The 72,089-nt window shown below is 44.1% G+C and overlaps 1 protein-coding gene across 1 annotated transcript; it reads right to left on the bottom strand.

Moving 5' to 3' along the window:
• Positions 1-16,580: 16,580 nt before the first annotated feature.
• On the bottom strand, positions 16,581-68,382 carry LOC141251670 (DNA dC->dU-editing enzyme APOBEC-3C-like). The gene is made up of 4 exons (XM_073670392.1): positions 68,316-68,382; positions 40,665-41,219; positions 37,784-37,826; positions 16,581-19,946 (listed from the first exon to the last, which is right to left on the bottom strand). Exons 2-4 carry the CDS (start codon positions 41,211-41,213, stop codon positions 19,744-19,746), a joined length of 795 nt encoding a protein of 264 aa, XP_073526493.1. The 5' UTR covers positions 41,214-41,219; positions 68,316-68,382; the 3' UTR covers positions 16,581-19,743.
• Between the last annotated feature and the right edge of the window lie 3,707 nt (positions 68,383-72,089).

Raw genomic sequence — 72,089 nt, 5'->3', positions numbered from 1 at the left:
AGCTCCTTTGTGAGAAAGTAATGTTTGGGCAGCCAGTCTACCAAATAAAATTCCTGAGATGGAAATTGTGGATGGCTTTGCATCTGGTACTGGGTGCTAATACCAAATAAGGGTGTGCCATAATTCACTGATATTCCTGGCTGGTTGGAGAACAGCTCATTCCCAGAAAAGTACCAGTGTCACGGAACGAAAAGGGGATGTCCGGCGGACAGCACAACACACGGATGCAACAGGAGATAGAGGGGGAAAGAGGGCCCTAGCGATAGAGAACAAGGGAAGGAACACCTCCTGACACCAACCTGTGTTTGTCCCTAAGCTCCCCTGTCATCCCTAGATGGGTCCTTCCCCCTGTCCGCGATCACATGCCTAATTCCTCACTGGCCCTAGACTTAACCTGGCCAGTGCTCAGGCCAGTGAGTAGCTAGGCTCACCACTACAATAGGACAACACAAGGAAGGTAAGACAAACAATTGGAAGATAATAACATAAAATACAATCATCTCTCCAGCAGAAAACTTCACCTCTGCAACAGCAAAGAACACCACAGCTTCTCCAGAGACTGCCTCCTTCAAAGAGGTCAGCGTAGAATGACTATAACTGGCTGGCGGTCAGCTGATGGATCATGTGGCTATTTAAAGGGAGATGGGAGTGGCACCAACCAACATCAGCTGACCATTAACAAAAGGCTGCCAGCAAGAGACTAACATTAACCCTTGCTGGACCAAAAGGAAAAAAACTACTTTTAAATTACAGCATAATCAGAGCAGCAATGAATCTCCAAATTATTTGTGACAACCAGTAAGCTAAGGAGATGGTTGCCTCTATCATCATGAAGGAGTTTGCTCGTTGTCTAAGAGACCGACCACCGCTGCCGTCTACCTTGTGAACATTGTGTTGAAGCTTAATTGACCCAGGGCCCGCAATCCTCTGCGTCAGGAGGACGTGTTCCATCCCATGGTCCGACTGGGTCTTGGCTTCCACAATAATAACCCAGTGTGCCGTCAGTGAGATATACCATCCCTAGCCACAAGCACTTTTCCATGTGTCTGTGGTGATGTGGTCCTTCCCAGTAACTACATTGGTGAGGGTACGGGTAATGTTCTGGGGCCCATGCTTGTACAAGGCGGAAGTTGCGGAAAGCTTCCGCCTCCACAAGCCTAAAAGGCAAAATTTCTGGTGCGAGTAGTCGAGAAGTGTGGCAGTTTAGTATTGTGGCCTGTGGGTGACTGTGTATTTGTGCTTGTGTTCCAAGGACTGGGGTAGGGACAACTGAACGCTGAGGGACAACTGAAAAATATGCCAACTCCATGTAAGAAAATCTCCTGAATCCGCACATTCCTCAAACAAGAATCTGCAAAAACAATTGTGCATGCACTCATCATCTCCTACCCCGACTACTGCAACCTCCTGCTCTGTGACCTCCCTTCTCGCACCCCTCCAATCTATCCTAAACTCTGCTGCCCGACTAATCCACATGTCCTCCCACTATTTCCCAGCCTCTCCTCTCTGTCAATCCCTTCACTGACTCCCCATTGCCCAGAGACTCCAGTTAAAAACCCTAACCTTGGCATGCAAAGCCATCCACAACCTGTCTCCTCCACACATCTGTGACCTAGTCTCCCGGTACTTACCTGCATGCAACATCCAATCCTCACAAGATCTCCTTCTCTACTCCCCTCTTATCTCCTCTTCTCACAATCACATACAAGATTTCTCCCTTGCATCCCCCCTACTCTAGAACTCTATACTCCAACATATCAGGCTCTCGCCTACCGTGGAAACCTTCAAGAGGAACCTGAAGACCTACCTCTTCTGACAAGACTACATCCTGCAGTAACCACCGCTCCACCATACCACTACACGACCAGGTGTACCCTCACCTACTGTATCCTTACCTATCCTTTGTAGACTGTGAGCCCTCGTGGGTAGGGTCCTCTCTCCTCCTGTACCAGTTTCCGTCACGTTTTTGTTCAAGATTATTGTAATTGTGTTTGCTAAGTATACCCCTTTTTCACATGTAAGGCGCTATAATAATAAATAATAATAATGTGGTCCAGACTCACGGCTGCTGAGACTGGACCGTGTGGAAGACAGGGTGGTGATGGTTGCAAACTGACTGGAAGCATTATCTTTTTATCTTCTATCCAACAAACAACCTTTTCACATGGATCTGGCTTCAAGCATCATATTCCGGGGCCCCCTTGAAAGTGGGACAGGAAGCTAGGTCGACATGATGTGGGTGCTTGATGTACTCCCTCAGCAAGCACAGTTTCATCTTGCCCATGGCCTCGGCCTCTGCGTGCACTGTCACCATCACCATTACGTCCACTTCCACGTCCCTTGCCACACGCCTTTCCCATTTTAAATGGAGTTTCATATTTGTCACGATGCCAAAAATGTCTGTATATATTACCACAATAATATAGGATCACGTCTGATGACCATGGTTTTAGGCAGTGACCTGGGATGCAGAGATGCTTCCAGGGGTCTTCCCCATGCTGTTCCCATGTCATTTAAGCACTGTATGGATTTGTCTGATCATGTCTCACACACCACATGGCCAGATAAGGTAGTAAAATGACATTTATCGGTGAATCTATTTTTCATCATTAAAAGCAATGCAAAAGTGCAAAAACACATCAAAAACGCTACGTGTGAACAATTATGTTTTTGGTTATTTATTTTGCCTTATATACAAGTCATTAGCCTGGAAAGAATGTTCCTTAAAAATGTTTCCAGGAAAATCCATTTTGGCTTTGTTGTGCATGTTTTATTGTTAGTCCGTAAAAGTGGCGTAATACTCTGACAACATTGTTCACAGCAGTGACCAGGAAGTCAGAGATGCTTTCAGGGGTCTTCCCCATGCCGTTCCCATGTCACTTCAGCACTGTTCCCATCGATTTGGGCAATTTTTAGACCCCCTCCAGACCTCCGGGGGAGGGGGTGCTGGAAAAATGCTTGCGTTTCCCATTGACTTACATTGAGCTCGTTACTCTGATCGAACACCCGAGCATTTCGATTTGCTCAACCCAAGCATTTTAGTGCTTGCTAATCACTAGTGGGGACTCCTGGTTGCGTCTCTATCTGCTGGGTTGGCTGTAGTGGAAGGGGTGTCTGTCCCCATTATACTACTTCTACTCTGGTGAAATTGATGCCACTTTGGTGATGTCAGTCCCTAATATTAAGCAAATGTGGAGACTCATGGTTGGATCTCTATCTGCTGGGTTGGCTGTAGTGGAAGAGGTGTCGGCCCCAATTATACTATTTCTACTCTGGTGAAATTGATGCCACTTTGGTGATGTCAGCCCCTAATTTATGGAAATGTGGAGACTCCTGGTTGGTTCTCCATCTGCTGGGTTGGCTGTAGTGGAAGGGGTGTCAATCCCCATTATACTATTTTTACTCTGGTGAAATTGATGCCACTTTGGTGGTTTCTGCCCGTAATTTTTTTTAAATTTGAAGACTCCTGATTGGGTCTCCATCTGTTGGATTGACTGTAGTGGAAGAGGTGTCTGTCCCTATTATACTATTTCTACTCTGGTGAAATTGATGCCACTTTGATGGTGCCAGCCCCTAATGTGTGGAAATGTGGAGACTCCTGGTTGGGTTTCCATCTGCTGGGTTGGCTGTAGTGGAAGGGGTGTAAATCCCCATTATACTATTTCTACTCTGGTGAAATTGATGCCACTTTGGTGGTGTCTGCTCCTAATTTTTTTAGGCTATTAATATCAGCCCCCAGCTGTCTGCATAGCCTTTTCTTTGTTAAAATAGGGGGACCCCGCATCATTTTTTGGCTGGTCTCCAATTTTAATCGCCAGTAAAGGCTAAGTATACAGCTGGGGGCTGATATTAGTAGCCTGGGAAGCTCCATGGGTATTACCCCCTTCCCAGGCTAAAACCATCTGCCCCTGCTTTCCCTCTGGTAGGTAATAAAATTACAGGGGACTCCACACCATTTTTTTCCAGAAATGTACTCGTTTATTAATAAATGACATGAACAGTGTAACATACCTGGCGGCGTCCTTGCATGGTGGTCCATCTCCCACTGTGCAAGAGCGCGCACTTGATCTCCAGTCCAGAATGTCTCTCTGGCTTCCCTCCATGCTGTCTGTTTGTGTCTGTTTCTGCTGCTTAAGGGCGGCGCCCGATCACTTCCTGCTTTTTGTACCTGCTGTGGGTCACACCCCTTGTGCGTCCTCAGCCTATTGCTGTCTGTCACCTGGTATATAGCTCAGCTGCTCCCATCTATCCCTGCCTGAGCATAGTGTTTCTTTCAGTGTGTGCTTGCACTCTGAAGGTGCCAGGTCCCGTTCTTTGTCTCCTGCTTTGCGGGATCAGTTCCCGTGTCTGAACTGAGTCCTGTCTATGTCTCCTGCCTTGCGGTATCAGTTCCCGTGTCTGAACTGAGTCCTGTCTGTATCTCCTGCCTTACGGTATCAGTTCCCGTGTCTGAACTGAGTCCTGTCTGTGTTCTCTTGTCTGCCTATCCTGGAGGTTGTATTTCCAGGCCTGTCTGAACACGCTCCTAGCCTGTTCCTCCCGCCTTCTAGGGGCCGATTACCTAGACCCGTTCCTGTATCTTGTCTGACCTGTCTGAACACGCTCCTAGCCTGTTCCTCCCGCCTTCTAGGGTCCGATTACCTAGACCTGTTCCTGTATCTTGTCTGTCCTGTCTGAACACGCTCCTTGCCTGTTTGTCCCGCCTCTCTGGGGGCCGTATTCCCAGACCTGCTCCTGTCTCCCGCTGCAGTGTCGGTCTCCTCCGTACACTCAGTTCCAGTCTGAACTCTTTCCTATCCTTTACCTGTTTTGCCTCTATGTCCGTTCCCTTCCTTTTTCTGCAGAGTCTGAACTCGTACCTAACTCCTGCTTGTTGTCTCTGTACTCCCGTTTGTGAGTTTGTGGTCCACTCGCTACTTCACTGCAAGTATCCTGTGGGTATCTGGCTCTGCCTTTCTCTTCCTGTCTGTTCCGTGTGAACAGAGCCCTGTCCCCCCTGCTCTGACTCCTTTGCTCACCGCTCCGGCGGTTCTAACCTGCTCTGACTCCTTTGCTCACCGCTCCGGCGGTTCTAACCTGCTCTGACTCCTTTGCTCACCGCTCCGACGGTTCTAGCCTGCTCCTTCTCCTTTGTTCACCGCTGCGGCGGTTCTAGCCTGCTCTGACTCCTTTGCTCACCGCTCCGGCGGTTCTAGCCTGCTATGACTCCTTTGCTCGCTGCTCCGGCAGCCTTGCTCTGCTCGGACCCTTTTGCTCGCTGCTCCGGCAGTCTCGCTCCGCTCTTATCCTTTTGCTCACTGCTCCGGCAGTCTTGCTCCACTCTTGCTCACCGCTCCAGGCGGCCTCGTCCTGCTTTACTCTTGCTCACTGCTCCGGCAGTCTCGCTCAGCTCTGACCCTTTGTTCATCGCTCCTGGCGGCCTTGTCCTGCTCTACTCTTGCTCACCGCTCCAGGCGGCCTTGTCCTGCCCTGTTCTCGCTCACCTCTCTGGGCGGCCTCACTCTGCTGTGTTTGTCCGCCACATCTGTGGTTCTGTTCCTGAGTCCCAGTGTGTACTGGGTCCTATCCCGCCAGTGTCCCTACCTGCTAGTGCCTCCCTGTCTGCACTCTAGCTGTGCTTGCCTGTACCCCTCTGCCTGTGTTGTTCCTGAGTCCCAGTGTGTACTGGGTCCTATCCCGCCAGTGTCCCTACCTGCTAGTGCCTCCCTGTCTGCACTCTAGCTGTGCTTGCCTGTACCCCTCTGCCTGTGTTGTTCCTGAGTCCCAGTGTGTACTGGGTCCTATCCCGCCTGTGTTCCTACCTGCTAGTGCCTCCCTGTCTGCACTCTAGCTGTGCTTTCCTGTACCCCCCTGCCTGCATACCCGCCTGCCTGCATACCAGTCGTGCCTGCCTATACCCACCAGTCTGTGTGCCAGCCTACCAGTCTGTTCCTGTATTCCCCTGTGTGGGTCAACAGCCGTGTCCGGGGTCTGTCCTGGAGTAGCACCTGGTCCCTCTGCTCGGTTCCTCCATGGTGCACTGGCGTCGTATGCCGTCGTGCCACCTTGGTCGGATCGGGCAGATACTTAGTTACGCCCCTCCAGGCACTCTCCGGTTCATGGCACAGTGGAATCACTACATAAACACGCACACGCCAGTCAGTCCGGGCGTGTGCATAACAGCATGCTCAGGCCATGGTTCCCGTTGAGCCCCACGGCCTTCGCTCTCTGAGAAGTTTTCCAGCGAATACATGCATTAAAAATAAATAAATAAACTTTTTTTTTTCTCAGCTGAGTTCCAGGCGAATTACGCACCCGTCCAGATGGATCTATCTGCTCTCGTTCCTGCGGATCCGCCACGTTACTATGGGGATCCAAGACAAAGTCGTGCATTTGTGGAGCAATGCATGCTACACTTCAAGTTCTACCCTCTATGTTTTCCCACCGATCGGGTTAAGGTGGCATTCATTATGTCTTACCTGGCGGGTGATGCCTTGGAATGGATCAACCCCCTATATGAAACACAGGATCCGATCCTCCTGGACCTAATGGCCTTCCTGGTGGCCTTTCTAATGGTCTTCGATGATCCTAACCCGGAGGCTCCTGCTGAAGCTTCACCTCCCAATATCCCGGAGCAGCCCCGATGGGTAATGTGTGTGGGTAGCGCAATAGTCCTCCAGCCGAATGAGACTACTGTCCACCCAGAATCCTCACAGGGTGACTACGCTTCCCGGAAGACTTCTCCCAACCTCAAGGGGCAGTCCAGACGTGCTAGACGTAGAGGCAAGCCGTCACGCCAGGGTCTGTCCTCCCTGAGACCTCCTGACCCCAACCTTGAAGTCCCTACTGAAGATTCATCTCCCTGTATCCCGCAGAAGCCCCAACGGGTAATGTGCGTGGGTAGTGCACCGGTTCTCCTGCCCGAAGAGACTTCAGCCCATCCAGACTCCACACAGGAGAACTTCCTGCACCCGGCATCAGATGCTTCACCCACTTTAACCGGTGTGCATGTCCAAGGATGCTCCAAAGCTGTGGTTACCTCAGAGTCTGTGCACCTCTACTACCTGGTGGAGGACCCCCTGTTGTCTCCTGAACCCTTCGGGGTGCTACTTGGTAGCGTAAGGACAGAGACTCTCCTATACTCTGTACCTGATACCTCGCTCGCTTCGTCCACTGAGTCCAACCTAGTGTACTCCGAAGCAGTGGTTACTCCCGAGTCTCTACACCCCTCCGACCAGGCGGAGGACCTCCAGTTGTCTCCAGAACCCTTCTGGGTGCCACCTGGTGGTGAATGGACAGAGACTTTCCTATATCCTAGATCTGATACCTCGCTTGCTTCGTCCAGTGAGTCCGACCTAGTGTACTCTGAAGCAGAGGTTACCCGTGAGTCTCTACACCCCTCCGACCAGGCGGAGGACCTCTAGTTGTCTCCAGAACCCTTCGGGGTGCCACCTGGTGGTGAATGGACAGAGACTTTCCTATACTCGGTACCCGATACCTCGCCTGCTTCGTCCAGTGAGTCCGACCTAGTGTACTCTGAAGCAGATGTTTTCTCTGAGCCTCTGCACTCTTCTGACCCGGCGGAGGACCTCCAGTTGTTTCCTGAATCCTCCGGGGTACCACCAGATAACAAAGAGACAGTGACTTTTCCTCATTATGTACCTGATAACCCGTCTATTTCTTCCTGTGAGCTTGACAAGATGTACCTCGAAGCAGAGATTACCCCCAAGTCTCTGTCCCCCTCCAACCCGGTGAAGGACTTCCAGTTGTCTCCTGTACCCTCTGGGGTGCCACCTGAAAATATGTGGAGAGAGACTTCCTTGTGTGCTGTTCCTGGTACTCCACCTGTTTCGTCTGTTGCTGAGGATGGCTGGATAGGAGGTAGCATCCTAGCTAACCAGATGAGATCAGTTTTTCCTGTGGACAGTGGAAGTGATCTCCTTGAAGTGAATGACTGGTCCTCGAATTCCCTGCGGAAGATTCTGGCAGGCCTGAAGAAGAGGGGGCGTAAAGGGGGGGGTACTGTAACATACCTGGCGGCGTCCTTGCATGGTGGTCCATCTCCCACTGTGCAAGAGCGCGCACTTGATCTCCAGTCCAGAATGTCTCTCTGGCTTCCCTCCATGCTGTCTGTTTGTGTCTGTTTCTGCTGCTTAAGGGCGGCGCCCGATCACTTCCTGCTTTTTGTACCTGCTGTGGGTCACACCCCTTGTGCGTCCTCAGCCTATTGCTGTCTGTCACCTGGTATATAGCTCAGCTGCTCCCATCTATCCCTGCCTGAGCATAGTGTTTCTTTCAGTGTGTGCTTGCACTCTGAAGGTGCCAGGTCCCGTTCTTTGTCTCCTGCTTTGCGGGATCAGTTCCCGTGTCTGAACTGAGTCCTGTCTATGTCTCCTGCCTTGCGGTATCAGTTCCCGTGTCTGAACTGAGTCCTGTCTGTATCTCCTGCCTTACGGTATCAGTTCCCGTGTCTGAACTGAGTCCTGTCTGTGTTCTCTTGTCTGCCTATCCTGGAGGCTGTATTTCCAGGCCTGTCTGAACACGCTCCTAGCCTGTTCCTCCCGCCTTCTAGGGGCCGATTACCTAGACCCGTTCCTGTATCTTGTCTGTCCTGTCTGAACACGCTCCTAGCCTGTTCCTCCCGCCTTCTAGGGGCCGATTACCTAGACCTGTTCCTGTATCTTGTCTGTCCTGTCTGAACACGCTCCCTGCCTGTTTGTCCCGCCTCTCTGGGGGCCGTATTCCCAGACCCGCTCCTGTCTCCCGCTGCAGTGTCGGTCTCCTCCGTACACTCAGTTCCAGTCTGAACTCTTTCCTATCCTTTACCTGTTTTGCCTCTATGTCCGTTCCCTTCCTTTTTCTGCAGAGTCTGAACTCGTACCTAACTCCTGCTTGTTGTCTCTGTACTCCCGTTTGTGAGTTTGTGGTCCACTCGCTACTTCACTGCAAGTATCCTGTGGGTATCTGGCTCTGCCTTTCTCTTCCTGTCTGTTCCGTGTGAACAGAGCCCTGTCCCCCCTGCTCTGACTCCTTTGCTCACCGCTCCGGCGGTTCTAACCTGCTCTGACTCCTTTGCTCACCGCTCCGGCGGTTCTAACCTGCTCTGACTCCTTTGCTCACCGCTCCGGCGGTTCTAGCCTGCTCCTTCTCCTTTGTTCACCGCTCCGGCGGTTCTAGCCTGCTCTGACTCCTTTGCTCACCGCTCCGGCGGTTCTAGCCTGCTCTGACTCCTTTGCTCGCTGCTCCGGCAGCCTTGCTCCGCTCGGACCCTTTTGCTCGCTGCTCCGGCAGTCTCGCTCCGCTCTTATCCTTTTGCTCACTGCTCCGGCAGTCTTGCTCCACTCTTGCTCACCGCTCCAGGCGGCCTCGTCCTGCTTTACTCTTGCTCACTGCTCCGGCAGTCTCGCTCAGCTCTGACCCTTTGTTCATCGCTCCTGGCGGCCTTGTCCTGCTCTACTCTTGCTCACCGCTCCAGGCGGCCTTGTCCTGCCCTGTTCTCGCTCACCTCTCTGGGCGGCCTCACTCTGCTGTGTTTGTCCGCCACATCTGTGGTTCTGTTCCTGAGTCCCAGTGTGTACTGGGTCCTATCCCGCCAGTGTCCCTACCTGCTAGTGCCTCCCTGTCTGCACTCTAGCTGTGCTTGCCTGTACCCCTCTGCCTGTGTTGTTCCTGAGTCCCAGTGTGTACTGGGTCCTATCCCGCCTGTGTTCCTACCTGCTAGTGCCTCCCTGTCTGCACTCTAGCTGTGCTTTCCTGTACCCCCATGCCTGCATACCCGCCTGCCTGCATACCAGTCGTGCCTGCCTATACCCACCAGTCTGTGTGCCAGCCTACCAGTCTGTTCCAGTATTCACCTGTGTGGGTCAACAGCCGTGTCCAGGGTCTGTCCTGGAGTAGCACCTGGTCCCTCTGCTCGGTTCCTCCTTGGTGCACTGGCGTCGTATGCCGTCGTGCCACCTTGGTCGGATCGGGCAGATACTTAGTTACGCCCCTCCAGGCACTCTCCGGTTCATGGCACAGTGGAATCACTACATAAACACGCACACGCCAGTCAGTCCAGGCGTGTGCATAACAAACAGTAAGGCACACACGCAAAGCACTGATTATATATATCACATATTTATATTTATCTGTATATCTATCTATATATCTAGCTATCCATCTATCTATCTATCTTTCTATCTATCTATCTATCCATATATCTATCTATCCATATATCCATTATCTATCTATCCATATATCTATTATCTATCTATCTATGCATATATCTATTAATCTATTTATCTATCTATACATATATCTATTATTTATCTATCAATATATCCATATATCGATTATCTATCTATAAATCTATTCATCCATATATCTGTCCATATATCTATCTATCTATCGATCTGTTATCTATTTAGCTATCTCTCTATTATCTATCCATATATCTATCTATCCATATATCTATTATCTATCTATGTATCCATATATCTATTAATCTATTTATCTATCTATACATATATCTATTATCTATCAATATATCTATATATCCATATATATAACTATTATCTATCTATAAATCTATTTATCAATATATCTATCCATATATCTATCTATTGATTTATTATCTATTAATATATTTATCAATCTATCTATCAATATATCTATATATCTATCTATTATCTATCTTAGCTAGATAATTAGATAGGTCAACAAATAATAAACAGATACATCGATAGATAGATAAATAGGTAATAGATCGATAGATATATGGATAGCTAGACATATAGATAATAGATAGATAATAGATAGATATACAGATAGATATAAATATGTGATATATACACTGCTCAAAAAAATAAAGGGAACACTCAAATAACACATCCTAGATCTGAATGAATGAAATATTCTCATTGAATACTTTGTTCTGTACAAAGTTGAATGTGCTGACAACAAAATCACACAAAAATCATCAATGGAAATCAAATTTATTAACCAATGGAGGCCTGGATTTGGAGTCACCCCCAAAATTAAAGTGGAAAAACACACTACAGGCTGATCCAACTTTTATGTAATGTCCTTAAAACAAGTCAAAATGAGGCTCAGTATTGTGTGTGGCCTCCACGTGCCTGTATGACCTCCCTACAATGCCTGGGCATGCTCCTGATGAGGTTGCGGATGGTCTCCTGTGGGCTCTCCTCTTAGACCTGGACCAAAGCATCCTCCAAATCCTGGACAGTCTGTGGTGCAACGTGATGTTGGTGGATGGAGCGAGACATGATGTCCCAGATGTGCTCAATCGGATTCAGGTTTGGGGAACAGACGGGCCAGTCCATAGCTTCAATGCCTTCATCTTGCAGGAACTGCTGACACACTCCAGCCACATGAGGTCTGGCATTGTCCTGCATTAGGAGGAACCCAGGGCCAACCGCACCAGCATATGGTCTCACAAGGGGTCTGAGGATCTCATCTCGGTATCTAATGGCAGTCAGGCTACCTCTGGCGAGCATATGGAGGGCTGTGCGGCCCTCCAAAGAAATGCCACCCCACACCATTACTGACCCACTGCCAAACCGGTCATGCTGAAGGATGTTGCAGGCAGCAGATCGCTCTCCATGGCGTCTCCAGACTCTGTCATGCCTGTCACATGTGCTCAGTGTGAACCTGCTTTCATCTGTGAAGAGCACAGGGTGCCAGTGTCGACTTTGACAATCCTGGTGTTTTGTGGCAAATGCCAAGCGTCCTGGACGGTGTTGGGCTGTGAGCACAACCCCCATCTGTGGATGTCGGGCCCTCATATCACCATCATGGAGTCGGTTTCTTACCGTTTGTGCAGACACATGCACATTTGTGGCCTGCTGGAGGTCATTTTGCAGGGCTCTGGCAGTGCTCCTCCTGTTCCTCCTTGCACAAAGGCGGAGGTAGCGGTCCGGCTGCTGGGTTGTTGCCCTCCTACGGCCCCCTCCACATCTTCTGGTGTACTGGCCTGTCTCCTGGTAGCGCCTCCAGCCTCTGGACACTACACTGACAGACACAGCAAACCTTCTTGCCACAGCTCGCATTTATGTGCCATCCTGGATGAGCTGCACTACCTGAGCAAATTCTGTGGGTTGTAGAGTCCGTCTCATGCTACCACGAGTGTGAAAGCATAACCAACATTCAAAAGTGACCAAAACATCAGCCAGAAAGCTTTGGTACTGAGATGTGGTCTGTGGTCCCCACCTGCAGAACCACTCCTTTATTGAGTGTGTCTTGATAATTGCCAATAATTTCCATCTATTGTCTATTCCATTTGCACAACAGCAGGTGAAATTGATTGTCAATCAGTGTTGCTTCCTAAGTGGACAGTTTGATTTCACAGAAGTTTGATTTATTTGGAGTTATATTCTGTTGTTTAAGTGTTCCCTTTATTTTTTTGAGCAGTGTATATAATATGACAAGTTACTTAGTAATTAATATAATGTGGGATCCAAGCTTAGTACTGGTAATAATGGGGGATCAATGACACATAATATATAAAATAATCAAACCACATACATATTACATAAAGGACGTACAGTTATTTACAATTGTGGCCAAAAGTTTTGAGACTGACACAAATTTGGGTTTTAACAAAGTTTGCAGATTCATTTTGTACAGTGTTAATTGGCAGTAATTCTACATTGTTCCGGAAAAAAAATTGAAAAGTCATTCCTTGACATGAAAATTAACCTAATCACAAAAAAACATTCAAAGAGAATGGTACAATTGCTGTGAATAAGGGTTCAGGGTGCCCAAAAAAGTCCAACATGTGCCAGGACCGTCTGTTAAAGAGGATCAGTCACAGGGTCGGTTTTGCACCTGTGCAGAGCTTGCTCAGGAATGTTAACAGGCAGGTGTCAGTGCATCTGCACGCACAATAAGGTGAAGGCTATTGGAGGCTGTTCAGGAGTCAAGAAGGTCAGGAAAGAAGCCAATTATTTAACAAGAAAAACAACATGGTCATACTGACATTCTGCAGGAAGTACAGGGATTGGTCTGGAGAAAACTGGAGTGAAGTTATTTTCTCTCATGATGCCCCACTCAGATTGTTTGGAACATCTGGAAGAATGATTGTTTAAAAAGGTGTGTGCTACCATGAGTCCTATGTCATGCCAACAGTAAAGCATTCTTACACCATTCATGTGTAAGGTTGCTTTTCATCCAAGGGAGTGGGTTCACTCACAATTTTGCTTAAGAACACATTCTATGAATGGTACCTAAACAATTTTCAAGAGCAATGTTGAGCAACTTGGTGATGATCAATACTTTTTCCAGCATGATGGAGCACCATGTCACAAGGCAAAATGGATAACTAGGTGGTTTAATGAACAAATTATTGCAATTTTGGGTCTATGGCCAGGAACTCCCTAGATCTCAATCCCATTCAGAACCAAACTGTGGTCAATGCTCAAAAAGCAGATAGGTAAACAAAAACACAAATTGTGATAAACTTCAAGTACTGATTTGTAAAAAATGTGTTGCTGTCGGCCATTATTTGGCCCAGAAGCTGATATCCAACATGCAACAGAGAAGTGCAGAAGTCTTGAAAAATATTGGTCAACAAAGTAAATATTGTGTCTTTACCTAAACCTGATGTATGTGTAAATAAAAGTTTAATAACATATGAAATGCTTATAATTGTACTTCAGTAACCATAGAAACATCAGACTAAAAGATCTTTAAACAAACTTTGTGAAAACTAAAATTTGTGTCAGTATCAAAACTTTTGGTCATGACTGTATATAAACCCCTGGGTTTATATGGTTATCTACTAACCCCTTTACAACCCAAGGTGGTTTGCACGTTAATGATCAGGCCAATTTTTACAATTCTGACCACTGTCACTTTATGAGGTAATTACTCTGGAACGCTTTCGATCCCCCTGACTCTGAGATTGTTTTTTCGTGACATATTGTACTTCATGACTGTGGTAAAATTTCTTCAATATCACTTGCGTTTATTTGTGAAAAAAATGGAAATTTAGTGAAAATTTTGAAAATGTAGCAATTTTCAAAATTTTAATTTTTATGCCCTTAAATCAGAGAGATATGTCACACAAAAAAGTTAATAAATAACATTTCCCACATGTCTACTTTACATCAGCACAATTTTGGAACGCAAATTTTTTTTTCATTAGGGAGCTATAAGAGTTAAAAGTTGACCAGCGATTTCTAATTTTTCCAACAAAATTTACAAAACCATTTTTTTAGGGACCATATCACATTTGAAGTCACTTTGAGGGGTCTTTATGACAGAAAATACCCAAAAGTGACACCATTCTAAAAACTGCACCCCTCAAGGTGCTCAAAACCACATTCAAGAACTTTATTAACCCTTCAGGTGCTTCACAGGAATTTTTGGAATGTGGAAGAAAAAAATTAACATTTAACTTTTTTCATAAAAATGTTACTTTAGACCCAATTTTTTTTTATTTTAGCAGATATAACAGGAAAAAATGGACCACAAAATTTGTTGTGCAATTTCCCCTGAGCACGCAGATACCCCATATGTGGGGGAAAAACACTGTTTTGTCACACGGCAGGGTTCGAAAGGGAAGGAGCGCGATTTGACTTTTTGAATGTAAAATTTGCTTGAATAATTAGCGGACGCCATGTTGCGTTTGGAGAGTCCCTGATGGGCCTAAACAGTGGAAACCCGCCACAAGTGACACCATTTTGGAAACTAGACCCCTCAGGGAACTTATATAGATGTGTGGTGAGCACCTTGAACCCCAAGGTGCTTCACAGAAGTTTATAACATTGAGCCATAAAAATAAAATGTTGACATTTTTCCCACAAAAATGTTTTTCAGCCCCCAGTTTTGCATTTTCATAAGGGTAACAGGAGAAATTGCACCATGCAGTTTGTTGTGCAATTTCGTCTGAGTAAGCAGATACCCATATGTGGGGGAAAACCATTGTTTGGGCGCACGGCAGGGTTCAGAAGGGAAGGAGCGCCATTTGACTTTTTGATTGCAAAATTTGCTTGAATAATTAGCGGACGCCATGCTGCGTTTGGAGAGCCCCTGATGTGCCTAAACAGTGGAACCCCCCCACAAGTGATACCATTTTGGAAACTAAACCCCTCAGGGAACTTATCTAGATGTGTGGTGAGCACATTGAACCCCCAGGTGCTTCACAGAAGGTTATAACATTGAGTCGTAAAAATAAAATTTTCACATTTTTCCCACAAAAATGTTTTTCAGCCCCCAATTTTGCATTTTCATAAAAGTAACAGGAGAAATTGCACCATGCAGTTTGTTGTGCAATTTCTCCAGAGTAAGCAGATACCCCATATGTGGGGGAAAACCACTGCTTGGGCATATGGTAGGGTTCGGAAGGGAAGGAGCGCCATTTGACTTTTTGAATGTAAAATTTGCTTGAATAATTAGCGGATGTGCCCATGATATGCCTAAACAGAGGAAACCTCCCACAAGTGACACCATTTTGGAAACTAGACCCCTCAGGGAACTTATCTAGATGTGTGGTGAGCACCCTGAACCCCCAAGTGCTTTACAGAAGTTTATAACATTGAGCCGTGAAAATAAAAAAATCAAACTTATTCCACAAAAATTATGTTTTAGCCCCAATTGTTTTATTTTCACATGGGTAACAGGAGAAAATGGACCCCAAAAACTTTTGTGCAATTTCTCCTGAGTACGCCAATACCCCATATGTGGGGAAAATACAGTGTTTGGGCTCACGGTAGAGCTCAGAAGAGAAGGAGCACTGTGTGACTTTTTGAACACAAAATTGGCTGGAATCTAGAGCGGACGCCATGTCGCGTTTGGTGAGCCCCTGATGTGCCTAAATAGTGGGAGCCCCCCACAAGTGACCCCATTTTGGAAACTACACCCCTCAAGGATTTTATCAAGGGGTATAGTGAACATTTTAAACCCAGAGGTACGACACAGAATTTGATAACATTAGGTCATCATATTGAATAAGTTGTCATTAGTCTTGAGCGCAAGTGCTCGCTACTTGAGTTTGCATCGGGTACTCAGGTATGCACCATGTATCGTGGGTGCTCGAGTGACATGCTCGAGTCCCTGCCCGCATGTTTCGCAGTTATTAGACACCCATAGAAAAACATGCGGGGATCGCTCGTGCATGGCAGGCAATCCCCGCAAGGTTTTTTTGGCCGCGAAGCATATGGGGCGGAGACTCAAGCATGTCACTCGAGAACCCATGATACTCAGTGCATATCCGAGCACCCGATGCAAACTCAAGTAGCGAGCACTTGCGCTCAACACTAGTCGCCATATCGTCATCTTTTTTTTTTTTACTTTTGAAAAAAATACCAACCCTAACCCTAGCCCAACCCTATCCCTAGCCCAACCTTAGCCCAACCCTAACCCTAGCTCAACCCTAACCACAACCCTAACCCTAGCCTAACCCTAACCCCAACCCTAACCCGAAGCCCAACACTAACCCTAGCCCAGCCCTAACCCTAGCCCAACTCCAACCCTAACCCTAGACCAACCCTAATCCTAACCCCAACCGTAACCCTAACCCTAGCCCAACCCTAACTCTAACCCTAGCCCAACCCTAACCCCAACCCTAACCCTAACCCTAGAGTTTACTTTTTACGCCGTTCCTCATGCGGTATAAGTGATTAGACGACATTATTCTTTGGGTCGGTGCGATTACAGCAATACCAGAATCATATCGGGTTTTTATGATTGATAGCTGTCACACACTAAAAGACGCATTTTTTTGTAAAATCTAGTTTTTCATCGCCATATTTTGAGAGCTATAATTTCTCCATATTTTGGCCGACAGAGTCATGTGTTTTGCGGGATGAGTTGACATTTTTATTGGTGCCATTTTCAGGCTCGTGACATTTTTTGATCGCTTTCTATTCCAATTTTTGGGAGGCAGAATAAACAAAAACCAACAATTCAGGAATTGTTTTTTTTTACATTTTTTTATGCTGTTCCGCGTGTGGTAAAATTCATAAGGCAGCTATATTCTTCGGGTCAGTACGTTTACAGCAGTACCACATTTATATTGTTCTTCTATGTTTTGGCGCTTTTACACAATAAAAGCTAGTTTATAGAAAAAAATATTTTTTTGCATCGCTTTATTCTGAGAGCTATAACTTTTTTATTTTTCGGTTGATGGAGCTGTATGGTGGCTTGTTTTTTGCAGGACAATATGACGTTTTTAGCGGTACCATTTTTATTTATATTCGTCTTTTTGATCGCGTGTTATTCCATTTTTGTTTGGCGGTATGATGATAAAACATCGTTTTTTGCTTCGTTTTTTTTTTTTTTTTTTTACTGTGTTTACTAAAAGTCTTAACTAGTAGGACATGCACTGCGCATGACCAAAATATCTTCCTGCTGTCTGGTGACCCGGATGTTGTCATGACGACATCGGGTCGTCATGGCAACATCCGGGAAGCTGCGGCAGACAGCGCTGGATGCCGGAAGAGGAGGTGAGTATCCCGATCACCTCCCCTTGCCACCACAATGCTGTGATCGACTTAGATTGCAGCATTGCGGGGGTTAATGTGCCGGGAGCGGTGCGGGACCGCTCCCTGCACATAGCACCGGGTGTCAGCTGACACCCGGCGGCGATCGCGCCCTCACAGCCTGTGTGTGTGCTCGATCGCAAAGACGTATTAATACGCGTCAGGCTCTTAAAGCCCAGGGCGCAGACACGTATTAATACATCTTGGGCTTTAAAGGGGTTAAAGATGTGACTCAGTTTGATGCAAAATAAATGTGTAACGTTTTTAGGAATTTGTTAAACATGGCGAATTTGAACAATTTACGGTTCCTTTCATGCGAATTGCCTAAGATGGCTACCGCAATTTTACATATTGCTGAAGATTGCATCAGCTAGAGAAAGCTTACACGTCCTCAGGAGGGCTTCCCCATAATACCTTGCAGCTATCACATCACATAGTACAGTATAGCCAATCAGAAGGGACTATCATAGCATGTATATAAGCAAGCCATAAATAATAAGAGAAAGCCATAAAGTATTGAATAAACTGCCCAGCAGTGAAGAACAGTTACCATCTGTTCACCCATGGCCATACATGTTGAGGTTACTTTGGCATTACTAGGGCTGTGACTACATTAACCAGAGCTCAGAGTGTTTTACATGTCTTCTCAGTGCAATTAGAGCATACATGTCAAATACTGGCCCGTGGGCCAAACCTGGCCTGCAGGGTGATTATATTAGGCCCACGACACCAGAACCGCCACCCCTATGTGGAGCCATTATTCTGTATGGAGGGCTATGTGGGGCCATTATTCTGTATGGAGGACTATGTGGGGCTATTATTCCGTATGGAGGACTATGTGGGGTCCATTATTCTGTATAGAGGACTATGTAGGGCCCATTATTCTGTATGGAGGACTATGTGGGGTCCATTATTCTGTATAGAGGACTATGTAGGGCCCATTATTCTGTATGAAGGACTATGTGCGGCCATTATTCTGTATGGAGGACTATGTGGGGCTCATTATTCTGCATGTAGGACTATGTGGGGCCCATTATACCGTATACTGGTTGGCCTGCGACTTTGTCCAAGTTGTTCATTTTGACCCTCTGTGGATTTGAGTTTGACATCCCTAAATTAGAGGCATCGCAGTACTTTCAATTTGCGGGGGGAATGGTTCTCTGTAAGTTTGAATCTTTGAGAAAAATTGGCAAAGCTGGCAAACTTAAATTTCAAAAGATTAGCTCATCTCTACTACAGTATCTATCTATTTCAGAATCAGCCTGATATCTGTAATTAGGTTTAGTACAAAAATCCAAGAATTGATTAATAGAAGAATTATGTTACACTAGATGGTGGCCCAATTCTAACGCATCGGGTATTCTGGAATATGTATGTGGCCGACCGGGCGCGACTAATCAGCGAAGCAGTGCTTAAATGGGTTGTGCACTACTTTAAATTAACCCCCCAATGTATCCCCCCGGGGCCCCTAATGAATTTTGTAATTACGTCATGTTGTCAATACTGCTTGTGACAACATCGTTGACCACGCACAGCCAGCACGTAATTCCCCCGGCTGCAGCCGGCTCTTGCTTCCGCTTACATCACGACTATTTGCGGCTGCAGGCAGGGGTCTCCTGTTCCGCGTACCACGGTGAATGAAACGTGACAGAAGTACGTCACACTGTGACTGACAGAACGTGTTCACTGAACGTGACAGAAGTACATCACACACTGACTGTGTTTAGTAAAAGTGACTGAACTATGTCGCACTGTGACTGACAGAACGTATTCATTAAACGTGACAGAAGTACATCACACTCTGTGACTGAAAAAACATGTTCAGTACGTCATGGGCAGTTGGTGAGTCACATGACCACATGGGCGGAGTCAGCCCTGCTATCTCCCAACTTGTCCTGAAATCCCACGTTGCTGATTGGCCGCGGCCGGACCAATCAGCGACGCGGGATTTCCTGGACGGATAGACAGACGGGGTAAGCCGATTATATAGTAGATTATGTCTAATATTAGGCAAAAACAATACTGAATGTGGTCCTTGGCTTGAGTGGGTTAATTTCAGGTTTTCTTCCACAAAACATAAAGATTAATCATTTGGCTTTTTATGAAATTGGTGCTGTCATTGATATAGGCTTCCATAACTGAATGCTAACCTACTATCATAATGTATGAATTGCTGTTTTAGTCAGTTATATTTTTCGTACCTAAAATACTCAATGTTATTCAAATTCCTAAAAAAATAATGCAATGTATTTTATAAGTTGTGCAACAAATATATTGAACATTACTCTGGATAATCAAATGAGAGCTTTCTCTTAAATCTAGCTTTGTGTTCCATATCTTTCATCGGAGGAAGCTTCATTGGAGTCTTTGCTTGTGATTCTTTCTCTTGTTCAACCTTCTTTGGCGTTGTATTGTCTTTCTGCAGTCTCATGTATACGTCGTTGTCATAATCAGGAGACGTATCCTCAGAAGCAAACAATACTGCTTAAAAATAGAAATAAAATAAATTCAAATTAGCCAACTTAGCATTATTGTCATACCAATGTACATGCATAAATAAAAACAAACAGTATTTATATTAAAACCATTAGGGTATGTGAGCACGTGTTTTAAACTCAGGTGAATCTGCCACGTTTTTCAAGCAGAAGAACCTTAAGGAAATTCTATTTTTTCAATGGTTTTGGCCAACAGCAGTTATTTGGAAGGTTTCCCATTTTTTCCATTAGTTTTTTACCCCTTTACTGAATAATGAAGAAAGTGCTAATGTTTTTTTAAAGAAAAAAACAATAGCAAAACACTCCAAAAGATGTCCGGCTGTACTCTGGGCATCTTTTGACTTTTCTATTTGATGTGTATTGTAACGTACAGAGCAGAAAATGGTAGAAAATCCGAGCAGAATGTGGCAGAAGAATGGATATGTCGCTTCCTTTAACCGCTTGATGTTTTTAGGAACCTGGAGCAGTTAAAAGCCTGAACATAGGCACAGCAAGTTGTTTTTGCATACAAATGCATATGATAATAAGAACAGTTTTTATTTAGGTGAGAGAAAGCACTTTGTAGAGTATCATGAATGTGATAGCAGTAATTTTTTGGAATAGAAATGATCAAATGTTCCATAAGCGAGGTGTATTGGATTAGATAGAAAGGGCATATATTGTAAAAATGTATTCATTGATTTTTATTTATTTTTTTGGTTTTTGAATAAATTTAGAGATATATTCATGTAATTAAGCTATGTACATGTGTCCACATATGATTCTTTTTATCTTGTTTTAAATGTTTTAAATTGTATTGCCACAATGCTGTAAATCAACCCCTTAGTGATGGGATCAATTTTGCTTCTAAGGTTCAAGCCCCATTTTTTAAATCTGATATGTCAGTTTATGTAGTAATAATTCTGGAATGCTTTAAAGGCAATGTCAGTAGGTTTTAGCAATGTAATCAGTAAACAAGCTGTGTGCTGTTGTTTATTTACAATGAAGGTTTTATCACCTGGTAATTATCATTGTCTGGACTCCAGCAACTACAGCAGCACATGTATAATAGTCTGACTCCGCCTCCTCATGTCAGAAGCAGCTCACTGTCAAAAGACAATGCAAATACAGAGCTTGGAGTCTTTGGGAGCAGCTTTCTCAGCTCTGCTGCATTGCTAAATATAAGAACTCTGACAGTATCAGAACCACTGCACCCAGTAAACTAACTGATACCGTGGCCAGCATTCATAGCTCTGCTTGCCTTTGATCGGTTGAAGGATTTTTCGAGGCCCTGGCCCTCATCTATGATGATCTTGACCAAATCTCCTTGGCTGAATCCAGGCTGTGTCACATTCAGCAGGGGGATCGGTCAGCGGAGACTTATAGTTCCGAATTTCTTAGATGGGCAACTGATATCAAGTGGAATGACCTGGCTGTTAGGCTAAGTGCCCACGATGCAGAAATGCATATTTTTTCCGCTTCTCCCTGGCAGGAAAAACGCATCCGGATTTTACATGCATTTTTCCTGCCATGTAGAAGGTTTGTCAAGCATTTCCGCATGCGGGTTGTGAAACACTTTCCAAGCGATTTTAGCATCACTTGGAAAAGTGCTTGACAACTTGGTCACACTATATAAATCCATATAAATTCCGTGGCAAAAACGCTTGAAAAACGCATAGTGGGCACTCAGCCTTAGAAGCCAGGGTCTTTCAGAAAGGTTGAAGGATGCCTTGGCAGTTTATGAAACCCTTGGGTCCTTGGAGGCTGCCATGTCGTTGGCTATACGCGTAGATAGACGCCTTCGAGATAGGAGGGTGAGACCACCTTCTACAGAGCCCCTTTTTCGGGGAAACACCCCATTGCTGGGGGGCGGTCTGGGCGTGAACCTGTACTCATGGATTTAGAGGAGCCCATGCAGTTAGGAGGAGCTACTGCGTCGCATACTTCCCCTGAAATCCGCAAGAGAAAGGGGGTGGTTTTTTGTGGTAAAAAGGGACATTTTATAGGGGTCTGTCCCTCGGTTCCTAAGCAAAAAGGAACATCTGGAACTCGATTGACCATTGGTAGTGTGGGGTTGAATAATGAGGGGGTGTGTTTGTCTTCTACATGCTGCTCTCAGTTTGTCCTGACGGCAGAGGTGGTGCTAGAGAGCAGAACTAAGAAAATTTCTGTGTTTTTGGACAATGGAGCTGGAGTCAGCATGGTTGATGCTGGGTTTGTGAGAACTCATGGGCTTACTTGCTGTACATTAACTAAGCCCATCCCCATTTATGCCATTGACTCAGGGCCACTTGCTCAGAGATGTCTGACACAGATTGTACATGATATAAGACTGAGGGTGGGACCCCTTCATTATGAAGTAATTCCTTGTTATGTCCTGGAGGGCCTTCCCACTCCTGTTGTACTGGGACTTGCCTGGTTGGTGAAACATAATCCAGTAATGGATTGACAATCCAGTGAAATTGTGGAATGGGGAGATTATTGTCATGAAAACTGTTTAAGCACTTCTCTTTCTATTGGCTCTACGGACACCTTGCCTGCAATTCTGTCTGGCTTTCAGGACATATTTTCTGAAAAGGGGTGTCAGGATTTGCCTCCTCATCGTGTGTATGACTGTCCCATTAACCTGATTCCCGGAGCTAAACTACCCATGGCCAGACTGTATAATCCTTCTGGTCTTGAGAGACAAGCCATGAAGGATTTCATTGCTGAGAGTCTGGAAAAGGGACATATCAGACCCTCCTCTTCGCCCGTGGTGGCAGGGTTCTTCTTCATTAAGAAGAAGGATGGGGATCTCCGTTCCTGTTTAGATTTCCGGGAATTGAATCAAATTACCTTCCGAGATCCGTATCCTCATCCTCTGATTCTGATTTATTCAACCAGATTGTGGGAGCTAAAGTGTTCTCCAAGTTGGCTTTAAGGGAGTCTACAATGTGGTTAGAATCAGAGAGGGGAATTAATGGAAAATGACTTTCAATACCCCTGAGGGGCATTTTGAGAGTCTGGTTATGCCTTTTGGTCTCACCAATGCACCTGTGATTTTCCAACATTTCATAAACGATATATCCACCATTTAGTGGACAGGTTTGTGGTGGTCTATTTGGATGATATTTTGATTTATTCACCTGATTTAGAGACACATCAGGGTCATGTTAAACAGGTACTACGGATTTTAAGAGATAACAAACTTTATGCCAAACTGGAAAAATGTGTTTTTGCTGTCCATGAGGTGCAAATTTTGGGGTATCTGTTGTCACCGTCGAGTTTTCGGATGGATCCTGAGAAGATCCATGCTATACTTGATTGTGATCGTCCTGAGAAGTTGAAGGCATTGCAGCGCTTTCTGGGGTTTACTAATTTTTACCAGAAATGTATCCAAAATTATTTGGTAATAGTGAAACCCCTCACTGACATGACAAAAAATTTAAATTGGTCGAATGCCGCCCCAGCAGGCTTTTTCCTCTTTAAAGAGATGTTTTGCCACGGCACCTACAGTTAGGTCCATATATATTTGGAAGGAGACAACATTTTTCTAATTTTGGTTCTAGACATTACTACAATGAATTTTAAACAAAACAATACAGATGCAGTTGAAGTTCAGACTTTCAGCTTTCATTTGAGGGTATCCACATTAAAATTGGATGAAGGGTTTAGGAGTTTCAGCTCCTTAACATGTGCCACCCTGTTTTTTAAGGGACCAAAAGTACAGTGCCTACAAGTTGTATTCAACCCCCTGCAGATTTAGCTGGTTTAATAAGATGCAAATAAGTTAGAGCCTTCAAACTGCAAACGAGAGTAGGTTTTATGAACAGAAGCATAAATCTTACAAACCAAAAAGTTATGTTGCTCAGTTGAATTTTATTAAATTTTAAACATAAAAGTGTGGGTCAATTATTATACAACCCCTATGTTTAAAATTTTGTGGAATAACCTTGTTTGCAATTACAGCTAATAATCGTCTTTTATAAGACCTGATCAGGCCGGCACAGGTCTGTGGAGTTATCTTGGCCCACTCCTCCATGCAGATCTTCTCCAAGTTATCTAGGTTCTTTGGGTGTCTCATGTGGACTTTATTCTTGAGCTCCTTCCACAAGTTTTCAATTGGGTTAAGGTCAGAAGACTGACTAGGCCACTCCAACACCTTGACTTTTTCCCTCTTGAGCCAGGCCTTGGTTTTCTTGGCTGTGTGCTTTGGGTCGTTGTCTTGTTGGAATATGAAATTACGACCCATCTTAAGATCCTTGATGGAGGAGCGGAGGTTCTTGGCCAAAATCTCCAGGTAGGCCGTGCTATCCATCTTCCCATGGATGCGGACCAGATGGCCAGGTCCCTTGGCAGAGAAACAGCCCCACAGCATGATGCTGCCACCACCATGCTTGACTGTAGGGATGGTATTCTTGGGGTCGTATGCAGTGCCATCCAGTCTCCAAACGTCACGTGTGTGGTTGGCACCAAAGATCTCGATCTTGGTCTCATCAGACCATAGAACCTTGAACCAGTCTGTCTCAGAGTCCTCCAAGTGATCATGAGCAAATTGTAGACAAGCCTTGACATGACGCTTTGAAAGTAAAGGTACCTTACGGGCTCGTATGGAACGGAGACCATTGCGGTGGAGTACGTTACTTATGGTATTGACTGAAACCAATGTCCCCACTGCCATGAGATCTTCCCGGAGCTCCTTCCTTGTTGTCCTTGGGTTAGCCTTGACTCTTCGGACAAGCCTGGCCTCGGCACGGGAGGACACTTTCAAAGGCTGTCCTGGCCGTGGAAGGCTAACAGTAGTTCCATAAGCCTTCCACTTACGGATGATGCTCCCAACAGTGGAGACAGGTAGGCCCAACTCCTTGGAAAGGGTTTTGTACCCCTTGCCAGCCTTGTGACCCTCCACGATCTTGTCTCTGATGGCCTTGGAATGCTCCTTTGTCTTTCCCATGTTGACCATGTCTGAGTGCTGTTCACAAGTTTGGGGAGGGTCTTAAATAGTCAGAAAAGGCTGGCAAAAGAGATCTTTAATCCACACATGTGAAGCTCATTATTCTTGGTGCCTGAACTACTTCTTAATACTTTAGGGGGACCAAACAGAATTCTTGTGGTTTGAGGGGTTGAATAATAAATGACATTCTGAATTAACTTTTAACGTTTAAAAAAAACAAAAAAAAAAACAAAATTTGCAGCAGTGCATTTCCCACTTCCAGGCTGATCTACAGTACAAATGTCACAATGCCAAGTTAATTCCGTATGTGTCAACCAGCTAAATCTGCAGGGGGTTGAATACTACTTGTAGGCACTGTAATTGGACAGATTAAATAATTGTAAATAAAATGTTCATTTCTAGTACTTGTTTGAAAACCCTTTGTTGGCAATGACTGCCTGAAGTCTTGAACTCATGGACATCACCAGACGCTGTGTTTCCTCCTTTTTGATGCTCTGCCAGGCTTTCACTGCGGTGGTTTTCAGTTGCTGTTTGTTTGTGGGCCTTTCTGTCTGAAGTTTAGTCTTTAACAAGTGAAATACATGCTCAATTGGGTTGAGATCAGGTGACTGACTTGGCCATTCAAGAATATTCCACTTCTTTGCTTTAATAAACTCCTGGGTTGCTTTGGCTTTATGTTTTGGGTCATTGTCCATCTGTAGCATGAAACAACATCAGTTTGGCTGCATTTGGCTGGATCTGAGCACACAGTATAGCTCTGAATACATCAGAATTCATTCGGCTGCTTCTGTCCTGTGTCACATCATCAATAAACACTAGTGACCCAGTGTCACTGGCAGCCATCCATGCCCAAGCCATCACACTGCCTCCGCCGTGTTTTACAGATGATGTGGTATGCTTTGGATCATGAGCTGTACCACGCCTTCACCATACTTTTCTCTTTCCATCGTTCTGGTAGAGGTTGATCTTGGTTTCATCTGTCCAAAGAATGTTCTTCCAGAATTGTGCTGGCTTTTTTAGATGATTTTTAGCAAAGTCCAGTCTAGCCTTTTTATTCTTGATGCTTATGAGTGGCTTGCACCGTGCAGTGAACCCTCTGTATTTACTTTCATGCAGTCTTCTCTTTATAGTAGATTTGGATATTGATACGCCTACCTCCTGGAGAGTGTTGTTTACTTGGTTGGCTGTTGTGAAGCGGTTTCTCTTCACCATGGAGATGATTCTGCGATCATCCACCACTGTTGTCTTCCGTGGGCGCCCAGGTCTTTTTGCATTGATGAGTTCACCAGTGCTTTCTTTCTTTCTCAGGATGTACCAAACTGTAGATTTTGCCACTCTTAATATTGTAGCAATTTTTCGGATGGGTTTTTTCTGTTTTTGCAGCTTAAGGATGGCTTGTTTCATCTGCATGGAGAGCGGCTTTGACCGCATGTTTACTTCACAGCAAAACCTTCCAAATGCAAGCGCAACACCTCAAATCAACTCCAGGCCTTTTATCTGCTTAATTGAGAATGACATAACGAAGGGATTGCCCACACCTGTCCATGAAATAACCTTGGAGTCAATTGTCCAATTACTTTTGGTCCCTTTAAAAACAGGGTGGCACATGTTAAGGAGCTGAAACTCCTAAACCCTTCATCCAATTTTAATGTGGATACCCTCAAATGAAAGCTGAAAGTCTGAACTTCGACTGCATCTGAATTGTTTTGTTTAAAATTCATTGTGGTAATGTCTAGAATCAAAATTAGAAAAATGTTGTCTCTGTCCATATACATACAGTGGTGGCCAAAAGTATTGGCACCCCTGCAAATCTGTCAGATAATACTGTTTCTTCCTGAAAATGATTGCAATCACAAATTCTTTGGTATTATTATCTTCATTTAATTTGTCTTCAATGAAAAAACACAAAAAGAATTGTCCTAAAGCCAAATTGGATACAATTCCACACCAAACCTAAAAAAGGGGGTGGACAAAAGTATTGGCACTGTTTGAAAAATCATGTGATGCTTCTCTAATTCGTGTAATTAACAGCACCTGTAACTTACCTGTGGCACCTAACAGGTGTTGGCAATAACTAAATCACACTTGTAGCCAGTTAACATGGATTAAAGTTGACTCAACCTCTGTCCTGTGTCCTTGTGTGTACCACATTGAGCATGGAGAAAAGAAAGAAGACCAAAGAACTGTCTGAGGACTTGAGAAACCAAATTGTGAGGAAGCATGAGCAATCTCAAGGCTACAAGTCCATCTCCAAAGACCTGAATGTTCCTGTGTCTTCCGTGCGCAGTGTCATCAAGAAGTTTAAAGCCCATGGCACTGTGGCTAACCTCCCTAGATGTTGACGGAAAAGAAAAATTGATGAGAGATTTCAACGCAAGATTGTGCGGATGGTGGATAAAGAACCTCGACTAACATCCAAACAAGTTCAAGCTGCCCTGCAGTCCGAGGGTACAATAGTGTCAACCCGTACTATCCGTCGGCGTCTGAATGAAAAGGGACTGTATGGTAGGATACCCAGGAAGACCCCACTTCTTACCCCGAGACATAAAAAAGCCAGGCTGGAGTTTGCCAAAACTTACCTGAGAAAGCCTAACACGTTTTGGAAGAATGTTCTCTGGTCAGATGAGATAAAAGTAGAGCTTTTTGGGAAAAAGCATCAACATAGAGTGTACAGGAAAAAAAAAGAGGCATTCAAAGAAAAGAACACGGTCCCTACAGTCAAACATGGCGGAGGTTCCCTGATGTTTTGGGGTTGCTTTGCTGCCTCTGGCACTGGACTGATTGACCGTGTGCATGGCATTATGAAGTCTGAAGACTACCAACTAATTTTGCAGCATAATGTAGGGCCCAGTGTGAGAAAGCTGGGTCTCCCTCAGAGGTCATGGGTCTTCCAGTAGGACAATGACCCAAAACACACTTCCAAAAGCACTATAAAATGGTTTGAGAGAAAGCACTGGAGACTTCTAGGGTGGCCAGCAATGAGTCCAGACCTGAATCCCATAGAACACCTGTGGAGAGATCTCAAAATGGCAGTTTGGAGAAGGTACCCTTCAAATATCAGGGACCTGGAGCAGCTTGCCAAAGAAGAATGGTCTACAATTCCAGCAGAGCATTGTAAGAAGCTCATTGATGGTTACCGGAAGCGGTTGTTCGCAGTTATTTTGGCTAAAGGTGGTGCAGCCAAGTATTAGGCTGAGGGTGCCAATACTTTTGTCTGGCCCATTTTTGGAGTTTTGTGTGAAATGATCAATGATTTGATTTTTGCTTCATTCTCTTTTGTGTTTTTTCCTTGCAAGCAAATTAAATGAAGATAATAATACCAAAGAATTTGTGATTGCAATCATTTTCAGGAAGAAACTGAGTATTATCTGACAGAATTGCAGGGGTGCCAATACTTTTGGCCACCACTGTATGGACCTAACTGTATACTCAGTCAACCAGATGTTTCTCAACCTTTCAAGGTTGAAGTTGATGCGTCAGAGGTGGGAGTTGGGGTAGTGTTATCTCAGGGTCTGACCCCTGCTAAATGGTGTCCATGCGCTTTCTTTTCCAAGAAGCTGTCTTCGGCCAAGAGAAATTATGATGTGGATAATAGAGAGCTTTTGGCGATTAAATTAGTTTTCAAGGAGTGGTGACATTGGTTGGAGGGGGCAGTCCATCCTGTTACTGTTATCACGGACCATAAGAACCTGTCATATCTCCAGTCTGCTAAGCGTCTCAATCCTAGGCAGGCTAGATGGTCTTTTTTTTTACTAGGTTCAATTTTGTTGTCACTTTCCGTCCAGGGGTTAAAAACGTCAAGGCTGATGCGTTGTCGCGGAGCTTCCTGGTGGTAGTGACCATGAGAACCCTTTCCCTATTTTGCAGAAGGGGGTTGTCATTTCAGCCTTGTACTCTGACCTGGAAGGGGAGGTGTTGGAAGCTCAGGGTGACGCCCTTGTCTCCTGTCTTTCGGGGAGGTTTTTTGTGCCATGTACAGTGGGTACGGAAAGTATTCAGACCCCTATAAATTTTTCACTCTTTGTTTCATTGCAGCCATTTGGTAAATTCTAAAAAGTTAATTTTTTTCTCATTAACCCCTTAACCCCCGAGGGTGGTTTGCACGTTAATGACCAGGCCAATTTTTACAATTCAGACCACTGTCACTTTATGAGGTAATTACTCGGGAACGCTTCAACGGATCCCCCTGATTCTGAGACTGTTTTTTCGTGACATATTGTACTTCATGATAGTGGTAAAATTTCTTCGATATCACTTGCATTTATTTGTGAAAAAAATGGAAATTTTGCGAAAATTTTGAAAATTTTTCAATTTTCAAAATTTGAATTTTTATGCCCTTAAATCAGAGAGATATGTCACACAAAAGAGTTAATAAATAACATTTCCCACATGTCTATTTTACATAAGCACAATTTTGGAACCCAAATTTTTTTTTGTTAGGGAGCTATAAGGGTTAAAAGTTGACCAGCGATTTCTCATTTTTCCAACAAAATTTACAAAACCATTTTTTAGGGACCACATCACATTTGAAGTCACTTTGAAAGGTCTTTATGACAGAAAATACCCAAAAGTGACACCATTCTAAAAACTGCACCCCTCAAGGTGCTCAAAACCACATTCAATAAGTTTATTAACCCTTCAGGTGCTTCACATGAATTTTTGGAATGTGGAAGAAAAAAGTGTTTTTTTTTTCACTTTTTCATTTTTACGAATCAATTTGTGAAGCACCTAGGGGTTCCAAGTGCTCACTATGCATCTAGATAGGTGCCTTGGGGGGTCTAGTTTCCAAAATGGGGTCACTTGTGGGGGAGCTCCAATGTTTGGGCACACAGGGGCTCTCCAAACGCAACATGGCGTCCGCTAACAATTTGAGCCGACAATTTGTTAGCGGACACCATGTTGCATTTGGAGAGTCCCTGTGTGCTCAAACATTGGAGCTCCCCCACAAGTGACCCCATTTTGGAAACTAGACCCCCCAAGGCACCTATCTAGATGCATAGTGAGCAGTTGGAACCCCCAGGTGCTTCACAAATTGATTCGAAAAAATGAAAAAGTGAAAAAAAAAAACACTTTTTCATTTTTATGAATCAATTTGTGAAGCACCTAGGGGTTCCAAGTGCTCACTATGCATCTAGATAGGTGCCTTGGGAGTCTAGTTTCCAAAATGGGGTCACTTGTGGGGGAGCTCCAATGTTTGGGCACACAGGGGCTCTCCAAACGCAACATGGTGTCCGCTAACAATTTGAGCCGACAATTTGTTAGCGGACACCATGTTGCATTTGGAGAGTCTCTGTGTGCCCAAACATAGGAGCTCCCCCACAAGTGACCCCATTTTGGAAACTAGACCCCCCAAGGCACCTATCTAGATGCAAAGTGAGCAGTTGGAACCCCCAGGTGCTTCACAAATTGATTTGTAAAAATTAAAAAGTTGAAAAAAAATACTTTTCCAGTTTTACGAATCAATTTGTGAAGCACCTAAGGGTTCCAAGTGTTCACTATGCATCTAGATAGGTGCCTTGGGGGGTCTAGTTTCCAAAATGGGGTCACTTGTGGGGGAGCTCCAATGTTTGGGCACACAGGGGCTCTCCAAACGCAACATGGCGTCCGCTAACAATTTGAGCCGATTTTCCATTCAATTTGTTAGCGGACACCATGTCGCGTTTGGAGAGCCCCTGATGTGCCTAAACAGTGGAGCTCCCCCACAAGTGACCCCATTTTGGAAACTATACCCCTCAAGGATTTTATTAAGGTGTATAGTGAACATTTTGAACCCAGAGGTACGACACAGAATTTGATAGCATTAGGTCATCATATTGAATAAGTTGTCATTAGTCTTGAGCGCAAGTGCTCGCTACTTGAGTTTGCATCGAGTACTCGGGTATGCACCATGTACTGTGTATGCTCGAGTGACATGCTCGAGTCCCCGCCCGGATGTTTCACGGTTATTAGACACCCAAAAAAAAACATGCGGGGATCGCTCGTGCATGGCAGGCAATCCCCGCTAAGTTTTTGGGCCGTGAAGCATATGGGGCGGAGACTCGAGCATGTCACTCAAATACCCACGATACTCAATGCATACCAGAACACCCGATGCAAACTCAAGTAGCGAGCACTTGCGCTCAACACTAGTCGCCATATCGTCATCTTTTTTTCTTACTTTTGAAAAAAATCCCAACCCCATCACAACCCCAACCCCAGCCCTAACCCTAACACAACCCTAACCGTAGCACAACCCTAACCGTAGCACAACCCTAACCGTAGCACAACCCTAAGCCTAGCACAACCCTAACCCTAGCACAACCCTAACCTGAGAGTTTATTTTTTACGCCGTTCCTCATGCGGTATAAGTGATTAGATGACCTTATTCTTCGGGTCAGTGAGACTACAGCGATACCAGAATCATATGGGGTTTTTATGACTGACAGCTGTCACACACTAAAAGACGCATTTTTTGTAAAATCTAGTTTTTGCATCGCCATATTTTGAGAGCTATAATTTTTCCAGATTTTGGCAGACAGTCATTTGACAGCTTGTTTTTTGCGGGATGAGTTGACGTTGTTATTGGTGCCGTTTTCAGGCACGTGACATTTTTTGATCGCTTTCTATTCCGATTTTTGGGAGGCAGAATAAACAAAAAACAACAATTCAGGAACTGTTTTTTTTTTTTATTATTCTGTTCCTCGTGTGGTAAAATTGATAAGGCAGCTTTATTCTTCAGGTCAGTACGTTTATAGCGGTACCACATTTATATCGTATTTCTATGTTTTGCACTTTTCCATAATAAAAGCAATTTTATAGAAAAAAATATTTTTTAGCATAGCTTTATTCTGAGAGCTATAACTTTTTTATTTTTCGGCTGATGGAGCTGTATGGCAGCTTGTTTTTTGCGGGACGAGATGACGTTTTCAGCGGTACCATTTTTATTTATATTTGTCTTTTTGATCGCGTGTTATTCCATTTTTTGTTTGGCGGTATGGTGATAAAGCATTGTTTTTTGCTTCGTTTTTTTTTTTTTTTTTTTACCGTGTTCACTGAAGGGGTTAACTAGTGGGACAGTTTTATAGGTCAGGTTGTTCCAGATGTGGTGATACCAAATATGTGTACTTTTATTGTTTTTTTTTTTTTTTTTTATAATAATATTTATTGATGGGTACATTATATTTTTATTTTTGGTGGATTATTTTTTTTATATATTTTTTATATTTTTACATTTTTTTTTTTTTTTTTTCACTTTCTGATAGTTTTAATACTTTATTACTTTGTCCCACTGTGGGACTTTCACTTTTTTTTCTCTGATCGCCTGTATGGCACTGGAATGCCGCACCATCCCTGTGCCATGCAGGCTGTCAGCGCTGGACAGGGAGAAGATAGTTTGGAGATGCACTGCGCATGTCCAAACAATCAAACAATCTTCCTGCTGTCTGGTGACCCGGATGTTGTCATGACGACATCGGGTCGTCATGGCAACATCCTGGAAGCCACGGCAGTCAGCGCTGGAAGCCGGAAGAGGAAGTGAGTATCTGCGATCACCTCCCCTTGCCACCGCAATGCTGCAATCGACTTCGATCGCAGCATCGCGGGGGTTAATGTGCTGGGAGCGGTGCAGGACCGCTCCCTGCACATAGTACCGGGTGTCAGCTGTGACAATCAGCTGACACCCGGCGGCGATCGCGCCCGCACAGCCTGTGTGCGCGCGCGATCGCCATGACGTACTAATACGGGTCTGGCTCTTAAGTCCCAGGGCACAGACGCGTATTAGTACGTCAAATGTTGCTAAGGGGCTAAAGTACACTCTGCACCCCATCTTGACTGAAAAAAAAACTGAAATGTAGAAATTTTTGCAAATTTATTAAAAAAGAAAAACTGAAATATCACATGGTCATAAGTATTCAGACCCTTTGCTCAATATTGATTAGAAGCACCCTTTTGAGCTAGTACAGCCATGAGTCTTCTTGGGAATGATGCAGCAAGTTTTTCACGCCTGGATTTGGGGATCCTCTGCCATTCTTCCTTGCAGATCCTCTCCAGTTCAGTCAGGTTGGATGGTGAACGTTGGTGAACAGCCATTTTCAAGTCTCTCCAGAGATGCTCAATTGGGTTTAGGTCAGGGCTCTGGCTGGGCCAGTCAAGAATGGTCACAGAGTTGTTCTAAAGCCACTTCTTTGTTATTTTAGCTGTGTGCTTAGGGTCATTGTCTTATTGGAAGGTGAACCATTGGCCAAGTCTGAGGTCCAGAGCACTCTCGAAGAGGTTTTCATGCAGGATATCTCTGTACTTGGTCGCATTCATGTTTCCTTCAATTGCAACCAGTCGTCCTGTCCCTGCAGCTGAAAAACACCCCATAGCATGATACTGCCACCACCATGTTTCACTGTTGGGATTGTATTGGGCAGGTGATGAGCAGTGCTTGGTTTTTTCCAAACATACCGCTTAGAATTATCACCAAATGTTCTGTCTTCGTCTCATCAGACCAGAGAATCTTATTTCTCATCATCTGGGAGTCCTTCATGTGTTTTTGAGCAAACTATATGCGGGCTTTCATATGTCTTTCACTGAGGAGAGGCTTCCATCAGGCCACTCTGCCATAAAGGCCCAACTGGTGGAGGGCTGCAGTGATAGTTGACTTTGTGGAACTTTCTCCCATCTCCCTACTGCATCTCTGGAGCTCAGCCACAGTGATCTTGGTGTTCTTCTTTACCTCTCTCACCAAGGCTCTTCTCCCACGATTGCTCAGTTTGGCTGGATGGCCAGGTCTAGGAAGACTTCTGGTGGTCCCAAACTTTTTCCATTAAAGGATTATGGAGGCCATTGTGCTCTTAGGAACCTTGAGTATTGCAGAAATTCTTTTATAACCTTGGCCAGATCTGTGCCTTGCCACAATTCTGTCTCTGAACTCCTTGGGCAATTCCTTTGAGCTCATGATTCTCATTTGGTCTGACATGCACTGTGAGCTGTGAGATCTTATATAGACAGGTGTGTGCCTTTCCAAATCAAGTCCTATCAGTTTAATTAAACACAGCTGGACTCCAATGAAGGAGTAGAACCATCTCAAGGAGGATCACAAGGAAATGGACACCATGTGACTTTAATATGAGTGTTTGAGCAAAGGGTCTGAATACTTATGACCATGTGATATTTAAGTTTTTCTTTTTTTAATAAATTTACAAAACTTTCTACATTTCTGTTTTTTTCAGTCAAGATGGGGTGCAGTGTGTACTTTAATGAGAAAAAAAAATTAACTTTTAGAATTTACCAAATGGCTGCAATGAAACAAAGAGTGAAAAATTTAAAGGGGTCTGAATACTTTCTGTACCCACTGTAATCTGCGCCATAAAGTAATTAGGGAACATCACAACTCTGTGCTTGCTGGTCATCCAGGTAGTAAGGCAACTGTGGACCTCCTTTCCCATCGTTTTTGTAGCCGGGGTAGCATCAGAATGTGGTTGACCATGTGTCTGCTTCATGGGGTTCCTTCCGATGTTGTGTCAGATAGGGGGACCCAGTTCATTTCGAAATTCTGGAAAGCTTTTTGTACTCGACCTGGGGTGCAGTTATCTTTTTCTTCTGCCTTACATCCTCAGTCGAATGGACAGACTGAGCGCATAAATCAAAATTTGGAGACTTACCTCAGGTGTTTTGTCTCCGAGAACCAGGAGGATTGGGTATCTTACTTACTGTTGCCCGAGTTCGCTATAAACAATCATCACCAAGAGTTTATTGGCAGGTCACCTTTCTTTGGTGCATACGGTTTTCATCCGCAGTTTGGTACCTTTAGTAGTGGAGGGGCTTCAGGAGTTCCTGAGGAAGAGCGTTTTGCTTCATCTCTCAGATACAAACATATCGCTCGCCAGGTGTGGATGACTTTGTGTGGTTGTCTACCAGGAATATCAAGTTGAAGGTTCCTTCCTGGAAGCTGGGACCTAGATTTATTGGTCCCTACAAAATAACCACCGTCATTAACCCAGCAGCATTTCATCTGAAGTTACCTCAGGCTTTTAGGATCTACAATGTATTTCACAGGTCTCTGCTCGAGAAGTATGTGGTACCTCTTGAGTCCTCCCCCTTGCCACCGCCCCCAATCTTGGTTGATGGCAATTTAGAGTTCTAAATATTGAATATTGTGGATTCTCGTCTTCAGCGTCGTTCCCTTCAGTACTTGGTGCACTGAAGGAGTTACGGTCCAGAGGAAAGGATGTGGGTTTCAGCATCGGAACTGAATGCCCCTAGGTTGGTTCATTCATTCCATGCCTGTCATCCAGATAAACCTGGTCCTGAGTGTCTGGAGACCACTCGTAGAAGAGGGGGTACTGTCACGGGTGTTTCAGGGTTGATAGACAGTCATACGGTGTCCGGCTGTAGAAGGTCATTGCATTTGGCCTTACAAACATCTCCCAGATCCTTTTATGATTCCTATCTCTTTAGGACCCAGTGGTGATCCTCACCTTGCTTGGGGATTATAACTTTCCCTTTAGGACCCTGCGGTATCCTCACCTGTCTGCTGTTAAACACCACTTCCTTGCTGTGTCCTTAAATACACTCAGATCCTCAGAGAGTTGCTGGTGATAGCATGTTATACCTATTCAGGCCTGGGATTCTAGTAGTCGACTAGATTTACCTTGGAGTTCCTTCGTGGATTGTTGCCAGGCTTTCTCAAGTGTCTTCTTGGAGCTAAGTGTATTCCCCTGTTTGTTTCCCCTGTGTGTACTTTAGTTTGTAGTGGGGCTGACTTAGTGCTCAACCCTCCTACTCCCTACCTAGGGCTTAGCCTTAGGGTCAGCTAGGGCCAGGTTTCCTGCTCGGCAATAGGTACAGAACCTATTTAGGGTCTTGGGGAGTTAGGGTTTGTCGTTAGATCTGTTTAAGGTTCTTCACTCTCCCTTTCCCTAGTTGTAGGGCTGCTTCCCCTTTTCCTGTTGTTATATGCTGGGTTCTCCTCATACTTAGCATTACAGTAAAGCAACATTTTAGTGAAAAAAATGAAAATTTTCAATATGACAGCCTAATGTTATCAAATTTTGGGTAGTACCTGTGGGGTTCAAAATACTCACTCTACTCTTTAATAAAATCCTTGAGGGGTGTAGTTCCTAAAATGGGGTCACTTGTAGGGGTGTTTCTGCTGTTTAAGCACCTTAGGGGCCCTACAAATGTGACATGGTTCCCACAATCTCTTTCAGCCAAATTTGTGTTCTAAAATTCAAATAGTCCTCCTTCCCTTCTGAACCCTGCCGTTTGTCCACATCGAAGTTTCTGACTACATGAAGGTTATAAAGCGCGCTCAGAAGAAACTGGGCAATCATACTATCCCTTGTAAAAGTGAAAAAAATGGGAATAAAGCAACATTTTAGAGGTAAAATTTAAAAAAAATTTTTATTCCACTTTGCATTAATTCCTGTATAGTACCTGAAGGTTAAAAAATGTCCTAACAGCAGTTTTTGAAGTATTTGAGGGGTGCGGTTTTTAAAATGGTATCACTTTTGGGGAGTTTCCAATATACAAGCCCCTCATTTAAAAGTCCATTTAAATCTGAATAAGATCCTAAACAAACAGGTTTTCTAATTTGAAAAATGATACAGATGTAAAGTAGACATATGGGAAATGTTATTTATTAATTATTTTGTACAGCATGGTTAACTGGTTTAAGGCTATAAAAATGAAAAGTTTGAAAATTGCATTGTTTTTCAAAATTTTTGCTGAAATTGCGATATTTTCACAAATAAATGCAAGAAATATCAACCTAAATTTACCTCTAACTTACAGTACAATGTGTCACGAAAAAACACTTTCAGAATCACTGGGATTCATTGAAGCATTCCAGAGTTATTACCACATAAAATAACACTGGTCAGATTTCTAAAATTTGGCTTAAGGTCAAAATTAGCTTGGTCACTAGGGGGTTAAGACCCCTTAATGACCACTGTTAAAAACCGTATTAGCAATCATTAAGGGGTTAAACTATGATTAAGGGCAATGTGCGCACGACAAACACATCAGTTTACTAAGTAATCAACATGTATGATGCATTTTTTTTAATATGGTTTTAATAAAACATTCTTTAAGGGATAAGCATCTTTGGAGTTCGTGGAAATTTGCTGTAGATCAATAGTGGAGTTTGGCATCCGTTTATATGAGACTGGAGGATATGATAAACTTACTTATTTCATTATTTGTGTGCTCATACTGTAGTTTGAAAAGCTGTCTGGAGACTATAGGAAGAGATTTGACCATTCTGATGCGGCCCCCAGGTGGCTTCTCCCCACCCTGCTCCAGTTGATTTATAGGTTTCTTCTACGTATATACAGTACATAGGGAGAGATCTGTTAATCAACTGGAGAAGTTCTGGGAGAAGCCAGCTGGGGAACGCATCAAAGTCAGGTCGCTCGGCTTGTTAAACTAAGTATACGGGATATCCTGTATTAGGTGTCTCTTTGCATGTATTATGGTAGTACACTGTGAGACTAGTTTAAAGGGAACCTGTAATTAGATTCATGCTGCTCGAACCACAGTCAGCATGAATCAGAACTTGGCTGCCTTATGTACACACTTAGGAGAGGCATATTAGTCAACCAGAGCTGGGCAGACAGAAGCCGTCCGGGGGTGTCATTAGACTAGTCAGGTTTCTCCATATAGTCCATGGCATGGGTGCCTTTTCAAACTATATTATCACTGGAATGTTGCAGTATTTCAAAGTAAAACATACCTGATTGAAGTTGCTCAGCCAGGCTATGATTGATAATGCCCATGATTTGGACAGCATGAATCCAATGACTGGTTCACTTTAAGTAGTATGTCTGAGTATGTGGATCATAGACCAAAAAGGCTTGTACACGGCATAGATATAGCCATAGATAAGGGGTGGCTGTATTTTAAACGACTTAAGTCATCAGTACAGCCTGGCTGTTCTATGTTGAACTCACCTGAGTTATATCCTTTTCTTCTGAGTATATATTCTTCAAACACCTAAAAACAAATTAAGGTTTGAGTTTTATTACCAGTTGGCTGTGCTTAAACTGTATGAACAGTTCTCAAAATAACTAAATGTATAACCTGGCCAGCTAGTTTTGTTACTGGTTATGTATAAAGATTGCTATATCAAGTTGTCTACTATTAACTGTACTATTGGCTATGATGGTCCCCTTTTATATCTTAAGAATGTGTATTATTGTGCATACATTAAGATGATCAGAATCATTTGCTATATACTTTATATAGCTATCGGTGTCCATTTGACACTTCGACATACACACACGCACACAAGCATATCTGTAAATATGTACCGTATATATATATATATATATGCATAAATCCCAACATTTCTTGTAATGGGTAATTTTTATCCAGCACACTATGAAGACTGATTTACAAAACTGCAGTCTTGATGAATCAGGACATTTGTGCTATAACAGATAAAGGCAGACAAGCATGTCACTTAGTTTCAATGCAAACCAATAGTTATTATTAGTCAAATGTGTTAATACAACATGTATGAAATATTCAATATTATTTATTCATGTGTTAATAGATCATTGTTTAACAACTGCATCTCAATGAGCAGTAAATCAGTGAAACGCAAATCAAACAAAACGTTTCTCCCCTTCCACCAGGAGTATGAACTTTACTTCATATTGACTATTGCTATTTATCATACATGTCATAAGATATACTATGTATTCTGTATATCAGCTAAAGGAACTGCACATAGCTGTTGATAAAGGGTTTATCTGCTAGTTGAAGGACACACCTGCTTATCAAGGGTTAGTCTGAGTCTCTTACTACATACTACACAGAAACAGCAGCAGCCAATCTAACCAGAGAACACTGTAGGATTTACCTGTACTGATGTTTCAGTCCACCTGCCCCTTCAGCTGTTCCATAACATACAGGGATCATTCATCATGAAGTAAAGAGACTCTCTTCTGTTGTTTGCCTCTCAACCATCCCGAATCCAGTGGGACTGTCCCAAACTTGTGGAGATGTCCTGGGAGGTCAGCGTATGTCCCGACTTCAGCTGTACGTATGTCCTCCCTATCAGATCCGTAGTCCACTGATTAGTCTATGTAGAGACTGAAGGTCCTTTAACTGCTGTGGTTTTCTGACTTTATCTGTTATAACACATAGGCCCTAATTCATCAGGACTAGTACTTTATGTGCTAGTTTCGATGAAGGACACGCTCGAGTAAGATGCACTAATTCCTCAAGAATATGATAAACATGTTGACCATGACACAATTCAAGCTGCAGCCGTCTAAGTCATATGTCAGGATGGCTGAACCTTAAAGAAACAGAGTTTGAGACGTATCTCAAATGTCAGAGCAACTGCCATCATAAGCAGACATACTTCTCTCAGCCGAGGAGCAGGGCTGTCATGAGACGTAATAAATATTTTCACTGCCTGAGCGTGTATTCTGCTGAATATTGAAGCTGGGGAAATCCTCCCCTTTCCCATTGTGCTTAGTCAGTGAAAACATTTATTCTGTCTCAAGTCAGCACTGCTCCTCGAGCTCTGTATCTTCCTGACAGCTATCCTGATATGTGACTATGATGGCTGCAGTTTGAATTATGTCTCAGGAGTCATGCTTATCACATTCTTGGAGAACCTCTTTAAGTCTAAGAGGGTGTTACCAAATTTTCTTCTCTGGGTGCGTGTACCTTCCCTGTATGGGGGTTGACCAATCATAAGCATGTAGCAACATACTGGGTTAAAAAAAAACACGCCCCTACAACAGTTTACAGCAGATTTGTCATGTGAAACATATATTAACAGACCACACTGCTCTCACTAATCTCAATGTAGAGATTTGTATGATTACAAGTGCTGGAAATTGACCAGAGATTACTAATGCCTTTCATCTTTCATCTCATGGCTGTCAGTGTGAGGGGAGGTTTAGTACAGCAGAGCTGACCTTAGTCTTATTGCAAACAGTTCTTCCAGCTCTCCTTTCACAGTGCTGAAAAGAAGTTGAAGCTGAAATTTGTTTGTAATCACACTCCTCTCTGCTCCACTCCTGGATCTTGTAATCACACAGCTCTGCAGTGAGAATAATAAGGAAAGCGGACCGTCTGTAATCTATTACATGTCTCAAACACAGACACCTGCTTTAAGCTATTTTGGTGGCGTGTTCTTTTTTCCATTGGATGTTGTTGCCAGCCTATGATTGGTCAATCTCAGGCAGGAAAGATGTACACGCCCCCAGTGAAAAAATTCTGGTAATGTTCCCTTGGAATTAGCATAAATTATAACCTAAACTTTACAAGCTAATATCTCCACATTGAGGAGGAGGAGACATAAAAATAAAAATTATGTTTTACTTAGCTCTGCAAGACACTGTTCCATGATGTGGCCAGTTTAAGGTGCTGAAACTGGTGAAAGGTCCTCTCTAGAGAACGGAAATGTACTTACAGTATAATAGGGAAATGTCTGCAGGCTGAGTCCAGGTTTAAAATAGATCAATGTCTTCTGCAAATGATGGAATATCTGTTCTGCAACTTGAAAAACCTAGTCAAGAGTCTATAATTGGTAATTTAGGATATTCTTCTAGATTAACTGGCAAACAATGCTGACAAGAAGACTTTGTTGCAAGAGGAGTCAAGGGTTAGTGTGGAAGCCTGTACTTCATCACCAAAGCTAGCTTCCATTTAAAAAGGCTTTATTTTCATTAGACAATCTAATATGTCATGGTGTATACCTGATAAGGCACCTGAACTGAGAAAGTGTAAATGATGTTCACATTGTGAGCTGGCTAATTATCCGCTTCTATAATGCTACTATTCTGCACTCACACACATGCAAAACTTTACCTCATGCCAGAGATGATCCAGTTCAATTCCATTTCTTTCACACTGAACTTCTAACTCTTCACAGGGTTCAAATTTCTCTTTTGGATCCACAAAAAAGTAAAAGCATGCCTTAAAATCTTCTAGATCCATCATTTTAATTTGCACTCCATATTTTTTCATAATTTTTAAACTGATTTTATTGTCAATATCATGAAAATTATACAATCTTGAAATATTCAAATTCAAGATTACTTGTTCTTTCTTGTTGCTGAGAAATTTGCATATTTCTTCACAACAGTTGAGGCAGGGACTGTAGGTTGCATATAAATTGATTTTATATTGAGAGTCTTTTTTCATAGAATTTGATCTCCAAAATTTGGAGAGTTCTTGTAAAACAGTTATCTCAGCATGCTCAGCTCCTGGGTTGTTGTATGCAAAGCCCCATAGTTTCCATGGTGGTTTCTTGTCCTCTAGGCTAAAGCACACTAATGTTTTATTCACCAAATCAATAGTATTAAAGTTATCATTAAATTCTTCTTCTGATAAAAATTTTCTGATGAATAGCGTCATGGCTAACTGCAAGATATTAAAATTTGATATATGTTAATTAAATTATATTGTACATTTATAATTAACTTTTTGATTTGCAATCTGCATTTTTTTCTTTTGTTTTCTTTTATGTAATTAAGAAGAAAAGAAGTACGCATGAATGTTAGGATCAAAAGAGAAAACAGATACTTTATTTTGATACAAGAACAATTAATGGCACACAATTAAAAACATTTAAAAAACCAAAAGGCTACACAATAATTCACCAGGTGTGTCCATAATAGGACTAACACCTCTCCTCCGATGTCCAAGTGGTGGCAATTGTAGTGGGCCAAGACCCGAGGAGAGCCTGGGGGGCTGTGACTAAGAGTCACACCAAGGCTGACCCCGTATGCACGGTAACTGACGGTGACGGGGTCCTAAGAGAGCCCGGGGAGGCAAGACCAAGTACTACACCAGAACTGATTTCGGGTACACAGCAGCTGACCCTCAAGGGACTGGTATCTGTAACGGCCTGGTAGGACAGTACAGCTGAAAGGCTGTGTGCCCACGATGTGTTTTTTAAGCGTTTCCGCAGCGGCAAAAACGCAGCAGAAACGCTTAAAAAATGCATGGTAGAAGGCCTGCCATGTTCCCCAATGATAATCCGCATGTGCTGTGCACATGCTGCGGAAATTTCCGCTGCGGGTTATCATTGCGGAAAAAAACGCAGTACTACCAATTATTTTGTGGAAGCGCTGCGTTTTTGCTGCCATTGACTTGCATTGGAACGCATGGATTACGCATCTGTACATGCGGAATCCATGTGTTTCAATGTGCGGATGGTACCCGGGTCTGGAGGAGAGGAGACTCTCCTCTGGACCCGGGTACCATAGAACCTGTAAAAAAAGAATAAAATAAAAAATAAATATTATACTTACCTTCTGATGGACCCCGGTCTCCTTGTCTTCGCTTGCCGGCAGATCGCGGTGGACTGAAGGACCTATGGTGACGTAATTTAGTCATGTGACGGGTCACGCGACGCTGATGTCGGCAGGTCCTTCAGTGTACCGCGAGCTGCCGGCAAGCCAGGACGGAGCGAAGCAAGACTCCGGGGACCATCAGAAGGTAAGTATAGATTTATTTTTTTATTTTTTGACACTCCTTGGGGTCACACTGTATAAATCCATGCCGTTTGCATGGATTTATACAGTGTGACCAAGTTGTCAAGCACTTTCCAAGTGATGCTAAAATCGCTTGGAAAGCGCTTGTCAACCCGCATGCGGAAATGCATGTGAAGAACGCTTCACATCCGCATGTCCCTGATAGGAAAAACTCATGTACAATCCGCATGCGTTTTTTTCTGCCACGGAGATGCAGAAACGCTCAGGAAAAAATCCGGAGCATTTCTGCATCGTGGGCACATAGCCATATAGACAGGCATGGCAGAAAAACAGGAACCACAGATACAGATGGGTCCGGCTGATATACAGACTGGCACTGCGAGTGCCAATGGGTCTTGCTGATATGCAGATTGGCACGACAGGTGCAGTCAAGTCCGGCAGATATACTGATGGGCAATGCAGGTGCGGACGGGACTGGCTGGTATTCGGACAGACAAGTGCTGACGAGTACGGCAGAAATACAAGCAGGCAGGTGCTGGCAGGCACGACAGAAATACCAGCAAGCAGGTGCTGGTGGCCAAGGCTAGTATACAGGCAAGCAGGTGATCTGGAATATATGACTGTTGCACAGGTAGACACTGTAGACGTGGATATACAGGGCAGGTATACTGGGATACAAGCACTGGGGACCTGTGCACTACCAAGCATGCAAGACTAAACTAAGGCGTTGCTCAGGCACCTCCCACCAGATGGAGGAGCCTTAAATAATAAGTGTCTCCCAGCCATTAACTGGGGACACTTTAGGACGGCGCGCTCTGTCCCTTTAAGAAGGCGGGACAGCGCACTCTAAGTATGTAGTAGAGAGCAATGAACCGAGCAATGAACCAGCAGGAGGATTCTTGCAGGATGTGCCAGAGATGAGGAAAGATTGCCATCTGCTGGCCAGACGAAATCAAGCGGAACCAAGTTATGCTAGACGAGTTGAAGGGATCGCAAATTCAGATGCTGGACCTGATCAGGTGACCTCCAGGAATGATTTCCTGGATATAAAGGTCCAGCACGCCAAGACACAGGCAGATTTGGCGCCAGGCTGCAGAGTGGAGAGGACTTGCTCCAGAGGGACAGCAGAGCCCAATGTGACAGGCCTCAGCCGGAGGCCTGCGCTGCACCCGAGTTGGACATCGCCTGAGAGGCTTCGGACTCCTCACAGAAGCTCCCTGAGTCCTGCACATATTGGTCAGAGTCAGGACCTTTGCCCCACACTGAGTAAGTTCCCGGGATCCAACGCCGCCTGTCAAGAGCCGAGGTCTGGACCCCCTTACCCCAAGCATGAGAGACTACCGTTGACGGTCAAGCCGAGAAGAGCTGAGAGAGGACTGTGACAGGAGAGATGCGCCAGCAACCAAGGAGGGATTGCGCAAGTGAACAGGGCTGTCACTTCCGACTCTCACTCACGGTACCGGGGACAGTTGGGATTAGGACTTCATGTTGGGTGGGGGCCGGTTGGTGCGTGGGAGGCTAAACGGGATCTGATAGACTTTATCCAGAAGAGAATTGCGGCCTAGCGGGAAGAACCAATAACCCCGCTAGGGCCATATAAAGAGAAAGAGAACTCACGTGGTGTCTCCCACGACTGGGTGCATCACACTTTTGTAAAGAAACTTTACTGTTATTCACTGAAACTATTTCTTATTGTTATTCCAAGTTGTTGTTTATTATCCTTGTTACTAACCCCCTTGCATAATACTTGTTATACAGGTGCATCTCGCTAAATTAGAATATCAGCAAAAAGTTAATTTATTTCAGTTGTTCAATACAAAAAGTGAGTCATATAGTTATATAGAGTCATTACAAACAGAGTGATCTATTTCAAGTGTTTATTTCTGTTAATGTTGATGATTATGGCTTACAGCCAATGGAAACACAAAAATCATTATCTCAGTAAATTAGAATACTTTATAACAACAGCTTGAAAAATGTTTTTAAAATCCAAAATGTTGGCTTACTGAAATGTATGTTCAGTAAATGCACTCAATACTTGGTCGGGGCTCCTTTTGCATCAACTACTGCATCAATGTGGCGTGGCATGGAGGCGATCAGCCTGTGGCACTGCTGAGGTGTTATGGAAGCCCCTTTGATAGCAGCCTTCAGCTCGTCTGCATTGTTGGGTCTGGTGTCTCTCATCTTCCTCTTGACAATACCCCATAGATACTCTATGGGGTTAAGGTCAGGCGAGTTTGCTGGCCAATCAAGCACAGTGATACTGTTGTTTATAAACCAGATATTGGTACTTTTGGCAGTGTGGACAGGTGACAAATCCTGCCAGAGAATGAAATTCCCATCTCCAATTAGCTTGTCGGCAGAGGGAAGCATGAAGTGCTCTAAAATTTCCTGGTAGACGGCTACGCTAACTTTGGTCTTGATAAAACACAGTGGACCTACACCAGTAGATGACATGGCTCCCCAAACCATCACTGATTGTGGAAACTTCACACTAGACCTCAAGCAGCTGGGATTGTGTGCCTCTCTACTCTTCCTCCAGACTCTGGGACCTTGATTTTCAAATGAAAATTGGAACTCTGGGACCTTGTGGAGTGTGTCAATGACTGCTTTCTGGACATCTTTCAAGTCAGCAGTCTTCCTCATGATTGTGGAGCCTACTGAAACAGACTAAGGGACCTTTTTAAACGCTTAAGAAGCCTTTGCAGGTGTTTTTTGTTATATATTTTAATTTACTGAGATAATGACTTTTATGTTTTATGTTTTCATTAGATATAAGCCATAATCATCAACATTAACAGAAATAAACACTTGAAATAGATCACTCTGTTTGTAATGACTCTATATAATATATGAGTTTCACTTTTTGTATTGAAGAACTGAAATAAATTAACTTTTTAATGATATTCTAATTTAGTGAGATGCACCTGTACATATAAAGTGTTTTTATCAATCTCTGACTGTTCCCGCCTTGTGCGTTGCATTCCGGCACCTGTGTTACAAGTACAGTGCCCAGGGATCTGCGAGCTGTGCGCAGACCCAGGGCAGCAGCAGCAGGAGGATGACGAGGGAGTGCGGGGCTGCAGCAGTGAGCGTCTCTGCCAGGGGAGAAAGACAGAGTGCAAAGAAAGGCGGCACTACAGCAATAAACAGAGAACCCCACATACAAGATATAGCACACCTTTACCCCAGAGGAAGCCACACATCGAGTGGTGATATGTGTGGCGTCTTCACTCCTCAGTCCCGATTTTTAGGTCCCACTCTTTCATTATATATTTCATCATTTTTCTTCACAGTCTCATGACCTCTGTTCCCACTTGGGACGTTCATACTTATCTTTCGTTCTGGTATTTTTCAGGTGGTTGTTTTTCTGTGTAGCACTGGCTATTATTGATTGTTTACCTTGTTAATACCACATTACATGGATGTAATTTTAAACATGTGTTGCATATTGGGTAATGTGCATTCTTTCAATTTTTCATAGATTTATATATTTATATATCCACACATTCATTTATATTTGTTTATTAATTATTACTTTACAAGTATCCATTACCATCTTGTGTTAACTCTGCTTTCACTGTGTTACATATTTTTTATGAGATACATATTGACTGTGTTATTCATACTAACACTGTTCTTAATTGTGCTATATATTGTATGTGGGGTTTCCTGTTTATTACCACCACTTGGACATTGGAGGAGAGGTGTTATGCCACGACCCCACTATCAGTATTTGGTCAGTATTCGGTCAGTATTTTTCCTCAGGAGTGGGAGCCAAAACCAGGTGATGAACAATCAGAGAAAAGGTATAATAGAAACAAGTCACCAATTCTGCATTTATCACCCACTCCTGGTTTTGTCTCCCACTCCTGAGAAAAATACTGACCGAATACTGCCTAAATACTGATAGTGGGGCCGTGGCCTTCATCCTATTACGGACACATCTGGTGAATTATTGTGTAGCCTTTTGGCTTTTTAAATGTTTTTAATTGCGTGCCATTAATTGTTCTTATATCAAAATAAAGTATCTGTTTTTCTCACTTGGTGATTCCAACTTTCATGCGTACTTCTTTTCTTCTTAATTATATGGTTAGCTTTTTGAGTGTGCGGTTGGCTGATCCCAATTCCATTAGTAGTGCCCTCAGCTTGTCCTTATTCTTGTGTTTCCTTTTGTTACCTTTTTAGATCCTGCACTCTTAAAGGGAATGTGTCAGCATGTTTTTACTATATAATCTGAAGTCAGCATGAGGTAGGGGTTAAAACACAGAATTCAAGGATGTGTCATATGTCAAGCTGTGTGCTGTTGTTTACTTAGACTGAAGGTTTTATCACCTGGTGATTATCATTGCTGTGACTAGCTGGCGCATACTTCCAAGTCCGACTCTGCCCCCTTCTCTAATAAGCAGCACACTGTCTATAGACATTTTATATACAGAGCTTAGTGTGTGCGGAGGAAGCTTTCCAGCTCTGTTGCATGGCTATATCTAAAAACTCTGATTGTGTCAGAACAGCTGCACACAGTAATCTAAGTGACACATAGTTGGATTTAGGGTCTCTTTGCTGCTCTCAGATTCCCTTTAACGCCTTATTCAGGTGTACTTTTTTCTTTTACATGAAAAAACTTTTCAATTTTCATCAGTGTGCTGGATGACATTTTCATCTGTGTTTGATGTTTTTTTATCAGCAGTGATTATGAACTCCTGTTTAAAGTGGACATGTCCACAAAAAAACACGAACATGTGAACAACCACATAAACTATAATGGATATATGATCTATCTGTCAAAAACACTGATAGGACATGTACATAAAAAATGGTTATGTGATGTGAATGAGATGAAAGTGATAGAAATCACTTATGGGTTGTGAATATAATCTACAGTACAGTCTCTAATTTAAAGCGCACCTGTCAGCAGAATTGTGCGAAGTAAATTACAAACACTGTGAGGCGGGTGACATTACACTGATTAAAATGATACCTGGGTTGATGAAATCCGTCCTATGGTTTACAGTTAATAATTAGAGATGAGCGTTGTTCTACTCGAACTGTTCGCCAATCTCAAATTCGAGCTGTTTTGGGCGGTGTTCGAGCCGTTCGGCGAACACGAACAATTTGAGAAAAATTCGGCTGTTCGAGGTTATGTTCGATAACTGTTCGTGCACCAAAATCATAACTGGATTTTTTCTCAGTAATGATGAAAATTAATGTTAATACGCAGTTTGAGTGTACAGCGGGGTGGGGGGAGGGGCAGGGGATGGATCTCTGCAGGAACAATGAAGATCTCCATTTTTTTTTTCTCTTTCCCGCATTTACAGTGGGGAGGTGCAATCTGTCAGCCTATCAGCAGCGCACACACGGAGCGAAGTGCTTTTTTTCACACAAGCAAGGGCATGTGTCATTGGCAGTGTATGTCACATGTCCTTGCCCTATAAGACCAAGCCATTTTCCCCGTCGCCACCATTTTCTCACTGCTGCAGCTGCGTGTTAGACGGCACCGCTGTTGCTGTGTGCGCTATACCTTGTTAATTTCAAGCCAATTTTCGCACAAATCTACAGATAGCTTGGGAGTAGGGAATAGTTGTGATTGCAGTCCTTTTAAGGACTAGGTTACAGCATTTCCTACGACTTTTATCAGGCAGGTCTGTGCTCTTAAATAGATAGATTGTGGGAGTAAAGACTAATTGTAATTGGAGTCCTTTTCAGGACTAGGTTACATCAGTTCCTATCAGTTTTGCCAGGCAGGTCTGTGCCAGTGCTGTGCAAGTTTTTTTCACAGCATTTGGCTGAATCTAGCAAAGCTAATCCTTTTTGGCCTATTGCAGAGTGTGTTAGTCAGTGGAGTAGCCTATCTGTGTTGCAAGATATACCACCTGTGTATAGAATACCAATTTTTTTACTGCACCTAGTGAAGTAAAATCTTTTGGGCATAGCATCATTCTATTAGTCCATCTATACTGACCTCCATCAGGTTGCAAACTGAATATAATTTTTTTCTGCATCTAGCTCTGAAAAAATATTGGGCTTCTAGCTGTGTGTGGGACTTGTTGTATTAGTCCATCTATACTGACCTCCATCAAGTTGCAAACTGCATATATTTTTTTCTTCATCTACCTCTGAAAAAATATTGGGCTTCTAGCTGTGTGTGGGACTTGTTCTATTAATCCATCTATACAGACCTCCATCAGGTTGCAAACTGAATATATTTTTTTCTGCATCTGCCTCTGAAAAAATATTGGGCTTCTAGCTGTGTGTGGGACTTGTTGTATTAGTCCATCTATACTGACCTCCATCAGGTTGCAAACTGAATATATTTTTTTCTGCATCTACCTCTGAAAAAATATTGGGCTTCTAGCTGTGTGTGGGACTTGTTGTATTAGTCCATCTATACAGACCTCCATCAGGTTGCAAACTGAATATATTTTTTTCTGCATCTACCTCTGAAAAAATATTGGGCTTCTAGCTGTGTGTGGGACTTGTTGTATTAGTCCATCTATACTGACCTCCATCAGGTTGCAAACTGAATATATTTTTTTCTGCATCTACCTCTGAAAAAATATTGGGCTTCTAGCTGTGTGTGGGACTTGTTCTATTAATCCATCTATACAGACCTCCATCAGGTTGCAAACTGAATATATTTTTTTCTGCATCTACCTCTGAAAAAATATTGGGCTTCTAGCTGTGTGTGGGACTTGTTGTATTAGTCCATCTATACTGACCTCCATCAGGTTGCAAACTGAATATATATTTTTCTGCATCTACCTCTGAAAAAATATTGGGCTTCTAGCTGTGTGTGGGACTTGTTCTATTAATCCATCTATACAGACCTCCATCAGGTTGCAAACTGAATATATTTTTTTCTGCATCTACCTCTGAAAAAATATTGGGCTTCTAGCTGTGTGTGGGACTTGTTGTATTAGTCCATCTATACTGACCTCCATCAGGTTGCAAACTGAATATATTTTTTTCTGCATCTACCTCTGAAAAAATATTGGGCTTCTAGCTGTGTGTGGGACTTGTTCTATTAATCCATCTATACAGACCTCCATCAGGTTGCAAACTGAATATATTTTTTTCTGCATCTACCTCTGAAAAAATATTGGGCTTCTAGCTGTGTGTGGGACTTGTTCTATTAATCCATCTATACAGACCTCCATCAGGTTGCAAACTGAATATATTTTTTTCTGCATCTAGCTCTGAAAAAATATTTGGCCTTCTAGCAGTGTGTGGGACTTTCTCTATTAGTCCATCTATACTGACCTCCATCAGGTTGCAAATTGAATATAATTTTTTTCTGCATCTAACCCAGCCAATAGTTTTGGCCTAATACCACAGTTTGGCCACTCAGCTCTGCTCGGTTCCCATCCATTGTTTTTTTGTGCAAACAACTCCAGAGTTGTTAATTAGTTAACCACCAAAATGAGTGGAAAAAGGCCTGCTGCTGGTGGAAAGGGGAATAGGCGTGTTGGGAAGGGGAAAAAAGGTTGTGTCCGTGGGGTAGGTGTTAAAGCAACAGTAACATCTGCAGAAGAAAGACCATCTTCCAGCCAAACTAAAATGTCTACTTCTTTTAGCGGACAATGTGATAAGATCCCTTTCTTACGGCCACGCCAATCGCTACAAATTCCAGATGAGGCACAAAAACAGCAGGTGCTTCAACGGATATCAAGTGCTCCTTTAAGTGGGCTCTCCTCCACATCAACTTCAACATCACAAATACTCCAGTCCTCAAAGGTGTCACCCCAATCGCACTTGCTTCCTCACAGCTCCCAAATCTCCAGCTGCCTGTCTGAGTATGAGGTAGAACAGATGGTTGAGTCTGCAGAGCTGTTTACTCATACTATAGCCTGGGAATCAGAGGTCGACTCCAGCGCTTCTGTGAATCCAGACGAGGAAATGATCTGCACTGATGCCCAGAATCTTTATGAGTCGGATCCAGGACCAGACGCAGAAGGTTCTGACCATAATGTAGACCCTCATTCCCAAACTGTAACTCCTGTTGGTGGAGACAATGAGGAAGACGATGATAAGACTCAAATACCTGATTGGAGCGACAAATTTAGTTTTTTGTCAGGGCAGGAACAGGTTGGCTCTGAGGACGACGGGTGTGATAACGCACAGGGTGATGATGATGAGGTTGGAGATCCCACTTACTGTCAACCCACAGTCAGCCAAGAGATGAGGTCAGCAGAGGAGGTGGAGGAAGATGCTAGTGACGACGAGGTCAGGTTGCGCCTTCCTGGACAGAGACGTAGTACTGGAAGCACGTCAACAACTGCATCCTCAAACACAACTCTGCCTCTCACCACAAGTCGTGGTGGCTCTTCAGGTCGCATGGGTGCTAAGCCTTGCATAGCCTGGGCATTTTTTCAGATCGATAAAGATGACCCAACTCGTGTTATCTGTAATATTTGTCAGCAAAAGCTAAGTAGAGGCCAAAAAATACATAGTTTGAGTACTTCATGCATGAACCGGCACATGGACATGAAGCATAAGTTGCAGTGGGAAGCTCAGTGTGCTACAATGCGGCCTAGCCAGCCGGGCCAACCACCGTCTGCCATATCTTGTGCATCCGCGGCCTCTTCATCCTCTGTGACTGGGGGGACAGCAGTCACACCTGTTTTGGGGCGCAGACCTGCCACCTCTTTACCCGCAACAGCCAGCGTGATTGGCAGGTCATCATTTTCTTTGGAGGTGGTAACACCAGCTGGTGTTGAGCGCTGTCCGACATCGATAGCACCACCTTTGGATCAAGGCAACCTAACATGTCCGCCTGCATCTTCCTCACAGACCGGCAGTTTACCGGGGACACCCTTATCAACCCCGTCTAAGCACAATAGCTAGCCCTCGGTCCCTCAGATGTGGACAAGTAAAAGACCATTTCCTCCTAGCCATGAGAAAGCTAAGAGGTTGAATTTCACCATCTGCAAGTTCTTGGCTACAGAAATGCTGCCTTTCCGCCTAGTGGACACAGAGGATTTTCGAGACCTTATGTCCGTCGCAGTGCCCCAGTACCAGATGCCCAGTCGGCACTACTTCTCAAAGAAAGGTGTGCCTGCGCTCCACCAGCATGTCGCACACAACATCACCGCTTCTTTGAGAAACTCTGTGTGTGAGAGGGTGCATTTCACCACAGACACTTGGACGCGTAGGCATGGACAGGGGCGTTACAAGTCGCTGACTGGGCACTGGGTAACTATGGTGACAGCAGGACAAGGGGCTGCTGTCCAAGTCTTGCCGTCCCCACGAGTTGTGCGTCAATCCTCTTTATGTCAATGTTCCTCCACTGCTTCTGCCTCCTCAACCTCCTCTCGGTCTTCCACCTGCACCCAAAGCCTGTCTGGTCATGCCACAAGCTTTCTAACTGCGCAGAAGGGTTCCTGCACACCTCCTTACTATGCTGGCAGTAGGGCTCAACGTCATCAGGCGGTTTTTACATTGAAATGTCTGGGAAATGTGAGTCACACAGCTGAGGAGTTGTGGTCAGCTCTGGAGAACCAATTTCATGAATGGTTGTCTCCACTGGACCTGAAACCAGGGAAGGCCGTGTGCGACAATGCTGCAAACCTGGGTGCGGCCCTTCGCCGGGGCAATGTCACACACGTGCCTTGTATGGCTCACGTGTTGAACCTGGTTGTCCAGCAATTTTTAGCCCACTATCCCAGACTAGATGGCCTTCTGCAGAGGGCACGGTCGCTGTGTGCTCACTTTCGCCGTTCGCACCCCGTAGCTCAGCGACTTACATCTCTACAGAAGTCGTTGGGCCTGCCATTTCACCGGCTAAAATGCGATGTGCCTACCCGGTGGAATTCAACTCTGCACATGTTGCAGCGACTGTGGCAGCACCGACAAGCCCTGGTGCAATACGTTCTGACGTATAGCCTGGGCCAACGAGATCCAGAGGTGGGGCAAATCACGCTGGAGGAGTGGTCTCAGATCAGGGACCTATGCACCCTTCTGCACAGTTTTGAAATGGCGACGAAGATGTTTAGTGCTGATGATGCCATTATCAGCATGACTATTCCGGTGATTTACATGCTGGAGCACATGTTAAACAGAATTCGGAGTCAGGTGGTGGCACAAGAGGAGGTGGAGGAAGTAGAGGAGGAGGAGTTGTATGCGGAAGGGCTAACATCTGCAAGGTCCAGACGGTCGGCAGCACCAAGGCAGCAGGCATGTGAGGGTGGGGGAGATGGTTTTACCAGGGCGCATGGTAGCAGCCAAACTAGTGACTAAGGTGCAGGAGCCCAGGAAGAAGTGGAGGACGAACTGATGGAAGACTCATCAGATGAGGGAGACCTTGATCACATTTCTGTTGTGCGAGGTTGGGGGGAGAGGACAGAGGAAGGAAGCATGATTGTTACCTCGCCACCAACACAACAGGGACTTGGTGCTCCTGGATGCGCAACACACATGAGTGCCTTCTTGCTGCACTACCTGCAACATGACCCTCGAATTGTGAGAATTAGAAATAATCCTGACTACTGGGTTGCCACACTGTTAGATCCCCGGTACAAAAGTAAATTTGCAGAAATTATTCCTGCCATAGAAAGGGATGCACGCATGCAGGAGTATCAGCAGAGACTGTTGCAGAATCTTACATGTGCTTTTCCACAAAATACCAGTGGTGCACGTAGTGAATCTCACAGTTCCAACTTGCCAACCGTGGGACCGTCAAGTGTTCAGCACTCAAACCGTAACAGAACCACAGTATCTGCTGGTAACATCAATTTTGCGGAATCATTTCACCACTTTTTTAGCCCATCCTTTGCAAGGCCACAGGAGACAAGAAGTCTGACACATAGTCAACGCCTAGAGACGATGGTACAGGAGTATCTCCAAGTAAACATTGAAGCCACGACTGTGTCACTGGACCCTTGCTCTTGTTGGGCTTCCAATCTGGATAAATGGCCGGAGCTAGCCACTTACGCCTTGGAGATCTTGTCATGCCCCGCAGCCAGCGTTCTGTCTGAACGTGTGTTCAGCGCTGCTGGTGGTGTGCTGACAGATAAGCGCACGCGGCTCTCCACTGATAATGTAGACAGACTCACGTTCATAAAGATGAACAAATCATGGATCCGAAACGACTTTTCTACCCCTGTGTCATCCTGGGGAGAGTAAAAGCTTGATGATTGGTTAAAATCACCCTACCAACCGTTTTAAGCTTTCAAATTACTAATCATGTTTATCTGTATCTTGGCTGGAAAATAATTTGGGCTTTGTAGCAGTGTGCAGCACTGATTCTATTAGGCCATCTATACTAAAGCTTCACCAGATTTAAAATTAATAATAATTTTTAGCTGCATCTAGCCCGGAAAATAATTTTGGGGCTCCGAGATGCGCAAGACACATAAGTGCCTTCTTGCTGCACTACCTGCAGCATGACCCTCATATTGTCAGAATTCGAAGTAATCATGACTACTGGGTTGCCACACTCTTAGATCCCCCAAACTTTTCGATCAACCTTTTCATTTTAATAAAGACCAAAAAAATGGTCATTTTTGAAATTATAAGCATTAGCAGGTTGTTAGAAACTGAAATCAAACAGTTTTCAACTCAAAACTTTATTCTAGGTGATGTTACATTTTCACATAGGACCCCTTGTTCGAAAGGAGCTTCTGAACTCTCTCGTCCATTGAATTTGTCAGGTTTTGGATGGTTTCTGCTTCAATTGTTTTGCATGAGGACAGAATACCCTCCCAGAGCTGTTGCTTAGATGTGAACTGCCTCCCGCCATCATAGACACTCCTTTTAATGATGCTCCAAAGGTTCTGAATGGGGTAGAGGTCAGGGGAGCATGGGGGTCACACCATAAGTTTGTCCCCTTTTATGCCCATATCAGCCAGAGATGCAGATGTTTTATGTGCAGCATGAGATGGTGCATTATCATGCAGAAAAATGATCTTGCTGTGAAATACACGGTTCTTCTTCTTGAACCATGGCAGGAAGTGCTGTTTGAGAAAATCCACATACATTATGGAGTTCATCTTTAGCGCCTTCAGGGATCCTAAAGGGGCCGACAATCTCTCTCCCCATGATTCCAGCCCAAAACATTACTCCACCTCCTCCTTGTTGGCGCTGTAGCCGTGTTTGCGTGGGGTGTCCATCAACCAGCCATCCTCCACTCCATCCATCTGGACCATCGAGCGCTGCACGGCACTCATCCGTGAACAAAACAGTTTTGAAATCAGTCTTCATGTAATGTTTGGCCCACTGGAGCCGTTTCTGCTTGTGTGAAGTGGATAGAGGAGGTCGACAGGATGGCGTATGCACAGCTGCAAACCTCTGAAGGACCCTGCATCTTGTTGTTCGGGGGACGTTGGAGGCACAAGCAGCTTCAAAAACTTGTCTGCTGCTATGACAAGGCTTTTTTGCCGCTGCTGTTTCAACCTGACGTAATTGCCTGTAGGAAAGAGTCCTCAATTTGCCCTTATCAGCACGCACACGTGTGTACTGTGATTCAGCTACATACTTCTTGATTGCCAAGACACTTCATCCTGATCATCGCACAATGTTGATTGTAGTCATGCCTTGACCTAAACACTCCACAATTTGTTGCTTCTCAGCAGCCGACACATCCTTTTTCTTTCCCATTTTGGCAGAAAATGTAGGCTGCTTAATAATGTGAGACAGCCTTCTTAAGTAGTCTTGCCTTTCATTGGACACACCTGCCAAACTAATTAGCACAGGTGTCTGCAATTGCTTACAGTGATATAAAGAGCCCTGACACACATCACCATCAATGAGTTTAACTGACAAACAAACAAATTCTTCCCTTATCACTCCTAAACACTTTTTGCATAATAATTTGGAACACAGTGTACATGTGCTTTTCCACAAAACACCAGTGGTTCACGTAGTGAATCTTACAGTTCTAACTTGTCAACCGTGGTCTGTATGGAGTTGTTCAATAAAGGGCCCAAAATTAAGATAACATAGATGGGAGAGGTCTCTATGAATAGGAATTCCTAAGTATTTGATACCCTGTGAGGGCCAGGCAAAGGGAAAGTTGGACTGGATGGAATCCTATATGGATTTGGGGAGGGAGACATCGAGGGCCTCAGACTTCGCTGCATTGATTTTAAAATTTGACCATGTAACAAAGTGATCTATTTCAGCCATAACAGCATGGATGGATATATGTGATTGAGTGATATATACTAGGACATCATCAGCAAATAGAGAGCACTTGTACTCGGTGCCTCCCACCTCAATCCACCTAATATTGGGGTTATGGCGAATTGATGAGAGCAGGTGCTCCGTCACTAGGATGTATAAGAGAGGGGACAGAGAACATCCCTGCCTTGTCCCATTGGTGATTGTGAAAGGTGATGAAAATGTTCTGACGCGCTCCCTGGGCCTTGGGACACCCGGAGCCGGACCCTTTTTGGTGGATGCTGGTGGTTGTAGTCTCCGTGGCGGCAACCCGGTTCCGTGGCTCAGGGCGGTCAAACCAGTGGCGGAACTATTTATGTGGTTTTGATGTTTAAATGTCTGACTACGCCACCCGTGGATTGCGGTCAGAGTGAACCGCCGCTCCAGGGCAGACCGCTGAGGCTGGTGTTGTGGGTGCAGCAGAGCATAGCATAACTCCCCACGGGAGGAGTATAGCCTCAGGGCAGTGTATGCGGAGGATGGGGGTGATGGTGCAGGGCAGCAGCAGTAATGACACGGAGTCAGTGATGCAGTCCAGGGCCTTTACTCACAGTTCTTATTATCCAGACCACGTCTGCAGGTAACGGCTGCCCACGTCGTACTGTGCTCACCAGGTGAGGGGCTCAGACAACTCCCAGATAACTTTGGAGTGCTTCACAGGACCCCCTTTGTGTGTCCTTTGTCTGGCCTTTCTTACCAACCCTTCTGTCCGGCTGCCTCGGGCCTCCTCTTGGTAAACTTGGCGCCAGTTTCCCTGACCCTAGGTGGTGCCTTCCTAGCGGGTGTAGCGAGGGGCTGCGCCACATAAAATGTCACAGCCTCCTGTTTCTAGCTGAGGGTCGTTTCCTGCCTCCACTAGTTTCGGGGACCGGTCTCCCCCTTTGGCCTGACCCCTCCACGCAGGTGGATTTGGGCGTGCGGTGGCGACTCGCCCGTCCGCACCCCTGAGATCCCTTCGTTCCTCGTTCCTGGAGCCTTCTCCGCTCCTCTTCCTTCCTTCTCCCTCTTCCAGGCCTGGGCCTCTGTTACTAGGCCCGCCTCCGGAGCAGAGCTCATGCAGAGCCCCTGCTCCCTGCCACTTCTGCTCAGACTTCTCTGCACTGAACTAAGATGGTGCCCACCTTTTATACTCCCTTCTCAATGCACCCAGGAACTGCTTCCTCCCTGCTCCTGCACTACAGGGTTCCCCTTCCTCAGTGTTCCCTCCCCCCACTCCAGCCAGGGACAGGGACTGTCGTGCCCATCTCAGGGGCATATTGGTCGCCCTGCCCCACGGCAATGTGGTGTAATGCATGCAGGTGTCGGGTCCTGATCCACACTACATCCTTACCTGAGAGTGAGATATCACACCTCTGGGTGAGGTGCAATACCTCTGTAGCAACCGAGCCCTCAGGGTGCTACAATTCCATTTATCTTCAGCGTAGGTGACGTATTGCGATACAGGGCCGTGATTTTGGCTATAAAAGGGTCCCCTAGACCCCTACCCCAAGCTTTTTAAGAGAATCATATATGGCGTGCCAGGAGACTCTATGGAATGCTTTCTCAGCATCCAACGAGAGTATCTAATTACAAATTTTTAACTGCATCTAGCCCAGGAAATACTTTGTGCCTAGTAGCAGGGTCTGCTAGTCAGCGGATTATCCCGGCTGTTAAGCAAGCTACACCACCTGTAGTTTGGACACTTCATTTTTTCAAAGGAAATGCTTCGGAACCACGGGATACTCAGTGAAGAGCATCAGGAGGCACCCCAAGGCATAGGGGCTCGGACTGGCAGTAGGATGCCTTGCGGTGGACAGCCGAGCTCGATCCTTATAAAAGCTTTTTAACTGCAGCAGCTTTAGTGGACGCTACTGGAGCTGGAATTACGCGGCTGCTGGCATGAGACTTGCCCTCCAATAGATCCTTGTAAATGGATTTAAAGTGTATTTATTCAAATTAGAGAGACAATTTAAATTAAAAAGCTTAGAGCTGCCTCCACCACAGGGGGGCTCGCTCGACCCACCAGCGGACAGGCACCAGTATTGGGAGAGGGGGGCTGGCCGTCAGGGTTCACCGCGGCTCTGGCACAAACCCGGCGACACGGAGGTGGCACGGGCAGGAGCGGACTGAACATGTCGGCTTCTCACTTTTTGGATTTTAGAAGGGCATGACATGCCTATATCTGTGTCTCCCCCTCCTTTTACTCCTCCACCTCTTTTCTTTTCGCATGACTATATGTACTTGTCACTTTTCCATGTGTTAGTTGTGTCTTCTGAGCAGTTTGTCAGCTTTTGGACACCTTTGAAGGTGTTTTCTATGTGTTTCTATGTGTTTTTGTTTGCCTGCCATTGGTTTTAACGGTGTTTGAAGGTGTTCGACGAACAGTTCGACGAACAGTTCGGCGAACACACGGGTGTTCGACGAACCGAACCGAACTCGAACACTACGGGGGTGGCTCAACACTATTAATAATATTCTGGTGCTTCTGGGCTTCCTCTGGAGGGCGCTCTATTTGGTGCTCTGCTTACATATTCATCTGTATGCTCTTATGATAAGTCACTGATATGTTAAGGAACATCTTTTCCAGGGTAATAACTTGTATATAAAGCAAAATAAATAACCAAAAACAAAAATGCTCCTCCACACCTTGGGCTATGTTCATACGTAGCGTTTTTATGCGTTTTTTCACTTTTGCATTGCTTTCAACCGTGACAAATGCATTCACCAGGAAATGTCATTTTAACATTTTACAACCTTATCTGGCCATGTGGTGTGTGAGATATCATCAGAAACATCGTGTTTCATTTATGAAGGAGGGACTCTGAAAGTCACAAAGCCTATTTTTATAGGGCCATCAGGCAGCCTTTACTATTCTTAAAGGACCAGGAGTTGGCAATCACTATTCTTAGAGAGCCATCAGCCGGCTATGTTTTATTGTTGTCGTTACTAAAGAGTGGGTCTCCTATACTGTTATTACGTATGCAGTGAGTGCCAGGGCTGCCCAAAAATTGGACGCACCCCAATACCACTTTGAAAATTTGGATGCACCCCAATACCCCTTTGAAGAGACTTAGAGGAGGGCTCCTGAAAACAATGTTCCCATTATTAGAAAGCCAGTCTCCCATTCTGTTTGCCTATGCAGTGAATGCAAGGGTTGCCAAAAATTTGGAGGCACTTCAATGCCCCTTGGAAGAGACGTAAAGAGGTCAGAGGGCCTCCAGAAAACAATGTTCCCATTATTAGGAAGTGGGTGTCCCATTGTGTTTGCCTATGCAGTGAATGCAAGGGTTGCCAAAAATTTGGAGGCACTCCAATGCCCCTTGGAAGAGACGTAGAGGGCCTCATGAAAAATTTTTCCCATTATTAGGAAGTGGGTCTCCCATAGTGTTGACCTATGCAGTGAATGCAAGGGTTGCCAAAAATTTGGAGGCACTTCAATGCCCCTTGGAAGAGACATGGAGGTCAGAGGGCCTCCTCAAAACAATGTTCCCATTATTAGGAAGTGGGTCTCCCATAGTACTGACCTATGCAGTGAATGCAAGGGTTGCCAAAAATTTGGAGGCACTCCAATGCCCCTTGGAAGAGACGTGGAGGTCAGAGGACCTCCTGAAAACAATGTTCCCATTATTAGGAAGTGGGTCTCCCATTGTGTTTGCCTATGCAGTGAATGCAAGGGCTGCCAAAAATTGGGAGGCACTCCAATGCCCCTTGGAAGAGACGTGGAGGAGGGCCTCATAAAAAAATGTTCCCATTAGAAAGGAGCGGGCCTCCTATACTTGTAATGCCCATGCACTAAGTGTATGGGCTGACAAAGATTTACCCCTGGGGGGTATACATGAACATACTGTATAAAAAATTTTTTTACGGGCATCATAAACACCCTTTAAAAAATTGATGTGGGTGTTGCATCACGGACCACGGTCACCCTGGTGATATGGTGGTGGAGGATGAGGAGAAGGAGGAGGACAAGAGAAAATAGACAAAATCAGGATGTTTATACCCATGCCTGGGTGTGAAAAGGTGCATGGGAATACACCTCCCAAGAAAAGACACTGGATTTGAGTTTATGTTACGCTGCTATCATTCGGTGGTGTTGAGAAGTCTGGCCCAATCCAGTCCTTGTTCATTTTTATAAGAGTCAGCCTGTCAGCATTTTCAGTTGACAGGCGGATGCACTTATCAGTTATAATTCCACTAGCGGCACTAAAAACTCGCTCTGATAAAACGCAGCCGGCAGGGCAGGCCAGGACCTCCAAGGCATAGAGAGTCAGTTAATTCCACGTATCCAGCTTGGATACCCAATAATTAAAAGGCACAGAGGAATCACGGAGGACGTTGGTACAGTCGGCAAGGTACTCCCTCAGCATCTTCCCAAACTTTCCACTCCTTGTCAGGGCTTGTGCGATGGGAGGGGCTGAGGAAATTCTCCCAGAACTTTGACAGTGTTCCCCTGCCTCTGCTGGATTGAAGTTGTGTCTCTCTCGTCTGTACTCCTTGGTTGTCCACCGAAGTGTGATCTCTGCCGCCAGTGTTTTCAGATGGAAATTTTTTAATAGTTCCGCAACAAGGGCCTTCTGGTACAGCCCCATTTTTGTAGACCTGTCCGCCTCAGGAATAAGAGATATAAAGTTCTCCTTGTAGCGTGGGTCTAGAAGTGTCACCAACCAGTAATGACTGTCATGCAAAATTTTGAGAACGCGAGGGTCATGGGAAAGGCAGCGTAACATAAACTCAGCCAGGGGTGCCAGACTACTAACAGGCAAGACTTCCATGTCCTCACCAAGAGGATGACTGACAATGCTCTCCTCCTCCTCCGCCTCCTCCTCTCTGTCCTCTGGCCATCCACGCTGAACAGACGGTATGACAGCTGTGAAGATAGTACTGTCTATAGCGCATGAAACTAGCTCCTGTTCTTTCTCCTCCTCCTCCTCCTCTTCCTCATTGTCACACAATCCAGGTTGGGATGAGATGATGCTGGGCTGTGTGTAATCACCCTGTATGGTTCCTTGCTCCATCTCATCGTGCTCCGCCTGCAATGCATCCTCTTTGTTTGTGAGCAAAGAGAATTTCAGAAGACACGGAAGCGGGATGGTAACGCTAATTATGGCGTCATCGCCGCTCACCATCTTGGTGGAGTCCTCAAAGTTTTGGAGGATGGTACATATGTCTGACATCCATGTCCATTCCTGAGGTCTGATGTGTGGAGTCTGAACTAAATACTGACGGCCTTGTTGATGCTGGTACTCAAAAACTGCCCTCTTCTGCAAATCACAAATCCTTCCCAACATCTACAGTGTAGAGTTCCAATGCGTGGGGACATCACACACCAGTCTATGAGCCGGAAGCTGCAAACGCTGCTGAAACACGGCAAGAGCAGCGGAAGCTGTAGGTGAATTTCTAAAATGGGCACACAGGTGGTGTACTTTAACAAGCAGATCGGGCAGCTCCGGGTAGGATTTGAGAAACCGCTGAACCACGAGGTTAAGCACATGGGCCAGGCATGGTACGTGTGTGAGCTCGCCTCACCTCAGAGCCGCCACCAGGTTCCGACCATTGTCACACACGACCATGCCTGGCTGTAGGTTCAGCGGTGTGAGCCACAGATCTGCCTGCTCTTTCAGCGCTGTCCACAACTCTTCAGCATTGTGTGGTTTGTCACCTAAGAATATTAGCTTCAGCACAGCCTGTTACCGCTTGGCCGAGGCAGTGCTGCAGTGCTTCCAGCTTGTGACTGATGTGGTCATTTTGGAGATGGAGGCTGAAGAGGAGGAGGAGGCTGTGGAGGATGAGGTGCAGGAGCTGTAGACCACGGGGGCAACCCTGATTGACCTATGGCCCGCAATCCTTGGCGTCGGGAGGACGGGTTCCATTCCAAGGTCCGACTGGGTCCTGGCTTTCACTATGTTTACCCAGTGTGCCATCAGCGAGATGTACCGTCCCTGCCCACAAGCACTTGTCCACGTGTCCGTGGTTAGGTGGACTTTCCCGGTAACTGCGTTGTTGAGGGCAAGGCTAATGTTTTGGGACACGTGCTTGTGTAATGCGGGGACGGCACACCGGGAGAAATAGTGGCGGCTGGGGACCTAGTACTGAGGGACGGCCACCGCAATCAGGTTGCAGAATGCTTCCGTCTCCACGAGCCTAAAAGGCAACATTTCGAGGGCAAGCAGTCGTGAAATGTGAGAATTTAGTAGTGTGGCCTGTGGGGCGTTGGCTGCATATTTGCACTTGTGTTCCTGGACCCTGGGGTTCGGCTCACAAAGTTGGGTGCTTTGCTGCCATGTGCCTGATCATGCCGGTGGTGGTCAGGCTTGTCGTTTTGCCACCCCTGCTGATGTTGGCCTGGCAGGTGGTGCAAATGGCCTTTTGGGGTTATTGGCAGAGTGTTTAAGAAACAACCAGACTCGGGAAGACCTAACAGTTGTACTGGCAACTTCCTTCGTGTTGGTGTTACAGGGAATGGTTGCCTTCCTTCTGTGTGCGACCACCACACTGCTTCTTCCTGCCTGTTGGGGTGCTCTGCCTCCCTCCCCGTATGCTGCTGTCCTTGCTCTGTATGTCTTCCTGCCAGGTTGGGTCAGTTACTATATCATCCACCGCCTCGTCTTCCACTTCCGCACCCTGGTCCTCCTCCTGACTTTCTGGCAATTGTGTCTCATCATCGTCCACCTCTTGTGACAGTTTCCCACTGTCGCCTTCGTGTGACCGTGGCTGCTCAAATATTTGGCCATCGCTACATGCAATCTCCAAATGGCGCAGAAAAACGGTGTTCTCTGGATTGCTTTTTAAGCAAATAATGAGGATTAAGATCCAAAAAAAAGTATTCCTGGCCCCTGAGACCTGTGCCTTTGTCTAGAAATATCTAACAGCAGCAGAAGACAGAATTGGAATAGAGCCTCTTGTGCTATATGCACTGCAGTCTGCTATATACACTGCCTGCCTATATACACTGCCTGCCTGATATCTGTGCAGATGGATTAGTCCTCAGAAGGACTGTTTGTTGAGATGGATATGTGTAATGTACTTGTTTTCTCCCTACACTACCTAATACACAAGCAAATCTCTCCCTTGCTCAGCAGCACCTCTCCCTACATTGCCTGATTGTGGAGTAGACTGACGAGCACTGCGGCGCCTGGTCTGATATAGACCTGATGACGCTGAGCGACCAGCCAATCACTATAATGCCACAACCACCATGGCAGCGGCATTACAATGAGTGGCAGGCAATCCCTGCATGTTGATTGGCGCTCTAAAGAGCGCCAAACATGCAGGGAGGGGACCCGAGCATTCGCCCGAGCATCTCGCAAGTACTCGGCGAGATGCGAGCATCTCGAGTACTGAGATGCTCGGGCGAGTACCGAGTACTTGCGAGTATGCTCGCTCATCACTAGTCTTCATTCAAAAATGAAGACATGAAAAAATAAACATACGTAGTATGTTGTGTCCATTAAGTCTGATCTATCAAAATGTAAAACGAATTAAACCATATATTATACAAAGAAAGGGAAAAAAAATCAAATCTCTAGAATTTCTATTTTTCTGTCTCTGCACTTCCCTTTAAAAACTCTGATAAAAAGTTATGGCTGTTGGAAAAAGAGGAGGAAAAAACTAAAGCGCAAACAAAACAAAAAATATCCATGTCTGTAAAGAGTTACTGTGGCAATATGGGTCATGATAAGCACTAGATTGTCAAATATTCTGGATATTTGTACAATCGTAGTAAAAAGGAGCCACCTCAATATGCCTCAGATTAGACAACCCCTGCATTAAGGTGTTTATGCCAGCCAGATTTTTGGAGTAAAACACCTTAAAAAATCGCCCACATTTTTGAGCAACTTGAAGTTCTGCATAAATATTGTGTTTTTTGGTGTTTTCATGCCAGTACCGGCCAGCTACATCAATACGGGTGAAGCATGGGTGGGACTGGGCATGTCTAAGATTACCTGTCAAGGTTATGAAAAGTTATTACTTTAGTGATGTAACTTACCTTAGAATATCTCTGGCTGGGGCACACAGCAATTGTACAATGCACCTAATTCATTAAAAGGGTATTCCCATCTCCAAGATCCTATGCTAATATGTAGTAGGCATAATAATAAAAAATTAGCAAATACCTCCAATTAGAAATGTAGTATTATAGTTCTTCTGATTCGCTATGTCGCTTACCCTATATGGCATTGCAGTAGTTTAGGTATCCATGGTTGCAAACAATAACCTCTAACTAACTGTCACTACATATTGTAAGATGGCCACCGGACATGTCCTTGAGGGGAAATATGTGTCGCTGAGGTTGGCAGCTTCAGTGATGTGAAACCGGGAAAGCATGCTCCAGCACACATAGCGCTGAGAGGGTTAATAGGGCGTATCAGGGCTGTTTTTTTCGAGCCAGTCATAAGAGATGGGGGGGATTGGCTACTCACATATCCCCACCCCAGGGCGTGTGTATAAAATGGAGACCAAGTGTCTCATTTAGGGTCTGTGGCTGGAGGTGTGGAGAAATCCAGAGTGTTTGAGGGGAAAAAGACACTGACACTGACCATGACCGTGAGCGGGTGAACCCGCCATATTGGATGGACTGTTTACCTTCTGTTTTGTTACACTGTGCCGACAAGGTTTTCTTTTGTTTACTTCTGGAAGTGCGGTTTATGCAGCCTAATAAACCTGCCTTGGACATTTTTAAAGAGACAGTGTCCCGTCGCTACCTCTAACGCGGCTAAGTGAGTACCGAACCCTACAATATATATAGTCGCAACCACAGACACTTAAGCTACTGCTACAGTGGAGAAAATAAGTATTTGATACACTGCCGATTTTGCAAGTTTTCCCACCTACAAACAATGGAGAGGTCTGTAATTTTATCATAGGTACACTTCAACTGTGAGAGACAGAATCTTAAAAAAAATCCAGAAAAACACATTGTATGATTTTACATAATTAATTTGCATTTTATTGCATGAAATAAGTATTTGATACAATAGAAAAACAGAACTTAATATTTGGTACAGAAACCTTTGTTTGCAATTCCAGAGGTCAGACGTTTCCTGTAGTTCTTGATCAAGTTTGCACACACTGCAGCAGGGATTTTGGCCCACTCCTTCAAACAGATCTTCTCCAGATCTTTCAGGTTTCGGGGCTGTCACTGGGAGACATTGAGTTTCAGCTACCTCCAAAGATTTTCTATTGAGTTCAGGTCTGGAGATTGGCTAGGCCACTCCAGGACCTTGAAATGCTTCTTATGGAGCCAAACCTTAGTTGCCCTGGCTGTGAGTTTCTCGTCATTGTCATGCTGGAAGACCTAGCCACGACCCATCTTCAATGCTCTTACTAAGGGAATGAGGTTGTTGGCCAAAATATCACGATACATGACCCCATCAATCTTCCCTTCAATAAGCTGTAGTCATCCTGTCCCCTTTGCAGAAAAGCGCCACCAAAGTATGATTTTTTTTTTCCCTTCCATGCTTTACGGTTGGAACAGTGTTCTTGAGGTTGTACCCATCCTTCTGCCTCCAAATATGGCTAGTGAAGTTGACACCAAAAAGTTCTATTTTGGTCTCATCTGACCACATGACCTTCTCCCATGCCTCCTCTGGATCATCCACATGATCATTGGCAAACTTCAAATGGGCCTGGACATGTGCTGGCATGAGCAGGGGTACCTTGCATGCCCTGCAGGATTTTAATCCATGACGGTGTAGTGTGTTACTAACAGTAATGTTTGAGACTGTAGTCCCAGCTCTCTTCAGGTCATTGACCAGGTCCTCCCGTGTAGTTCTGGGCTGATTCCTGACCTTTCTCAGAATCATCCTTACCCCACGAGGCAAGATCTTGCGTGGAGCCCCAGACCGAGGAAGATTGACAGTCATCTTGTGTTTCTTCCATTTTCTAATAATTGTGTCAACAGTTGTTGCCTTTTTTTTAAAATCAATAAAGTGAGTTTTTTTTATTATCTCTTTCTGTAATATAAAAAATTGCACATAGCTCTGATTGTTCAGATTTGATAGAATTAAAATTTTCCTGTATGTCCACAAGTCTCAGCCAGTGACGGAGCAGCCGACAGAATCATCAGAATGTACAGCACAAAAGTAGCATAAATTAAAACAGTTCTCCAGTGATAATTTATAACATATATATTATTATTATTATTATTTATATAGCACCATTGATTACATGGCGCTGTACATAAGAAAGGGTTATATACCAAATACAGATATTTACAGTAAACAAACTAACAGTGATAGACTGGTACACAGGGAAGAAGACCTATACTGTGTGTGTATGTGTATATATATATACATATATATATATACAGTACAGACCAAAAGTTTGGACACACCTTCTCATTTAAAGATTTTTCTGTATTTTCATGACTTTGAAAATTGTACATTCACACTGATGGCATCAAAACTATGAATTAACACAAGTGGAATTACATACTTAGCAAAAAAGTGTGAAACAACTGAAAATATGTCTTATATTCTAGGTTCTTCAAAGTAGCCACCTTTTGCTTTGATGACTGCTTTGCACACTCTTGGCATTCTCTTCATGAGCTTCAAGAGGTAGTCACTGGAAATGGTTTTCACTTCACAGGTGTGCCCTGTCAGGTTTAATAAATGGGATTTCTTGCCTTATAAATGGGTTGGGAACATCAGTTGTGTTGTGCAGAAGTCAGGTAGATACACAGCTGATAGTCCTACTGAATAGACTGTTGAAATTTGTATTATGGCAAGAAAAAAAGCAGCTAAGTAAAGAAAAATGAGTGGCCATCATTACTTTAAGAAATGAAGGTCAGTCAGTCGGAAAATTGGGCAAACTTTGAAAGTGTCCCCAAGTGCAGTTGCAAAACCATCAAACGCTACAAAGAAACTGGCTCACATGAGGATCGCCCCAGGAAAGGAAGACCAAGAGTCACCTCTGCTTCTGAGGATAAGTTTATCCACGTCACCAGCCTCAGAAATCGCAGGTTAACAGCAGCTCAGATTAGAGACCAGGTCAATGCCACAAAGAGTTTTAGCAGCAGATACATCTCTTCAACAACTGTTAAGAGGAGACTTTGTGCAGCATGCCTTCATGGTAAAATAGCTGCTAGGAAACCACTGCTAAGGACAGGCAACAAGCAGAAGAGACTTGTTTGGGCTAAAGAACACAAAGAATGGACATTAGACCAGTGGAAATCTGTGCTTTGGCCTGATAAGTCCAAATTTGAGATCTTTGGTTCCAACCACCGTGTCTTTGTGCGACGCAGAAAAGGTGAACAGATGGTCTCCACATGCCTGGTTCCCACCGTGAAGCATGGAGGAGGAGGTGTGATGGTGTGGGGGTGCTTTGCTGGTGACACTGTTGGGGATTTATTCAAAATTGAAGGTATACTGAACCAGCATGGCTACCACAGCATCTTGCAGCGGCATGCTATTCCATCCGGTTTGTGTTTAGCTGGACCATCATTTATTTTTCAACAGGACAATGACCCCAAACACACCTCCAGGCTGTGTATGGGCTATTTGACCAAGAGGGAGAGTGATGGGGGGCTACGCCAGATGACCTGGCCTCCACAGTCACCAGACCTGAACCCAATCGAGATGGTTTGGGGTGAGCTGGACTGCAGAGTGAAGGCAATAGGGCCAACAAGTGCTAATCATCTCTGGGAACTCCTTCAAGATTGTTGGAAGACCATTTCCGGTGACTACCTGCTGAAGCTCATCAAGAGAATGCCAAGAGTGTGCAAAGCAGTCATCAAAGCAAAAGGTGGCTACTTTGAAAAACCTAGAATATAAGACATATTTTCAGCTGTTTCACACTTTTTTGCTAAGTATATAAATCCACATGTGTTAATTCATAGTTTTGATGCCTTCAGTGTGAATATAAAAGTTTCATAGTCATGAAAATACAGAAAAATCTTTAAATGAGAAGGTGTGTCCAAACTTTTGGTCTGTACTGTATATATATATTTTTTTAATATTTTTAAACATTTTTTTTACACTTTTTGCTTGCTTCTATAGTCTCCATAGGAGGCTAGAAGCAGCAATTACCTGATCGCCTCTGCTACATAGAGGTGATGAACAGATCACCTCTATGTAGCAGAAATGCTCCTGTGCTATGAGTGCCAACCACTAGGTGGCGCTCATAGCAATCTTTTCATGACAACCACTGAGGTCTGCAGCAGACCCTGGGTTGTCATGCCCACGCACTTGGAATTTTTTTCCCGTTTTTCCGTACACGATATGGTAAAACCAGTAATGTCGTTCAAAAGTACAACTCGTCCCACAAAAAATAAGCCCTCACACAGCCATATTGCCCAAAAAATAAAAATGCTATGGCTCTGGGAACAAGGGGAGCAAGAAATGAAAATGCAGAAACGGAAAATCCCAGGGTCCTTAAGGGGTTAAATTATTTTTCATATTTTACTTCATTAAAAAACAAATGCTAATATATATATTTTTTAAATAAAACATTAATACTTTAAGTTTTTTCAATTGTTGAAATGTTTTTTTATTTTTTTTTATGGCACCTTCCCTTTAACAGCTGAACCTTTTCACAGCTAACCAAAAAAGATCTGGTTTCTGGGGGGATTGCTGGTAAAATCCCTGTTGATCAGTTGTTATAGTCAAGGAAAGCTGGACACCATTTAAAAATAAAATGTATACTGCGTGGTAAATAGTATTTTTACTGAATGCCACTATACGGAGTGGGCTGCCCTACTCCGTACTGTATGAAAGACTGGGAGCATCCCTTTAACTACAAGCAAGCCTTGGTGTACAACAGAGCTCTGACAAAGAGACAATTCTTCTGTTCTCAAGTCTGATTCTTCTGTTATACATAAATAGAATTACAATTGCAAATCATCTCAATGAAATCTGCTCTTATAAAAAGCAAAATAAGATCTCGTTACCTTCTTTATGTGACCAGCAGTCCACTGTGTGGAGTAGAAGGCGTCACCCACACTTAGGGCATGCGTACACTACATGGAGAGGTGAAAATGAAAGTAAAATGACTTTAACTCTTTGCTATACGTCACAGTCTACATAGTCACAGTCTACTAAAATTCCAGTATGGTCTTAAAAAACCATCAGGACCAATGTATAAAATATAGTCAAGATAAACATGGATTAACTCAGGCTAGCAGGTCAGGTTCCATTGTTCAATTTACTGCCTGTCTTAGAAAAAAAAGTGCTATAATCTAGTTGTTGAGCAAAGTAGAACACATTCAGCTGGACTTACACTTGCCGATTTTCATGAACAAGCATTCTTAGTTTCTCAATAATTGTGCAATGTAAACAGGCTGGCGATCACCTGATGAACAAGCAAAACACTTGTTTGTCAGGTGAAATTATTTTTTAAGCTGGTTTAAAAAACATTGTCCTTGGCAGTGCATCATCCTGTGTGAACTGGACATGTGCTGCAAAGTCTGTGCAAACTATTACTGATCATTCTGTCCGTACAGGAAAATCAGGCTGCCTGTGTAGGTAGGCTATTAAACGACCGCCAATCAGCAAACAAGTAGTTGAATTAACGCCGCAAGTCGGGAAGTATAAACCAATCTTTAATTTTACTTTCTGCTTCCTACAATATAATATTTGAACAAAAATAGTTAAATATGACCCTATTGGTGATATTGAAGCAAAGATGGCAGCATTTATTGGAAATTACAGTCACACAATAGCTCTTTGATGAGCACTAGATATTGTTTTACCTCTGTTACCAAGAGAGGCTCCAGAACACAAAACAAGTGTGAAACTTTCCATCATAGTTTTTCTCTCTATACGCCCCACTCCTGATATTGACTTACAAATACTGACCCCCATTCAGATAATATAGCTGTCTGACTCTTTCCCAAGGCCCCCTTCACATGTCCGTGTCTCCAGTACAGGTGGCATCCATTTTCACATGTACCAGAGACACGTACACACGGACACCGATTGTAATCTATGGTGCTGCCTGAATCACACGGAGACATGTCCATTTATTACCAGCAGCATGGATTACAAAGACCCATACAAGTCTATGGGTCAGCGTAAAATGCGTACACATGGATGACATCGGTGTGCCGTCCATGTGCCATGTACCGGACAATCGCAGTGTCTGGTGACACATACACCTGCTGTAGTTAGAATAGCTTCACTGTCCTATAAGCAGTTCTGGCTTTCTTTCTATTTCAAGTGTTTATTTCTGTTAATGTTGGTGATTATCTCTTACAGCCAATGAAAACACAAAAGTCATTATCTCAGTAAATTAAAATAATTAGCAAAAAGCACCTGCAAAGGCTTCCTAAGTGTTTAAAAAGGTCCCTTAGTCTGTTTCAGTAGCCTCCACAATCATGGGGAAGACTGCTGACTTGACAGATGTCCAGAAGACAGTCATTGACACACTCCACAAGGTCCCAGAGTTCCAATTTTCATTTGGAAATCAAGGTCCCAGAGTCTGGAGGAAGAGTGGAGTGGCACCCAATCCAAGCTGCTTGAGGTCTAGTGTGAAGTTTCCACAATCAGTGATGGTTTGGGGAGCCATGTCATCTGCTGGTGTAGGTCCACTGTGTTTTATCAAGACCAAAGTCAGCACAGCCCAGGAAATTTTAGAGCACTTCATGCTTCCCTCTGACGACAAGCTTTTTGGAGATGGAAATGTCATTCTCCAGCAGGACTTGGCACCTGTCCACACTGACAAAAGTACCAATACCTGGTTTAAAAACATCAGTATCACTGTGCTTGATTGGCCAGCAAACTCGACGTTAAAGGGGTTTTTCAATGAACAAAAGTTAATTTTAATCAATAAATCTTGGAATAAAAATAAGTTCCACAATTGGATGTGTTTAAATAAAATGTTCCTGTGCTGAGATAATCTTATCAATGTTCCCCTGCTGTGTACTGTGTAATGGCTGTGTCTGACCGTGCAGAAACATGGTCTGATCATACCACAGCTCCTCAAAAAAAATTGTGATTTTTTTCAACATTTTTTTCAAGCTTTTGATAGTATTATAAATAAATGCAAATCATATTGGCATAAATTTACCACTAACACAAACTACAATGTGTCACAGGAAAACAGTCTCAGTATCACTGAGATATGTGGAAACATTACAGAGTTATTACCACATAATGAGACAAATTTGAAAAATTTGGCTTGGTTTGGAAGGTGAAAACAGGCTTTTACAGTAAAGGGTTAAATAAATAAAAACAAAAACAACTTTACTTAACTTTGGAACTGCAGTAATTGTACTGACCTGTAGACTCGTATAGCTAGATAATTTTTATCACACAATATAAGAGCCATAAAAATAAAACCCAAAAAACAAGGGTGGAATTGCATCCACCCCTCAATAAACAAACCCTTTTACAGCTTTGTCAATGGAAATTTTTTTTTTATTGCTCTTGGAAGTGGAAGAAAAAACTAAAGTACCAAGGAGTGCAGGTGTTAAAATTGTGCCTAAAAATAGAAAAAACAACCCATAACATGAAATGGTTATTCATCTTGCTGACACCAGATGGCGCATTAAGTCCATGGATATAAAAGTTGGTACTGTACAGTTTTGCTATGTGAATTGTGATGCACCTGATATCTCAAAATACAGTCTATTTATCTGTTTATACAAATATTTATGATAGAAATAAACAGACTATTTCTAGAGCTACAGTTAAGTGGTTTTTACCTGAATTTTCACCACTGAATAAAATCATTGCTGTAGTTATATGTTCAACTGCAGTTTTGTGACAGATATACATTGTATTTTTTTAGATAGATAGCTGGTTCTCCATTCCTTACACTATTTGTATTGCTTTAAAAAGTCTAAATGCTTTGTTTATCAACTTTACGTACACTATATGTATATGTATATCCTGCCTAGGACAAGCGTGGTGAAAAGAGTCAGGGGGGAAGTTGTCCCAGGCACCAAAGTCTATGGGGGCACAAAATTACATCTATCCCCCACTATGACCCTACTGTCAAGTGATCAGAGCCTACAAGCACCACATCTTCTTTGAGCTGCACAGTGAATGCCCCTCCAGAGCTGTTTATTCAGAGCACAACATTTGCAGTGACTGAAATAACAAAATTCAACCTAATAAAGTGAGCTTTGTCATCTCGGTCACTGCCTATACAGAGTACTGCAGCTGCCGACAAACTTCTTGACTGCTGTGCTCTGCATAGGCATCAACTAGATATTTGCCATGGATCGCAATACAATACATAGGGAAAAAAATGAAAATGTAATAAAAAGAAATAAAAAAAATATCAATGTATAACTTGTTTTTAGCAGAAAGCAGAGATAGGAGGTCAAAGCACAAACTATAACTGCAACAGTATTTTTCTCAACTTAAAAGGAGGTTCCCCACCCCTTGTCTAGACATACAACATAGATAACAAGTGCAATAGCTCCATGCATAATTCAGGCCTAATTTTGATTGACATAGTACGGGTTGACAATTGCAGAGACACTGAGGTGAAATAAGAAAAGAACCCCTTTCCCTGAGAAGTGACCCCATTATGTGACCTACACATCTCAATGCTTTAATCAAACATTTTGAACCAATAGGTGTTTTTCAGAAACTAATACAGAGGATTGTACAAAGTAAAAACTGAAATTTTGCCAGAAATGCCTAATACAGGTGCATCTCACTAAATTATAATATCATCAAAACGTTAATTTATTTCAGTTCTTCAATACAAAAAG

Source organism: Phyllobates terribilis, unplaced genomic scaffold (genome assembly GCF_046119375.1).
Source record: "Phyllobates terribilis strain yellow unplaced genomic scaffold, ASM4611937v1 Scaffold_2__4_contigs__length_985480577, whole genome shotgun sequence".
Classification (NCBI taxonomy): Eukaryota; Metazoa; Chordata; class Amphibia; order Anura; family Dendrobatidae; genus Phyllobates; species Phyllobates terribilis.
This window is presented reverse-complemented; position numbering and strand designations above follow the sequence as displayed.

Bases quoted from the DNA above. Each gene is read 5' to 3' on its own strand.
- LOC141251670 (XM_073670392.1), bottom strand. From the start codon at position 41,213: ATGACGCTATTCATCAGAAAATTTTTATCAGAAGAAGAATTTAATGAT. The intron at 37,827-40,664 runs GTAAAGTTTTGC...ATTTGTTTTTAG, and splicing joins TGGATCATCTCTGGCATGAG to GTGTTTGAAGAATATATACT. The intron at 19,947-37,783 runs GTGAGTTCAACA...TCTATTTTTAAG, and splicing joins AAGAAAAGGATATAACTCAG to CAGTATTGTTTGCTTCTGAG.